Source organism: Lactuca serriola, chromosome 4 (genome assembly GCF_051521515.1).
Source record: "Lactuca serriola cultivar US96UC23 chromosome 4, Lser_US96UC23_V15, whole genome shotgun sequence".
Lineage (NCBI taxonomy): Eukaryota > Viridiplantae > Streptophyta > Magnoliopsida > Asterales > Asteraceae > Lactuca > Lactuca serriola.
Window position 1 is genome coordinate 302,155,297 of NC_136411.1, and position 72,089 is coordinate 302,227,385.

The window sequence follows — 72,089 nt, forward strand, 5'->3', positions numbered from 1 at the left end:
CAGTGCGTTCTCGAGTTCGATCGTGCTCATCATCCAACCGACGAATGCGAATAGAGTTGACTTGGCTGGTTGCGCCAATTTCCATGAGGTGGCGGGTTTTTACCCTTGTTTTCTCCTCATGGTATGCGACACGGCGAACCATGATAGGAAGAGCTCTGTCGGCTGACCATCCTCTGCTGAGGTCGTAGAAACTTCGTTCCATGCCATAGGGAGGACGTTGACCTTGTTCTCGGCTCCATCAATGTATAGTTTTAGCCCATTGGGGTGTCGGGTCCTAGAAGTGTTGCGGAGGGATAGGGGCAGGGTGTGGATCTTAAACTTCAGGTTCCGAGTCGATTCCATCTGAGTCTTCTTCTTCTTCTTCACCGTCTACTGATTCTTCCTCTTCCATGGGTTCCTCATCTTCCATGGATTCTTTGTCTTCCATGGGTTCCTCTTCGGACTCTTCCTCTGGGTCTTCCACGATCCAGCCGACATTCCCTTGGTTGGGGTAGTAGGGATCACCCGGCAAGTGAAATCCTGCCATCGTGCCTGTACGAGAATAGGGATAAGGAGGATATCGCGAGAAATTTTGGGGATAAGAAGTTAGTTATCGCAATTATGATGTGATTATTATGGCTTTTGTGTTAAAATAATCCTATAGTATTTTTGTGTTTGATTCTTGAAATTTTTGGTAAGTTGCAGACTTGTTGTTCATCATGATCCTTCTTCGGCATACATTGGTCACATCTTGGCTAAATATAGTTGATCAGTCTATATTCATCCAAGACCTGATTAGATACCCCGAAGCTGGATCATGATATCCAATTTGTCTCAATACTTTTATGTTATTGCCTTTATGATACTGAATTAACGAGTGCGATTGTATGTGTACTTTTTATAAGAATAAAAAAAATATTTTTAAAGTACTTTTAAAAAGCTACGTCAGAGAATTTTTTTTGTCCCGTTGTGTTTATAGTTTGTATATCTTACGTGGTTCGATATACTTATTTCACTATAAACAAAGCTCTGATACCAATCTGTCACACCCCCAAACTAGAATGACGAAAACGTTTGGGGGCGGAGGATGTCATGCTCAGTATCATAACCATAGTGAAGAAACTAAACACAACCATCATAAATATAATTTAAAAGGATACACCGTTTCAAAAGTACATGTTTCCAAATAAATTACATATGATGTCAAAATATAGCAAAAGAATCTACGCCTTAGCGTATTCACTTCAGAAATCTTGTCATTACCTGTATTACTGATTACCTGAGAATACAAGTTGTTTTGAAAGAGTATCAGCGTAAAGCTGGTGAGTTCATAATCAGTTTATGAATGAAAAATGAAAGTTGTTTCCTTAAAGTTTGTTATGAGTTTGTTTCCGGAAAATCCAATATTTTCTAAAAGGTTTATTGTAGTCTTATCTGAACCAAAACTTAGTATATGTAAGTAAATCGTCATACTTATGTGTGGTTTCCAGAAAATCCAATATTTTCTAAAAGGTTTATTGTAGTTTTATCTGAACCAAGACTTAGTATATGTAAGTAATCGTCATACTTATGTGTGGTTTTTATATTTAAATAAAACTTCTTTGTGTAAAGTCTTAGAATTTCCGTGAACTGTACGTTTTGTTAATACCCCATGTGAGATGTTATAACCATACTAAAGACTAGAAGGCCTCGTATGCGACATTCTTCAGGCGTCGGAATGTTATGAAACTTGTCACCCCAGACTTGCCGGTCTAGCTGTTGCAAACAACTTAAGTGCGGGTTTGTCAGACCCAGTATAAATCTATACACAACTATCACTCTCTCCCTCTAGGAGATTCTGATTATAACTATAGGACTTTTCTACGGTACTTAACAGTACCCCGAAGGAGAATGTCTCACAAAGGAGAACGCTCTCCCTCCAGGAGATTCTGATTATAACTATAGGACTTTTCTAGGACTTTTTTGTAGTGTGTAATGGAATACTTGTTTTGTAAATTGATTGAGTTATTGTTTTTCTTTGTTAAACGAAGTGCTCAAACTATACCTATTATAGTTTATCAAAAGTGTTGTATGTTTGAATGAAACCTTGTTATGCATGTATTTGTATTTCAATAAAATGACATTGAAAATACTAAGTGTAAATCGTACACACCTTAGCATGTTCCAAGGTGTGAATAACTCTTAAACATGTTTTTGACAGTTTTACCTTAAGTGTCCCTGTTTTAGAATATTTATAGAAAAATCATCGTAAGTCGAAAACTGCATCCGTAAACTCTGAGAGTTTGGAAAAAGCGTCTAATATGTTCATAAAATTTCCTATAATTTTTGGTGGTCTCAAACCAGTGTGAAAATGTTCATCTTCACAACCTGGTCCGATTTTGTTGCTGCAGCGATAGACAGTTTTGTAAAAATCACCATAAATTATAGAAAAATCATATGGAGATGTTCAAGTAGTCATTTTAAAGGTATAAACCTTAAATATTTTCATATTAAACAGTTTTGAAAAATATTAAGCTTAAGTTGGGTAAAACAGTTCGTGAACAGGTCACAACTTTTCTATTGTAAGCTGTCAAGTTAAGTTTTGAATATGTTTTGGTGTTTTAACTTGTATTCCCCATCTGAAAACTAAAGAAAACTAGAAAATGTAGGGGTATGAACTTACCTTGAGTGATTTCTTGAAGAGTGCAAGGTTGAAGTCGAGGAGTATCAAGTCAAGAACACTTGATGAACACGTGAGAGTTTGGATGATCCTAAGAACGATTTTTGGTGTTAAAATGTGGGTGGATGATCCAAGAGTGTTATGAAAACATGGAATAACACTTGAGTTTAGATGAAATAATTACCAAAAAGTGAAGTAGCAGCTCAAGAACACTTCCAAAAAGTGGCTGGAAGTAGAGAGAAAAAGAGGCTCTTTTGGTGGTTTGAGAAGTGTAAAAGTGTGGAAGGATTAAGGTAACCCAAGAAATCCTCTAGGGATTTCTTTATATAGTGAAGGATGCTGGAGCAATTTGCAAGTTGAAATGATGTTTACCTTGGTTTGCGTGATGTGGATAAGATTGGGTCAATGAGAAGATGACACATGGCTACCAATGGGCACACTTGACCCACTTGTGGTGTAGAATGCTTTTATTAATGCAAAATAATGATTTATAATTAATAAATCCTTGAGAAATGAATAAAATATGAGTTTAAGGAGTTTAAAATGGTAAAAAAGATGAATTTGGTGAAAAATCCCCGTCAAAAACGCGCTTAACAGGCAAAAGTTGTCGAAAACCGGGAATTAGGAGCGAACCTGCGAGGTTCGGTCCTTAGGAGGTGAGAACCGAGAGAAGGGAGAAGGAGGATCGAAGGGGGAGAAGGAACCGAATATGGGTCTCGGTCCGAAGGTGCGAGAGGAGCGAAATGGACCGAGGGCTCGGTATATTTCGGATGTATAGAGGTTTCGGCTCTGACTGGCTTCGATTCGCAAGGGGTTCGGTCTGAGGGCTAAGTTCGGTCCTGAGGGGACCTTCGGCTCCATGTAGTTCGGTCCTAAAGGGACCTTCGGTCTTAGCACGGTTCGGCTCTTTGAGGGTCGCCTCTAAGAGGGTTCGGTTCCTAAGAGGGGTTTCGGTCCTATTTAGTTGTTTTTCGATATAACTTCCTGATTCAAGCGGTTTTTGGCCGAGTTCAGGGTCAGTATGACCCGAATGACTATAAAAAGTAGAGAGAGATTTGGGAGAGATTTGATTTTAGCCACTATTATTGCATAATCTCGTAATGCAAGGTTCGTGAGCCTCGTTATGCTTCGTTTATGATTGTTTTAAGTCCCCGAAAGGGTCCTTAGTCGTGTTTTGATGCATTTAACTCCCTTTTTAGGGTTTTGCATTGCTAAACACGTAAAATATCGGAAACACTTGAATTCTTGGCATACCAATACACATTTTTATAGAATAACTTTTCACATACAAGTATTAGTTAAGTTTGACCGGTTTGACTTGTTGACTTTGACTTTGACTTCGACTTTGACTTTGACTTGAATTTGACGGTTGTCACATCCCGTGTCGTGGTACTCCAAGCATCATCACGTTGTCTCTCGTTCCTCAGCTCCTTCCCCGGCTGAAGTTGAGTGTCGGGGGGGGGGGGGTAGAAAATGTCGTTGTTGAAGTTGCATGGCTTTGCAATCTTTTTCTAGAGTTATCTTATCCATTGTCTAAAGCAACGGTTTTCTTTTTTGATAAGGTGAGTGATATGTATTTAGCTTCTAACCAGGTACAACATCAACAGACCAAATATGTGGAAATTGACTTATATTTTGTTAGAGAACGTGTTTCCATAGGTTATGTGCGTGTTTTACATGTTTCATCGGCTCACTAGTTTGCAGATATATTTACAAAGAGACACCCAACTCAGTTATTTTCAGATTTTCGGCACAGTTTAAGCATTTGTGAACCCCGTTCAAACTGAGGGGGTTTGTTAAATTATACTTACAGTAAATTACAGAAATGGTCCTTGTAGTTTAGCCGAATTCTCAATTTTGGTCCCTAAGTTTAAATTTTGATAGGTTACATCTGTGTGGTTTGTGAAAGTTGCACTGCAGGTCCTTGGTCCATATAAGAAGACCAAATTACCCTTTCTTTATTTTTTCTTTTTCTGTTAACAATTTATATATATATATATATATATATATATATATATATATATATACACACACACACACACACACACACATACTATTGTTTTTTATCTTTATTTTAATAGAAATAATATAGATTATTTATGAAATTATTTTTATTTTTTAAATTAGTTACCTAAATTATATAAAATCATATTATTATTATTATTATTATTATTATTATTATTATTATTATTATTTATTTTTTTCTTTATTTATTTATCTTTCTTTTTGTGGTTTAAAAATCTTTTAATATTTTTGACGTTTTATTTAAATATATTTTTTAATGTTTTTTTTATGTTTTGTTCATTTAAATTATATAATGATTTTTATGACATTTTTTCGAATAAATAAATTAAAACAATAACCCGAACATAGACAAAAATTATTGTTCGGTTAGTTAAACGAACAAACATGAACAATAGTCTCGTTCGTTAATTTATGTTTATGAATGTTGGTTTATGATGTCCGTTTATATTCATTTATGCTTGTTAATTTAATTTATTTATATTCATTTATGTTCTTTTTTTATTATCTTACCATATTATATGTTCGTTTATGTTCATATAAATTCAATTGTATTTGTTTATCATTGTTCCTTTATGTTCTTTAATTTATGTTCGTTTAGTACGTTCACGAATATAAACGAACGAACGCAAATAAGAAAATCTAGTTCATTTATCCGTTCGTGTTCGTTTGTTAGTTCGGCTAACTTAAAGGAACGAACACGAAGATAAACAAACACCACATGTTCATTTGTTCGTTCGTGTTCATCTATTTGTTAAACGAATATGAACAAAATCATTCGTTTATATGTTTGTGCTTCTCTATTTGTTCCCTAAATAATTATATTATATATTAGCGACGGCGATGGCTTGAAGCTCACCTTTCTCACTAAAGAAGCAATAAATGAAGGTAAGCTTCAAGACGTTCCTGCTGCTAAGATATAATATAATTATTTAGATAATAAATCAAGAAGCACTGTTATATAAATGAATGATTTTGTTCATGTTCGTTTAACAAATAAAAGAACACGAACGAACAAAAGAACAGACGGTGTTTGTTTATCTTTGTGTTCGTTCGTTTAAGTTAATCGGATAAACAAACGAACACGATTTTCTTTTTCGTGTTCGTTCGGTTAACAAATTTTCTTGGTCATGTTCGTTCATTTATGTACGTGAACATATTAAACGAACAAAGATAAACAAACACAATGTAATATATGTGAACAGAAACGAAAATAAAAAAAAGAACATAAATAAATATAAATAAATTAAATGAACACACTTAAATGAGCATAAACAGACATCATAAACGAATGTTCACGAACATAAATAAACGAACAAGACCATTATTTATGTTCGTTCATCTAACTAAAAGAACTATAATTTTTGTTCATGTTTGGGTTATTGTTTTAATTTGTTTATTCAAAAAAAAATCAAAAAATCATTATATAATTTAAACGAACAAAATGTCAAAAAAAAATTTAAAAATATATTTAAATAAAACATAAAAAACATTAAAATATTTTTAAACCACAAAAACAAAGATAAATAATAATAATAATAATAATATTATTATTATTATTATTATTATTATTTAATATAATTTAGATAATTGATTTAAAAAGTAAATATAATTTTATATATATATATATAATAATAATAATAATAATAATAATAATAATAATAATAAATTGGTAAAAGAAAAAGAAAAAAGGAAAGAAAAGATAATTTGGTTTTTTTATATGGACCAAGGACCTGCAGTGCTATTTTTACAAACCACATAGATATAACCTATCAAATTTAAAATTAGGAACCAAAACTGAGAATTTGACAAAACACAAGAACCATTTCTGTAATTCACTCTTATAGTTATATCTCTTTTATTAATTTATGTATAATATAGGCCTTATTTCTAACATGCTGTAATTCACATATATTGGTGTCAAAAGTTATAAGCCTTTTTAAATAAATAAGCTTTGCTGAACACCCTCTAAGTCTATATAATCTGATGATCTATTTCACGCGCAATGGCTAAGTGATCTCTACTCTTTAAATTTGATTTCATGCTCAACACCTCAACTCTCTCTCAAATCAAAATATATGGTTTTACACAGGGTTAAAGGCCGAATTTGGGAGGTAAGCTTGAAGCATTATGTGCTGTGATTCTTCCTAGTTCTTTATTCAATGTTTGTAACGCTTTTGATTTCACAAGGGCACAAGGGACATAATTCGATTGAGACGTTAGATGGGTATGAACCCTCCCCCAACGATTCATTTCGCCTGTTGACTAATTAGGTAATCTGTGTTAATACTGATGAACTTTTTCTCTATTTCTATCGTTTACCCTTTCTAAGGCTGACTGAAATAAGGTACGCATGTTGAGAAAGAATCTCCTCCAATGTCCGAATAGAGAAAATAGGGTGTGGGTGTTTAGTGGTGCTCTTAGTTGAAACTTTCTATATTTCTTGTTGCAGCTATTAGTGATTTCATTTACATTGTATATGCTGCACCAAAATCAAAAGGAACAAGCATCAATGGTTGTTTAGATCTCTTCTTAAACATGTTTAAAAGCTCTTTTTTACGCCTAGATTTTAGAATTTAATCCACTCTTGATATTAAAAGGATTGAATTAATACGTGTTTAAGTGTCTTTTCAAACTATAGTGTTCTAATAAGTAAAACTCCTACCAGTTATAGCAGTATACTTTTAACTTTTTCTTATTACAGCATAATCTTTGAAAATCTACCAAACGTAGCAATGTACTTTAAAGATTCAAATTTTGTCTTATTAGAACATTATACTTTGATTCATATACCCATTACCCAGTCAGAGAAGTGAAATTGCTTTGTACGATAGAAAAACAAATGAAAGTACGTTTCTAATTCATACATTTAACCCCAAACATAGATATCTCATATTTCTTAGCATCTTATTTCTGCAAAGCCATTGAATTTAACTATTTCATGGGAAAACATCAAGAGAAGATATGAAATTAAGATGAACCAGGTTACCTAAGTCTTTTCAATTTATTGCTCACTAAAATGTAGAATAATACTGGAACTTCAGTAATGAGGCACCCAACAAAACAATTAAGATACAAGTATCAATTAGAATCCATAACACTTTCATCTCCTGAGCAATTATGAGATCAGATAAAAAAAAATAGATTGCCTATTTAGGGTTCACTTCACTACTTCAGTTTCCAAGATTGTTGAAGAGCGAAATCTATCTAGTCTTCCATCCTCCATGATCAGTGCAATAAAACTACTTTGGCAGCTGCCTGGTAGAAATCAATTATATGATGAAATAACTTTTTGGAATATATACATAAACCCTATAAAATCAAGGAAAAAAACAAAGTTAACATACCATCACTACCCATGATTAGTTCCAAAAAAAATTAGTTCATAAAGAAATGTGTGTTATGTTTCATGTCCAGTTCTATTAGCAGCGCACACACAACAATAAACTTGTCCCTCTATAATATAACATGAAGAAAGTTACATGTGGAAAATTTCCTTTTTCTATTATAAGTCACTGGATTAGTAGAGACCCATCATATCAACCTTTTCCAAAGTCAAGAGACTAACCACCTAACTTAATTTTTGGCTAAAAAATAATTATTACCCTATACATCAACTAGAAAACAGTGAAAGTGCAATAGTTCTTTGTGAAATGACTTTTATGGGCCTCCAGAGCTTCTTAAAATCATCCTGTTGTGAGTGCCTGCATTATGTGCACCCTACATAGCAGAACGTTTTTCCTATTGTAACAACTTTCTACAGATTGTATGGCAACTTTTAACCTGAAACCTATCAAAACTCTATTCACAAACAATTAAGGATGCAATCAACACACATATGAGATTATTCATAACTTTCAAAACTACAATCTTATTGTTAATCAGGATACGGTTTGGGTTGATCCATGAAAAATCAGATTGGTAAGCTAAAATTATATTTCTAAATACAAAGCATTAAGCTTTAAGTCTAAAAACAAAGTTACAAACAAGACCTACGATCAATTTTTCGATTGTTCCATTAAATGAAGAATGGAACAAATTTATTATCAAAATCTAGCAGTTCAAATGACTTTTGGAAATTAAGTCCCAACCTAATATCTCTTGAGCCATGGTTCTAATGGAGATCACTTCCAACTCATTCTCGTTGTGCACTATGTGTTTCTTCTTTTGAAGAAGTCTCACATTGATTTCAACTAGTAACAATGCTTCAATCAACAGGAATCCCCAACACAAAGTCAACGATACTGAACTTGGAATCCCTTATCTGCACGCACATGAACACATAGATTATATTGTGGATGATAAAAGATCAACCGTTTCTAAATTGTAATATATGTTGGTGTTAATCCAAACCAAGTCAAAGTCATGTGTTTTATTCAGGGGTATTTTAGTCTTTTGTTAGGAGTATGACTAAGTATACCACGTAGAGATTTAGTGGGCAGTAGGTGCAGTAATTTTAGGATAAGTAGTTGAATTTATCTTGTTTAAATATCCTTGTAGTCGATGAGTTAATTGAATTGAAAAATACAGAAAAGTTGCCCCTATCTTCTCCCTTTTTTTTCTCTGTTTTTGCTGTGTGAAACAGGGCCTGAACCAACAATATAATGTGGAAAATAATGTTGATACATACATACATTTATCATTTATACACATGTATATTCATACATAAATATCGGACTAATCTTAGACATAGCAACGTACTTCCATTTATTTATGTAGCATGGCATCCTACATTCATTTCATTTGATTACAACACGTTCCTTTGTTTTTCTTATTAAAACATTATGCTTTGAAAAATCTGCCTAATTATAACATTGTACATCCAATGTTATTCTTATTAGAGCATTATACTTTCCAGATATAGCGTTCTACTTTCTTTTCTTAATAAAACATTACACTTCGAAAAATCTACCCAATTATTGCATTGTACTTTCAAAAAAAAATTCTTATTACAACATTATACTTTTAATTTGCACTTATTGGAACATTATACTTTGAAATTCTGCATAACAAGAGCATTGTACTTTCAACTATTACTTATTAGAACATTATAATGTGAATGGTCTAGCCAATTATAGCATTGTACTTTCAACTTTCATTTTTTTTCTTATTTAAACATATACTTCAATAAATCTACCCAGTTAGGGTAGTAAAATTGCTTTGTAATTTAATGTCATTGATAACTGGGTAGATATTTTGTAGTATAATGCTGTAATAGGAAGAACTAGAATTAGGATGTTATGATAAGAGAGACAGATAGAAATTTACCCGAGTGTAGGCTTAATTCATTTTTTGAGCATCTATTTTCTGCAAAAACCCATTGAATTTAGCTTTTTAACAGAAAAAAAAATCAAGAGAGGAGGACAAATTAAGATGAACGTTGTTTGCATGTATAGTACCTTATTTTCTTATTTGTCAAGTTATCACTCGTCTGTCTTTTGAGTTTTCCATGACGGACCTAGGTCCGCTCTCCTTCTTTCTAGGCATTGCTGCCTCTTGTACTAAAGAAGGTATGCTCTTATCTCAATCTGCCTTTGATCGTGATATCCTCTCTCATGTTGACATGCTTTCATGCAATCCTTGCAGTACTTCGACGGATACCAATCCAAAGCTTTCTCCTCATGGGACCCCCATTTCGGATCCCACTCTCTGGAGGAGCTTAGCGGGAGCCATATAGTACTTGACTTTCACTCGTTCAGATATTGCATATGTGTTTAACAAATATGTATTTTTATGCATGATCCTCATGAACCGTATTTTTTTGGCGCTTAAAAGAATTCTTCATTATATTAAAGGAACTCTTACACATTGTTTGCATCTTCGGTCGTCCTTTGTTGATCATTTGGTTTCTTATTCTGAAGCAGATTGGGTTGGGTGTCCTCAAAGCCACAAGTCGACATCTGCATTTGTGTCTACCTTGGTGATAATCCTATGTCGTGGTACTCTAAGCATCATCATGATGTCTCTCGTTCCTCAGCTCCTTCCTCGGCTGAAGCTGAGTATCGGGGGTAGAAAATGTCGTTGCTGAAGCTGCATGGCTTCGTAATCTTTTTCTCGAGTTATCTTGTCTATTGTCTACAGCAACGGTTTTCTTTTGTGATAACGTGAGTGCTATGTATTTAGCTTCTAACCCGGTACAGTATCAACGGACCAAACATGTGGAAATTGACTTATATTTTGTTACAGAACATGTTGCCATAGGTCATGTGTGTGTTTTACATGCTCCATCGGCTCACTGGTTTGCAGATATATTTACAAAGGGACCCAACTCAGTTATTTTTAGATTTTCGGCATAGTTTAAACATTTGTGAACCTCGTGTTCAAAAGGGGGTGTTCAAAAGGGGGTTTATTAAATTGTACTTAGAGTAAATTACAGAAGGTCATTCTGGTTTAGTCGAATTCTCAGTTTTGGTCACTAAGTTTAAATTTTGATAGGTTACATCCCTGTGGTTTGTGAAAATTGCACTACAGCTCATTGGTCCATATAAAAAAAACCAAATTACCCTTTCTTTCTTTTTCCTTTTTCTTTTAACAATTTATTATATATATATATATATATATATATATATATATATATATATATATATATATACACACACACACACACACATGCTATTGTTTTTTATCTTTATTTTAATAGAATTAATATAGATTATATATAAAATTATTTTTATTTTTTAATTAAGTTATCTAAATTTTATAAAATCATATTATTATTATTATTGTTGTTGTTGTTGTTGTTGTTGTTGTTGTTATTATTTCTTTCTTTCTTTCTTTCCGTATTTATTTATCTTTCTTTTTGTGGTTTAAAAATCTTTTAATATTTTTGACGTTTTATTTAAATATATTTCTTAATGTTGTTTTTTTTACGTTTTGTTCATTTAAATTATATAATGATTTTTATGACATCTTTTTTCGAATAAACAAATTAAAACAATAACCCGAACATGTACAAAAATTATCGTTCATCTAGTTAAACGAACGAACATGAACAATGGTCTTGTTCGTTCATTTATGTTCGTGAACGTTGGTTTATGATGTCCGTTTACGTTCATTTATGTTCGTTAATTTAATTTATTTATATTCATTTATGTTCAATTTTTTTAAATTATTTTACCATATTATATGTTCGTTTATGTTCATATACGTTCAATTGTGTTTGTTTATCATTGTTCGTTTATGTTCTTTCATTTATGTTCGTTTACTATGTTTACGAATATAAACGAACAAATATGAACAAGATAATTTGTTAAACGAATGAACGCGAAAAAGAAAATCTCGTTCATTATCAATTCGTGTTCGTTTGTTAGTTCGGCTAACTTAAACAAACGAACACGACGATAAACAAACACCGCACGTTCGTTTGTTCGTTCATGTTCATTTATTTGTTAAACGAACATGAACAAAATCATTCATTTATATGTCAATGCTTCTTCATTTGTTGCCTAAATAATTATATTATATCTTAGCGACAGAATGGCTTGAAGCTCACATTTCTCACTAAAGAAGCAATATTTGAAGGTAATATTCAAGACGTTCCTGTTGCTAAGATATAATATAATTATTTAGACAATAAATGAAGAAGCATTGACATATAAATGAATGATTTTGTTCATGTTCGTTTAACAAATAAAAGAACACGAACGAACAAAATAACAGACAGTTTTTGTATATCTTCTTGTTTGTTCGTTTAAGTTAGTCGGAACGAACACAATTTTCTTTTTCGTGTGCGTTCGTTTAACAAATTTTCTTGTTTATGTTCGTGAACATACTAAACGAACAAAGATAAACTAACACAATTGAATGTATATGAAAATAAACGAACATATAATATGGTAATATAATAAAAAATGAACATAAATGAATATAAATAAATTAAATGAACACACTTAAATGAGCATAAAGAGACATCATAAGCGAATGTTTATGAACATAAATAAACGAACAAGACCATTGTTTATGTTCGTTCATTTAACTAAATGAACTATAATTTTTGTTCATGTTCGGGTTATTGTTTTAATTTGTTTATTCGAAAAAATGTCAAAAAATATTATATAATTTAAATGAACAAAATTTCAAAAAAAAACAACATTAAAAAATATATTTAAATAAAACGTCAAAAACATTAAAATATTTTTAAACCACAAAAACAAAGATAAATAAATAAAGCAAAAAAATAAATAATAATAATAATAATAATAATAATAATAATAATAATAATAATAATTGTATTATGATTTTATATAATTTAGATAATTGATTTAAAAAATAAAAACAAATTTATAAATAATATATATTAATTCTACTGAAATAAAGATAAAAACAATATTATATATATATATATATATATATATATATATATATATATAATAAATTGGTAAAAGTAAAAGAAAAAAGAAAGAAAGGGTAATTTGGTATTTTTATATGGACCAAAGACCTCCAGTGCAATTTTCACAAACCATAAGGATGTAACCTATCAAAATTTAAACTTAAGGACCAAAACTGAGAATTTGACAAAACCACAAGGACCATTTCTGTAATTTGATCTTATACTTATGTCTCTTTTTATTCATTTATGTATAATATAGGGGTCTCTTTTGTAACATACTGTAATTCATATATATATTGGTGTTAATACAATGTTCTCCCTAAGGGGTTTAATAGTTATAAGTCAAAAAGTTATAAGCTTTTTAAATAAATAAGCTTTGCTAAACACCCTCTAAGTCTATATAATATGATGATGTATTTCACGCGCAATGGCTAAGTATATCTCTACTCTTTAAATTTGATTTCATGCTCAAAACCTCAATTCTCTCTCGAATCAAAATATATGGTTTTACACAGGGTTAAAGGCTGAATTTGGGAGGTAAGCTTGAAGCATTATGTGTTGTGATTCTTCCTAGTTCTTTATTCAATGTTTGTAACGCTTTTGATTTCACAAGGGCCGCAGGGGACATAATTCGATTGAGACGTTAGATGGGTATGAACCCTCCCCCAACGATTCATTCCGCATGTTGAGTGTTGACTAATTAGGTAATTTGTCTTAATAATGATGATCTTTTTCTCTATTTCTATCATTTACCCTTTCTAAGGCTGACTGAAATAAGGTACGCATGTTGAGAAAGAATCTCCTCCAATGTCCGAATAGAGAAAATAGGGTGTGGGTGTTTAGTGGTGCTCTTAGTTGAAACTTTCTATATTTCTTGTTGCAGCTATTAGTGATTTCATTTACATTGTATATGCTGGACCAAAATCAAAAGGAACAAGCATCAATGGTTGTTTAGATCTCTTCTTAAACATGTTTAAAAGCTCTTTTTTACGCCTAGATTTTAGAATTTAATCCACTCTTGATATTAAAAGGATTGAATTAATACGTGTTTAAGTGTCTTTTCAAACTATAGTGTTCTAATAAGTAAAACTCTTACCAGTTATAGCAGTATACTTTTAACTTTTTCTTATTACAGCATAATCTTTGAAAATCTACCAAATGTAGCAATGTACTTTAAAGATTCAAATTTTTTCTTATTAGAACATTATACTTTGATTGATATACACAGTCAGGGAAGTGAAATTGCTTTGTATTTTAATGCATGGCAATAGTTGGGGCTAGCAGGGCCGGCCTGGCCTGGGCAAGCTAGGCAACCGCCCCAAAGGGACCCCATTTTATAACCTATTATATTAATTATATAGTAACAGCCCAACTATTTTAAGCCTAGTGGACTGTCTGTTCAAAGCCCAAATACCCAATACCTCTAATGAGCGGGAGTGGAAGCGAAGTAGCGACTGAGACACGAAGTAGCGACCGAGACAGTGGCGTGCGTTTGACTTGCGATTTCCAAGGCTCGTAGCTCTTGAATAATCGATTTTCATGGAGAATCCAAAAGACAGAATCCAGTTCTCCAAGTAACGGTTAGCTCTTCTTCTATAATTCTATTTCTTTCTCAAATCGATTGATTTCTTACCCTTTTTCTAATTTCTGAATTTGTCCAAAATACCACCAAAGTCCCAAACAAGCTTGATTCAAGAGTCAGTGAACTAAAATTGAATTTAGAAACGATAATATGATAACTCTCCTTCCTTTCACGTTTTCAAAAGGTGCAAATCGATTTCAGAAAAGTGAAAATCGATTAGAGAGCCGCTGCCTCAATTCGATTTATTTTTCAATTGCCGAAAATTTCAAGTTACCCTCATTCATTTCGGAAATGTAGGGTTAGAGACAATCTGAATTCAGACACAGTCGACTTCTATGTAAGGTCTAGCCTTCTTATAGTCTCTTTCTTTTTTGAAATTCTCAGAAATCTGATTTAGAGGTTTTTAAAAATCAACTTGAATTTGATTTTGAACTTCATTTTCTTAATTTGTTTTAATCTATTTAGAAATCCAATTTTAATTGATTTTAGTTTGTTTTAATATCTTTTAACAATCAACTTGAAAAGTGAAATCGGATTCTGTTTTAATCTGTTTTTAAATGTATCCAGCTTAATTTTTGTTTTCTCTATACTTCAGGAATAAGGATTTGCTGCTTTATTTGGCCATTTTACAACTAGTCAGCCGTAGAGGTTTTCTACGGTCAACAACACAATCAACATCACATTAGTATATATTTTTTTTGTTAATTTCTTAGTTGTGATGGGAGAGTTATATAAAAAGTGTCAAAGTTATATATATTTTAATAGAATTATGTTTATTATGTGATGATGTAAATATTACTTTCTTATAAGAAAGTTTAGTTAATGCTATTGAAATGATGAATTTCTATTTGGTGTGGCAATTTGGTGATATTTTATTGAAAAATATAATGAATTTTTTTAAAAAAATTATAGAAATGAAGATTAATGCTTAGGCCATTACATTTGATATGAATGTTGAACCTACTTTTCCATAAAATCACCAAATTATTAGAAAAAAATGACTTGAATAATGAAAATGAAGTACAATCACCCGAAGAATCTTCTAGAATTACTTCTTACTTGATGGTAAGGTTTTTTCCTGCATTATTTAGTTTTTTTTTTGTTATGTTTATATATTAGAGTGTAGAGCATGTTTTGGCATTTTATTTTTCTGTTTTGCATTAATAATTTTAGGTTGTTTGGCTATTGGGGTTTGTCTTTAAGCCTTTTTATTTTCTATAGGTAGGTAGTCTCCAATTTAAATATATTTTTTTAATTAATAAAATATCCTGAAGCTGGTGCCCTCCTTTACAAAAAAAAAAATGTTATAGGGGCCTCATTCTTTTACTTTGCCCCGGGTCTCAAATTGTCTTGGACCGGCACTTGGCTAGATGTTTGTGGGGATATTAGGAATAAATCAACATAATCAATTACATTAAATAATTAATTTGTTTTATCTTGTAAGTTATTCTCTGTATATCTTTTCTGTAGTAACTATATTTTGTTAATATATATTCAAATCCTCCCATATTGGTGAGGTGTCCCTTTCAATTATCACAGGATATACGATAAAAAAATGAAATTATGTTTCTAATTCATACATTTAACCCCAAACATACATACGTCATATTTCTTAGCATCTTATTTCTGCAAAACCATTGAATTTAACTTTTTCATGGGAGCCTTTTCAATTTATTGCTCACTAAAATGTAGAAAAATACTTGAACTTCAGTAATGAGGCACCCAACAAAACAATTAAGATATACAAGTATCAATTAAAAACCATAACACTTCCATCTCCTGTGCAATTATGAGATCAGATTTAAAAAAATAGATTGCCTATTTAGGGATCAAATGAAGGTCAATTAACAATATTCACTTCAGTTTCCAAGATTGTTGAAGAGCGAAATCTATCTAGTGTTCCATCCTCCATGATCAATGCAATAAAACTACTTTGCCAGTTGCCTGGTAGAAATCAATTATATGATGAAATAACTTTTTGGAATATATACATAAACCCTATGAAATCAAGGAAAAAAACAAAGTTAACATACCATCAACACCCAGGATTAGTTCCAAAAAAAATTAGTTCATAAAGAAATGTGTGTAATGTTTCACGTCCAGTTCTAAGAGGAGCATACACACAAGTACACAACAATAAACTTGTCCCTCTATAAAATAACATGAAGAAAGTTACATGTGGAAAAATTTTCTTTTTCTATTATAAGTCACTGGATTAGTAGAGACCCATCATATCAACCTTTTCCAAAGTCGAGAGACGCACTTAACTTAATTTTTGGGTTTTTGGCTAAAAAATAATTATTACCATCTACAACAAGACCAAAAAGACCACCTTTTAATTCAGAGTACGATGATCAACTAGAAAATAGAGAAAGTACAACAGTTCTTTGTGAAATGACTTTTATGGGCCTCTAGAGCTTCTCAAAATCATCCTGTTGTGGGTGCGTGCATTATGTGCACCCTACATATGTAGCAGAACGTTTTTCCTATTGTAACAACTTTTTATCAAAACTCTATTCACAAACAATTAAGGTTGCAATCAACACATACATGAGATGATTCATAACTTTCAAAACTACAATCTTATTGTTAATCAGGATACGGTCTTGGGTTCATCCATGAAAAATTAGAGTGGTAACCTAAATTATATTTCAAAATACAAAGCATTAAGCTCTAAGTCTAAAAACAAAGTTACAAACAAGACCAACGATCAATTTTTGATTGTCCCATTAAATGAAGAATGGAACGAATTTATTATCAAAATCTTGCAGTTCAAATGACATTTGGAAAGTCCCAACCTAACATCTCTTGAGCCATGGTTCTAATGGAGATCACTTCCAACTCATTCTCTTTGTCCACTATGTGTTTCTTCTTTTGAAGAAGTCTCACATTGATTTCAACTAGTAACAATGCTTCAATCATCAGGAATCCCCAACATAAAGTCAAAGATATTGAACTTGGAATCAACCCTTCTTCTACCCGTATCTGCACACACATTTCAAGGTGAACACATAGATTATATTGTGGATGATAAAAGATCAACCGTTTCTAAATTGTAATATAATGTGGAAAATAATGTTGATACATACATACATACATTTATACACATGTATATTCATACATAAGTATCGGACTAATCTAAGATATAGCAACATACTTTCATTTATTGATGTAGTATGGCCTCCCACATTCATTTCATTTGATTACAGCATGTTCCTTTGTTTTTCTTATTAAAGCAATGTAGTTTGAAAAATCGACTCAAGTTAGCATTGTACTTTCAAAACCTTTTCTTATTAGAACACTATACTTTGAATGATCTACCCAAATATAGCAATGTACTTACATTTTTTTCTTATTAAAACATTATGCTCTGAAAAATCTACCTAATTATAACATTGTACATCCAATGTTATTCTTATAAAACATTATGCTTTCCAGATATAGCGTTCTACTTTCTTTTCTTATTAAAACATTACACTTTGATTAATCTACCCAATTATAGCATTGTACTTTCAAAAAAGAATTCTTATTACAACATTATACTTAGATAATCTACCCAACCATGGGATTGTACTTTTAATTTATACTTATTGTAACATTATACTTTGAAATTCTACACAACAAGAACTTGAATTAGGCTTAATCCCTTTTTTCAGCACCTCTTTTCTGCAAAAATCATTGAATTTAGCTTTTTAAGAGAAAAAATCAAGAGAAGAGAACAGATTAAGACGAACATTGTCTGCATGTATAGTACTTTATTTTCTTTTAATTATTAATTTTGATTTGTGGCTGAAATTTAGTAACCGACATATCAATTTTATTATTTAAATCAGTGTGACATGATCAATAAAGAACACAGAAAGTACCTGTTACAAAGCTTCAAAAAATTCATCCCTGGAGACTTCTGCTTTGGGCAGCTGTATGTAGCAGCAGTAAGATAGTGAGCCTCGTATCTCCGATGTAAACCCACACGACTCAAGAAGTTCCCTCGACCCGGAGATACGCAGACCTTTTACCAAAAGAATGCTCTGTGGAAGATGAATTATGCGTGTACCTCGTACACATAACTCTACTAAATGTTCTAAACGTCCAAGTTCCTCAGGTAACTTTTCAAACAACAAACAATGATCAAGTTCGAGAGAAGTTAAACGTTTCAACATACAAATGCTATCGGGTAAATGCTTAATCATCGTATATGACAAAGTGAGCTTCCTTAAACTTTCTAATTTGCCAATACCCTCGGGTAACTTTTCAAGAAGCCAACAGAATGTAAGTCTGAGAGATTTCAAATGTTTCAACATACAAATGCTATCCGGAATATGTTTAATTGTTGTAGATGACAAAGTTAGATTCTCTAAACATTCTAATCGGTCAAGATCCTCAGGTAACCTCTCAAGTAGCAGACAATCTATAAGTTGAAGAGATTTCAAATGTTTCAACATACAAATGCTATCTGGAAGATGGTTTATCTTTGTATAAGACAAAATTAGCTCCTCCACACAATCAAACTGGTCAAAATCCTTGACCGCCTCTAGAAAACTGCCTTTGAGTTCAAGCTTTCTTAAATGTCGTAACCCACAAATGCTTTGTGATAATGTTTCAAGGTTTGTGCAAGCACACATACCTACAGAAAGAAGCATCTCAAGATTTCTAGTAAATGAGATTCGATCTTTATAAAAACACTTAAACCGAAACTTTGGCAAGTTATTGTTGGGGTGAAGCAGGCATATTTCTATGGTCTCGACAATCAGTTGTAATTCAGCTGAAGGACCAACCTCAAGTGATTCATCCACACTACAAGAAGTATAATCCTTAATCTGAAACAAAAAAGAGCTAAACCTCAAACAACCACTTAAGTCTACATGGACAAGCTTGTTTAGACTTCCAATGGGAGTGTGAAGTTCTACCAATTTATGACAGTCATTGAGATATAACTTCTTGAGATTTGGAGTCATCCCAAGGTCAAGGGTCCTCAATTTTGAATGACTAATTTTGAGTACGGCGAGCTTTTGACATTCATTGGCCATGTGAAGTTCTTCCAAACAACAAGATTCCTGAAGATTTAACTTCTCTAGATTTGGAGTCATCCCAAGGTCAAGGGTCCTCAATTTTGAATGACTAATTTTGAGTTTGGTGAGCTTTTGACATTTATTGGCCATGTGAAGTTCTTCCAAACAACAAGATTCTTGAAGATTTAACTTCTCTAGATTTGGAGTCATCCCAAGGTCAAGGGTCCTCAATTTTGAATGACTAATTTTGAGTTTGGTGAGCTTTTTACATTTATTGGCCATGTGAAGTTCTTCCAAACAACAAGATTCTTGAAGATTTAACTTCTCTAGATTTGGAGTCATCCCAAGGTCAAGGATCCTCAACTTTGAATGACTAATGTCGAGAGAGGCGAGCTTTCTACATTCATTGGCCATGTTAAGTTCTTCCAAACTCTTAGGTTTATAAATATGTAACCACCTAAGATTTGGAGTCAGTCCAATGTCAAGGGTCCTCAACTTTAAATTGATGAGTGTTAATTCTGTTAGATTTAGACATCTTCGGGGCAAGTGAAGTTTTTCCAAATAGTTGCATTCAGAAAGAAGCAACTTTTCAAGATTTGGAGCCAGCCCAAGGTCAAGGGCACTCAACCTTGAACCTTCAATGTCAACAGAGGTGAGCTTTAAACATCCAACACTCATATGAAATTCTAGCAAATCATTGCATTGATGAAGAGTCAACGTCTCGAGATTTGGAGTAAGCCCAAGGTCAATGGTACTCAACATTGAATAACTGATGTTAAGAAATCTGAGCTTGTTAAAGACCTAAAATAAGCGAAAAACAAAATGAATATTGGTGTAATAACAAAACAATGTATGTATAACATTATATAATGAATCATACCGATCAATTGATCAACCATAATTTTACCTTACTTTCTCCACCTTCCCAAAGTTGTACAATTCTGCTGCGAACCATTTTAAGTGCAACAAGATTATTTGCTTGAAACATTGTGGGTAAAGAACTAAAAGGGTAATAGGTCCAATCCACATATCGTAGAGCATTTGGGAAGTCTGAGCCGGCCATACTAAACTCCAAATCACTGGAAGAATATGCATAAACAGAAAGAAATCTAAGTTCCTTCATCTTTCTCAGACCTTTTATAAAATTATGAGGATTGAATTTCATAGACGAGAATCGTATACATCTTGTTGCTTTAGTACCCTACAATCCAAAAGAAATCACCATGAAACTTGTGTCATAATAACTATAAATGTGTTGGTTTTTTTACCAAATATAAGTAAACATTATCCTCACCAAATCATTAGCTAATATCTCTTCAATTTCATCTTCACTCCACAATCGGCTATGATTGTGAGGCTCATCTGGGTGCCCACGACGAATAATATTCTTGCCCATTTCTACAATATGGTCATGCATGCCTAGGTGATTATAATCATAGTTCTTGTAAATAGTTATAAGAGATTTTTGCTGAAGAACTCTTAAACCATTTCTAGCTTGAAACCCACAACATTCAAGCGCTTTGATAGCCTCATCTTTCAGCCAATCTTTCATGATGCATGCAACATCTAGAAACATTTCCTTGTAATCCTCCTCTAGAGATATATAGCTTATTTCCAACTTTTTCAAAGTTTGTGTTTCCGGAATCGTTTTTAGTCTTTCTAGGGCATCTATCCATTCAAGCTCATCTTTTCCACAAAGAAACGAACCCAAAACTTTAATCGTCAAGGGAAGACCAGCCGCATAATATACAACTTGTCTTGATAGCTCTTCATACCCTTGAATTGGATTATCTCTCCCAAATGCAAACTTACTGAAGAGGCAAATTGCCTCCTCATATGATAGCAGATTGACATCATGAATGAACTTCACTCGGTGTGCTACCAACACTTGCTCGTCTCTTGTTGTGATGATAATTACACTCCCCGGCTTAAACCAATTAAGCTGGCCTGCTAACGCCTCAAGTTGGTCTATATGATCCACATCATCTATAACAACAAGAACCTTGCTATTAGGCATCCTCCTTTTCATCATGTGTTTCCCTTCAAAAACACCACTTACTTTTATGTCTTCATTGAAGACATCTGAAAGGACTTGCTTTTGCAAAGACTTTAAACCGGAGAAAGAAGCATTTTCCCTGACATTTTCAACGAAGCTTGTACCTTCGAACTGAAAGGATATGTGATCAAAAACAGCTCTTGCTAAAGTTGTCTTTCCACCACCTCCCATGCCCTTGATCCCGATCATGCGGACATCGTCACAGCCAATTCCTAGAGATGGTACAAGATTTTTGATCCGGGTCTCCATTCCTACTAGCTTTTCATCAATGCTTAAACTAATGGAACGTAACTCTAGTGAAACCACCTCAACTATTTTTCTGATGAATTTAGCTTCATGCCTGCATTTTAAAGAAGATTCAGTTAGCTTACTCAAAATCCCATATGACCAGTCACTTTCAGATCTATAATTAACATATGAAAAATTACGTATTAAAATTTGACAATCTAAGATGCCATATAAGAGCCATTTATATCCAGGACTCCAGGTTATACAGTAGATCAAAAAGATTCAAAATATTGCAGAGATCTAATGAAGGAATTACCCGTCAGCAGTGTTCTTCAACTCCCACCCAGCCAGATCCGCTGCTTCTTTGAGAGCCTCTCTCCATATTCCAGCAGCCTCTTTATTTTGAAGGTCGTAAAAGGCGTCTGCTACTGCCCCCTCTTGTTTCCGGACTTCCCGTGGTTCCACATCATAGAAAACGGGGTAAGCGGTATGCTCGTTCGTCTTCTGACACTCCATTATCTTAACAAGTTCATTCAAGCACCATGATGAAGAGGCATATCCCTTGGAGAAAACAATGATGTAGAATTTGGAGTCTTCAATGGATCCGATGAGCTCATCACTGATGTTTTCCCCTTTTTTGATTTCTTCGTCGTCCTTGTAAGTATGAATGCTTTTTTGCTTAAGAGCATGATAAAGATGGTCAACGAAGTTCGTACGAGTGTCTTCGCCCCTGAAACTTAAAAATACATCATACTTAAAGATCTTGCGAATGGATGAAGTTGAAGAAGATGCCATTGAAGGTGTGATTGAAGGATCCTGATAAAAATCAAATCTTTGTTAAGCAAGGTTAAAATGATTGCGAAGAAATTTGGATGAGATGAATCTGGATGATCATCAAAAGCAGCGAGATGGTGATGGGCGTGCGTGGGTGGAAGACTTTTGGACTTCTGCGGAGAAAGCCAAACCACTAGTTTAGTCAACGAACTGCAAATTTACTTATCAGATCGCATTTCTAATTACATTTGTCTTTTAATTTTTTTTACCAAGAGAAAGGGAAGTGCAGGAAGATGAGTTTCAAGTTATGTATCCTATCTTTTAATTTTTTTCAGTAGTCGTATGTTGTTTTAATTTTTTGATTTTTTGTGCTTTTCTTAATCTTTTTGATTTTTTGTATTTTTGTTTTTTTGTTTTTTGTATTTTTTGATATTTTGTATTTAATAATTAAAAGAAATTCATCATGAGTAATGCAAATATATAAATACAATTACACCTCATTAGCTTCTTTTATGACTTTATGTTTATTTGTTTAATTTGCTTAATCGAATATAAAATTTTAATTTTTTAATTAAATTAATCGAATGTAAAATTTTAATTTTTTAATGTTTAATTTTAATTTGTTTAAAAATAACATTGTGTTGTTTAATAATAACGTTGTAGTGACAATCTTTAGAAATTGTTCATTTTTTAAGGGTAAAATTGTAAATTAATAATTTCGTTTTGATGTTTGTAACATTTTTAAGGTCAAATTTAAATTCACAAAAAAATCAAAATTTTTATTTGTTTAAATTCAAAAAAAAAATCAATATTTTTACTTTCGATTTGTTTCAGTCATTTAATTTAGGATTGCAATCAGTCTGAACGGAAAAATAACATAGAGACAGTCTTAATAAAAAAGAGTTAAAAAAAAAGCAAAAAAAAGTATGTATTTATAAAAAAGAAAAAAAATATATGTATTTATTTAAAAATAGTTCAAAAAAAAAAAAAAACGACAAAAAAGAGGGGTAAATGAGGAATTAGGGGGTGAATAGAAAAATCCCCTTTCAAGAATATTATTTCCTTTTCCACGTCTCTGTATTTCCCCTTAGTATTTAGTAGGGGTGCTGATCGGGTAAAATTTTTGGGTTTCTGATAAAACGGGTTTGGTAGTTTTGGTATTTCCTTAAAATATTACTACCCGATACCCGAGGGTTCACGGGTTTTAGGTCGGGTCGGGTATACCTGAAAATTACTTAAGTGTCACTTATTGACTTTTTTTAATTCTTTTTTGCATTTCGGTTGCTTTAATAAAAAGTTGGATAACAAAATATTTCATACAATGAACAAGTACATATACGATAATAATAGAAGTCATTATAATATGTTGTGTATTTTTTCATTCCATTTCAAATTTTGATAAAAAAAACAGTTTATGGAGTACATGATCAGTATTAACCAAACATGTTACATAATTTAATGCGAAAGGTGAGTACATAAAAGTTATAAATAAAAAAAATTTAGCATGTAACGACCCGAAAAACCTTCCATTAATGATGTTAGTTTTTCCGTTGCATGAATATTTGATGGTGTAAAATTATTTCGGTTCCAAATTATAAAATGAATAAATTAAACAGAAAATGAATTAATAATCAAAATGTATAAAGTTAATTAATTAAATTGCAAGATAATTAAGATAAATAAAAAAACGGCATAATTAATATCTTAATTTAGTAAAAGGAGCTTAAGTTCCAATTAAGTTCAAATAAAATGAGTTAGGTGCAATTACGAAGACTTAAAATTAAGGATAAATTACATAAAATTCAATGAGTACAAAAATATGAAACTTCAAGGTGCAAATTGACCAGTTAACAAATCACTAATTAAAGAATAATGAAGATAGGTATATTATGAACACGGAAAGAGAGTTCAAGGACCAATGGTGTAAATTAAGAATAAGCTTATATAAACTTATATACGTTACCTAGATATGGACTCATGAGGGCTATGGGGATATGGACTCATGAGGGCTATGGGGAGATTTCTTGACGTACGAGAGAGTAACAGAGAGTAACGAGAGAAAAAAAAAAGTTGATAAGCTTTATCTCCGGCGATGGCGGAATCACAAAAAGATGTTGAATAATGGTGCTCAAAATTTCCGGTAGCTTCTGTCCCACTACTTAGCATCTAAGATTTCAGTTTTGTTTTTGGTAGCCGTTACTTAATTTCAAATAAGTGGTCCATGATTACCCATAAATTAGTATTAGCAGTTGCTTATTTCTAGCTTTGTCGGTTTTTTTTTTGTTTTTTTTTTTGGTATTTATATGGCTGTGTACTTAATCAAATGTGGGCAGAATATTGAATAAGAGATCTTTACACAGCAAATTATTCTTGAGTTTTTTCATGTTCTCCTTGTTCTGTATCAGAATTTCTTGTTTAAGTCTTTTTTTTCTTCTAACGAAATTTGTATCAGAACCTGTATAATGACAAACAATGTTACAAGTTCTAAAGCACAACCATTGATTCCAGTTTTCAAGGGGGAGAAGTACCACCTTTGGAGCCTCAAAATGAAGACAATGTTAAAGTCTCAAGAGCTATGGGATTTGGTGGATAATGGGTATGCAGAACCAAACCCGGCACCAACAGAGCCAAATCAACAATTACGAGAAACTCGAAAGAAGGATGCAAAGGCTTTATTCTTCATCCAATCACCATTGGATGATGAGTTTTTTTCACGTATTGCAGAAGCGACAACATCGAACCAGGCATGGGCAATTTTGAAACAAGAATTTCTTGGTGATCGAAAAGTCATCAATGTCAAACTACAATCTCTCCGTCGTGAATTCGAGACCTTGGGCATGAAAGAGAAGGAAAAGGTGCAAGTTTTTTTGTTTCGAGAGTGTTTGAAATTGTCAGCCACATGAGGTCATACGGTGAAAATATTAGCAATAAAAATGTAGTCAGTAAAGTTTTAAGGAGTTTGACCAAGGATTTCAATCATGTCGTGGCTGCAATCGAGGAAACAAAGGACTTGTCCACTTACACTTTTGATGAACTAATGAGTTCTTTGATAGCTCATGAAGATAGGATGAATAGGTGTTGTGAGAAAGTTGATGAGAAGGCGTTTCAAGCAACTGGGGATCAGAATAAACGAAGTGCAGAAAGTTCACGTGGTCGTGGACGAGGAATAGGTGGATTTTGTAGTCGTGGCAGAGGAAGAGTTCAGTTTGGTGATCAACGCCAACAAAAAAACATCCCTCGATGTCAACATTGCAACAAACTTGGCCATAGAGAAGCTGATTATTGGAACAAGCAGAGAGAAGAACAGAACCCTCAATGTCGATATTGCAACAAACTTGGCCACAAAGAAGTTGATTGTTGGACCAAGAAACGAGAACAAAATCATGCAAACTTTTCAGAAAAATTTGAAAAGGAAAGTAAGTTATTCATGGCACATTCTTCCATAGTTGATACATCTAATGGCGTGTGGTTTGTGGACAGCGGATGTTCAAACCATATGACAGGAACAAAGTCTTTGTTTAAAGAGCTTGATGAGACTCAAAAGGGTGTAGTTCATTTTGGAGACGACAATACATTGCAAATTGAAGGACAAGGTACAATCTCCATCAAAACCACTCAAGGTAATGGAAAACTTCTTCACGATGTGCAATATGTTCCTATATTAGCTCATAATTTGCTAAGTGTTGGGCAATTAATGTGTTATGGGTATTCAGTACTTTTGATGATGGGTATTTTTTAATTAGAGACAAAAAAATCTGGTTAGCCCATTGCTAACATTCCAGTGACACAAAATAGAATGTTTCCTCTTAAAATTTCAACCATGGGGAAGTGTGCTTTAGTTGCTACTAGTGAGTCAAGCATTTGGCATCTACGTTATGGTCACTTAAATATAAATGGGTTGAAATTGTTACATCAGAAAAATATGGTTTTAGGGATGTGAAAAATAGATACAATGGATTTTTGTGAAGGGTGTGTATATGGGAAACAAACTCAAAATTTGTTTCCTGTAGGCAAGTCTTGGGGAGCTTCTTCTTGTCTTGAATTAGTACATACCAATGTTTGTGGTCCAATTATTGTTGATTCGTTTGGTGGAAGTCGATATTTCTTATTGTTTATAGATGATTACATCCGCATAAGTTGGGTATACTTCTTAAAAAATAAGTCAGAGACCTTTGATTGCTTCAAAAAATTTAAGGCTTTGGTAGAGAAAGAGAATGAGAATAACATAAATGTTCTTCGTTCCGATAATGGTGGTGAATTTACCTCATGAAAATTTAATGAATTTGTGATTTTAATGGTATTCGTAGGGAATTTATAGCACCGCACACTCCAGAACATAATGGAGTAGCAGAACGAAAAAACCGAACCATTGGTGACATGGTAAGAAGCATGATGGCAGCAAAAAATCTTCCAAAAAATTACGGGCTGAAGGCGTTGCAACTGTTGTATACATTTTGAACATCTCGCCCACAAAGGTTGTTCTAAATCGAACTCCCTATGAAGCATGGAAAGGTAGAAAGTCGCAAGTAAGTCACTTAAAAATCTTTGGGTGCATTGGTTATGCATTAGTCACATCATCTCGCACCAAGCTTGATCAAAAGTCAGAAAAATGCATTTTTATTGGCTATTCTACTTCCTCAAAAACATACAGGTTATTTAACCCGATTAGTGCAAAAATTATTATAAGCAGGAATGTTGAATTTAATGAAGTAGAACAATGGAGTTGGAAGATTACAGAAACATCGGCCTCACCGGAATCTGTTCTTGTTACATTTGAGGTCAATAACTTCACAGATGCAGAAACAAGCAATTCTCAAAATGGACATAATGTTACACCACCTTCAACTCCACCTTCTTCACCATCGGGATCTTCTTCACCTTCAAGCTCTTCATCTGAAAGTCCTCAAAAAAAGTTTCGATCACTGGAGGATATTTATGCCTCATGTAGCTTTGCATTTTATGCATCTGATCCTGATCCTATATCTTATGATGATGCAGCAGAGAAACAGGTGTGGTAAGATGCAATGAAAGATGAGATTGCGGCTATTAGAAAGAATTAGACTTGGGATTTGGTTGATTTGCCTAAAGAAAAAAATGTCATAGCCTCAAATGGGTGTACCGTACAAAATACAATGCTGATGGTACATTCCAGAAGCATAAAGCTCGTTTGGTTGTAAAAGGGTATGCTCAACAACACGGAGTCGATTACGAAGAAACCTTTTTTCCAGTTGCTCGGTTTGAAACCATTTGATTTTTTCTTGTCTTAGCCGTACAATTAAAATGGAAAGTGTACCAATTTGATGTTAAATCGGCGTTTCTAAATGGAGAGCTAGAAGAAGAAGTGTATGTCTCTCAACCGGAAGGATTTTCATGTGGCGATGATAGCAAAGTGTATAGGTTGAAAAAAGCCTTATACGAGCTTAAGCAAGCCCCCCGAGCATGGTACAACAAGATAGATTCGTACTTTCAAGAAAACGGATTTGATAGAAGTAAAAGTGAGCCTACTCACTATGTGAAAAAGCAAGGTAAAGCTGATTTTTTAGTTGTCCGCATCTATGTAGATGCCCTTATTTATATGGGGTCGTGTGAATCTAATGTTGTTGGGTTCAAATCTTCGATGATTAAAAAATTTGAGATGTCAGATATAGGCTTGTTACGTTACTTTCTTGACCGGAGGTGAACCAGTGTGATGATGGAATTTTTATTTGTCAAAAAAAAGTATGCTACTGACTTGCTTAAATGATTCAGTATGTTGAATGTGAATTCGTGTTTAACACCAATGAATATGAATGAATCGCTTGTTGCAAATGAAGGCACAAAGTTGGCAAATGTGAAACACTTAAGGAGTATAGTTGGAGGCTTGAACTACCTAACTCACACTAGACCTGATATTGCATTCTAGTTAGCAAAGTTTCAAGATTTATGCACAGTCCTTCAGTTCATCATCTAGGAGCAGCAAAGAGGATTCTTCGCTATATAGCTGGAACGGTTGAGTTTGGGATTTGATACTCAAATGTACCTAATCCAAAATTATATGGGTTTACTGACAGTGATTGGGGTGGCTGTTTGGATGATCGAAGGAGCACCTCTGGTTATGTTTTTTCTCTTGGTCCACGTGTTGTTTCAGGGAGCTCAAAAAAACCAAGATATTTTAGCACTATCCTCATCAGAAGCGGAGTACGTTACAACAACATCATCAGCTTGTCAAGCAGTGTGGTTAAGAAGGATACTTGCTGATCTTCTCCAAAAGCAAGTTGGTCCAACAGAAATATTTTGTGACAATCAAGCAGCAATTGCAATGACAAAGAATCCATCCTTCCACAGCAGGACAAAACACATAGACATTCGTTATTATTTTATTCGCGATTGAGTTGTTGAGAAAGAAATCATTTTGAAGCATTGTGGAACTAACGAGCAAGTTGCAGATGTGCTCACAAAGTCTCTTCCAAGTGTCAAGCATAATTTCTTCAGGTTCCATATGGGAGTAACAAGTTTTGAAGCAAGGGGGTGTGTTGAATAAAGGTGCTCAAAACTTCCAGTAGCTTCTGTCCAACTACTTAGCATTTAAGATTTCAGTTTTGTTTTTTGTAGCTGTTACTTAATTTCAAATAAGTGGTCCATGATTACCCATAAATTACTATTTGCAGTTGCTTATTTCTTGCTTTGTCAGTTTTTTTTTTTTGGTATTTATATGGATGTGTACTCAATCAAATGTGGGCAGAATATTGAATAAGAGATCTTTTCACAGCAAATTGTTCTTGAGTTTTTTCCTATTCTACAGAATTTCTTGTTTAAGTCTTTCTTTCTTCCAACAAGAGATACCCGACAATTGAGTTGTATCCAGAGAAGAAGAGAACGAGTCGGGGTTAAATAAGGACTGTTGTACCAGTGAGATAACCCCTTGATTATTTATATTGTGTTTGGAAAAGAGAAACGGGGTTTGCGGTAACAGTCTTGTATGTGTAAATAGGTGCATAGTATATGAAGCTTTTGTACAACGGAAGGTGACCAACCTCCTACTTTAATCATCGGTGGTGACAGAGAACTAGGCCACGGCAGGTTGCAACTCTTCCCAATCAAATTTTGGTGCTCCTTCCCCACATGAACAGTGTACGAAACAAAGTTATTTCCATCCTAAGTGTCCGGGTTCCTCTTGTTTCCATTCATGATTTCCGACAAAGTCACCAATACGAGATGAAACCACAAATCCAAGGCACCTTAAGAGATCATGAAGCTTCTTTTGGATGCAACCCTATATGGTTGAGCAAGGTCGATGAATGCGTTGTACCTTTATGTTCTAGTTCATATTTATGTAGAGAAGATTTTCTAAAGAGGTGGCAACATGAACTATAGTGAGGAAATGGGAAGCCATTAAAGGCTTTTACTGAATTTCATGAGGTTAGTGAGGAATCATGCGAGCAAACATATTATGGCTACTGTTGGTTTAGAAAGGTACACTCCTTTCTCTTGTTGTTCTTTGCCTGGGCACATAAAATTACTTCTATTGATTATTATAATTAATCTTAGCCACAATATGGTTCGATTATTATGAATTTTAAATGGTAGTAATGTGTATTGTTATGAAGTTACCATTGAGTGTTTAAAATAATAAACAAGATTGAAATTAATCATAAAATATATTGCGAGATAAAAATATCTAATTATTAACTAAAGGATTAGGGTATCCGTAAATTAAAAGTGATAATAATATATCATTTCATTGTTAACGATTTGATTTAATTTTTGAAAAATAAATCTAACCTTAGAAAAATAAAATAGGTTAATCACGTGGGTTAATTAGGAGCTTAATCCATATGACCATATACGGTAGTTTTATAAATAGTCACATGATATTTAGAATTGTCTTTAATGGGAAGTAGTAAGTAGAATTATTGATTTATTAATATGTTGTGGGAGAATATCTAAACGCTAATTGTTATTTAGGTTTATTTGACGAATAAAGAGCTTATAAAGACATGTAGAGAAATTCATTTTCCGAATATTCAGGTGAGTTCATAATTTTATCTCACTAAGGTTGCATGATTGAAACGTGTAATCCGTAGATGGTGATTTGATTCACTTTAGGATGATCGTGTTATTAATTGTGCTTGATGATGATAAGATAATTGTGATGATACTATATGTTTTGTGTTATTGCCATGTTATGACCTAATTGTTATGTTGTTTACACTTTGATGTACTTAATGTATATGAAAAGCTAATTTTTGGTATGAGTCGATAATTTTCTTAACTTTAGTGCATATCTGAGAACTACATCGCATAAGTGGGTTATTGATGCTAATTAGGATTATGCTAAAATTGCTAATGCTTGTTTGATAAATCCTATTGTTTGCACATTCTGTATAGTTATGCCTCGGTATCTGTTGATATGATGTTATGATTGATATATGCTAGTTGAATTTGTTTGCGATGATCATGCCTAATGAAATCAAGAGTCGTATGTTATGCTTGATTGATGGTATGCCATTTTGTTACGTGCTATATTGCTTGAATTGGTTGATCATCTAGCATGCTCATTTTGAATTAAAGTTGTAATGAATTTTTAGACATGTGCTATTGTAAGGCGATAATATGATAAATTTTATTACATGTTTTATGTTCGTTAAGGTTGTATGAGTAACATGTCTACATTGATGTATGATTGTTTGTTTGTGGGGTATAATGGTGTCATGGGTAGAACCTTGCAATTTTAATCGGTTGAAAGAGCTTAAGCCATAATGATGATTAGTTACACGGTCTTTCTAGACGGCTGTGTGACACGTGTTTCATGTGTACCTCGGTGTACGGGAACTAGAGTGGTGTTGGCTTTATGGTGTGGCCGGATCAAACATCATGTGGGAATTGGGAGGTGTATCGGTAGAATTGACACCATTTGTATCAATCCTAAATGACACCGTGAAGTACTTGTACTTTGCACGTCGGAGTAGCGAAAATGGAAGTCTTGGGGTTGGTGAATTCGGGTGGAAGTCATGAGCCACTTAGAGCACTAAACTGGTTGAGCATACGAGTAGTGAACGGGGTTAAGTTGTTGGGTGGGTTGTCACTAAGAAAACCCCAAAGTAGATAATCGGTTGAAAGGTGAATATATACAATAACCGGTTGAGTTGAACTTGCATATGATAATCCGTTGATAGCAATTACATATAATAAACAATGAGTTAAATTATATGTAATAATCGGTTGTTTTAAGGTGATAACTATAATCGGTTGAATTGAACTTTAATATTATTGAAAGAAATTACGTATAATAAACGGTGAATTAATTTATATGTAATAAACGGTTGATAACTATATTTGGTTGAATTGAAATGAAATGATATGGTGAAATGTTGTATTGCAAATGGTTTAAATTAAGTATGATGTAAATGATTCAACGCTGTTCGCTAGTTGGTTGGTTATATAATTGAAGCTTGAATATATAATCAAATGTTGTTACATGAAATGTGATTATTTATATGCTATGTGTGATAACCGTCACTTTCTGGTCAAGTCAAAGTCAAATAAAGTCAACAAGTCAAACCGCTCAACTCAATTAACCCTTGTATATTAAGGTTTAAATTATGTTTACTATTGTACGACACACTATCTTATTACAAAAGTATTACTTAGAGTTTTCACATGTTTGGAAAATCTAAACCCTAATCAGGGTAAATGATGTAACTACTCGATAAAATACTATTACATACCTTTCGGGGGCGTATAACACTCATAACAAGGCCAAACGGGGTTTACAAACCTTGCATTTCGAAGTTAAACACTCATAAAGGACACAAACAAAGTCTCTCTCAATCTTTCTCACTATATATATATATATATATATATATATATATATATATATATATCCCAAATCCCTCTCAAAATCTCTTTCAACTTTTTATAATCACTCGGGGCATCCCGACCCTTAATTTAGCCGAAAACAACTCGAAACGGGAAGATTAATGGAAAAAAAGCCTTAAAGGACCGAAACCTCTTAGGAACCGAAACCTTTTAGGAACTGAACTTTCCAAGAATCGAAACAGCCCTTAAGGACCGAACTCACCCTTTGGTTCGGATCAGGCCTCTCGGAACGAAGCTCCGTCTGCTTTCTCCTTCGCTCCTCTTACCCATTCGCCTGCCTTCACTTTCAGTTCCCTTCTGACGAGTTTGCCTGTAAGCTTCTCGGACCGAGCCTCCTCTCGGTTCTCAGGGACCAAACTTCGCAGATTCGCCTCCTTTGCCTGGTTTTCGACCCTTTTCGCGTTTTAAGCCCGTTTTCGATGATTTTTGTGTGGGATTTTCACCCAAACTTATATTTTGACATATAAGACCCTATATATTCATATTTTAATCACATTTTTAGGGAAATCTTTATCTAAGAATAATATTTTTTGTGCAAGATATTGGTTTTGAGTGTCGACTTTCCCATAAAGTAATGACACAAGCTATCTCCCATACCCACCCTATGACAACCTCCAGTCACTATTCATCTCTATCTAGTCAACTATTTGTCCTCGCACACTCTTCTCCATCAAGTCATCTGAATCAAAAGCTGGAAAAAATCCTTATCTCTCCTCCTAAAATATTCATTATTCTCACCAAATATCAAACCCATTTCTCTCTCACTTTCTCTCTCTAAACTCGAGATTTCAAGGTTGTTCTTGAGCATTCTCCTCCAGTTTTGGTAAGTATCTTCATCCTACACTTGAATAATCTACACTCCTCTACTCAAATCATGAATCTCTTACACAAATATCGTCATATTTGTGCCTAGGATCTTCAAATCTTCAAGCACCTCCCAAGTGTTCTTGACTTGGAAACCTCTCTTCTTCCACATTCATCTCATAAAATCACTCAAGGTTAGTTCATACCCCTACATTTTCATGTTTTCTTCAAGTTTTATGGGAGGGGGGATAGAAGTTAAAACACCATAACATAACTCAAACTCATATTTCATCTTTTCACATAAAAGTTGAGCTCTATTCACAGATTATTTTGACCACCTTATACTTAGTATTTTTCAAAACTGTTCGATATGCAAGTGGTTCAATTTGATACCTTTCTAAAGAATACTTGCACATCTCCGTATGATTTTTCTATAATTTATGGTGATTTTTACAAATCTGCCTATCATTTTAGAAACGAATTCAGACCATTCTGTGAATATGAACATTTTTGCACAAGTTAGAGTTCACTAAAAATCATAGTAAAATTTATGAACAAACTAGACACATTTTATAAACTCTCAGAGTTTACGGATTCAATTTTTGACTTCGTATGATTTTTCTGTAAATTTTCTAAAACAGTGCAGAAAAGTTAAAAACAAGTTACATGGCTTACAATATTAACAACACTTTGTAACATGTTGAGCAAAGTGTATAACAATAAGTTTCTAAATGTTGAATGTATTTCTTGTTAGTTTAGCATCATAAATAGAAATTAAACATTCATGATAAAGGCTTTCATTCACTTCGAACAAATACAATAAACTATAATAGGTATAGTTTATGGATTCTACATTACAACCAAACTACACAAAGGGAGATTTCAACTCCACCATAGAAAAGGTTTTACATGCATACTATACGTAAACTCGTTATCGTAAATTGTGAAACTAGTCTTCATTGTACTCTTAGAGTACGGGTTAAAATTCCTGAAAAGTTATAACCAGTGTCTCTTATATGGAGAGCGTGATAATTGTGTATAGATCTATATTGGGATTGACAACCCACACTCATGTTGCTGTTGGATTAGTGTCTAAGTCCATAACTATTTTGGTATGTACTTGACCCGATGGTGCATGGTCCTTTTGGGTTGCCTTCACCAAAGCAACTTGATAGGATGAATTATGGAGAGAAAGGATCAAATATGATTTATTAACATATTATGAGAATAATATGTTAAAGGAGAAATCATATTGTTTAATTAATATTAGTCAAGAATTAATAAGAATTAAGTTTGTGACTAAAAGAGATTAATTAAACTTAAGGGACTGGAATTGTAATTATAAGATAATTGCAATTGGGCTATGGATTACCTTATTATATAAGGTTGGACGAATTCTATGGGGAAACCCATTAGAAATGGTCCAAGGCCTTTAGGAAAAGAATCCATGGGCTGCTTAGGGCTTAAGCAGTCAGATTAGGGTTTCCTAGTTTAAATCCCTAATAGCCTACATGTATAAATAGAACCCTTAAGCCCCAAAAACGTGGTGAACTGGTTTTCTAGGGTTTTGGACGGTTTTGTGCAGCCTCCTCCTCTTCTCCTCTTCATCCTCTTGCTCTTGGTGTTTGTGAACCATTAGAGGAGTGACATTTGTGACTCTAAGCTTTCTAAAGTCATTACAAGAAGGTATTGTGATTGTTATTGCTATATAACAATCAAGGTAATATCTTAAACCCATTATTATGTTAATGTCGATCATCATATGCTAGAATTAGGGTTTATAGTCTTGGATGAACTGCATGTACAATAGAGAAACCTAGAACCAAGCATTAGGGTTTGTATGAGCACATAGGATGTTCTTATGATCAAAACCCATCAGTGGTATCAGAGCCTAGATTGGTTTCTATTGTATTGATGCATTGTGTAGCTGAAAATCATTTTCTGGCCTTTTGTTTGACCTGACTCGGCGAGTCACTATCTGGACTCGGCGAGTCAGCCCTACTCGGCGAGTTCCAGAATGTGACTCGGCGAGTCGGAGCGTCAGACAGAGGGATTTTCGAATTTATTTGCTGTTTTGCTTAAGGATAATTACCATATTCGTTTTAAACCTATAAAATACGAATTTTATTGTTTCTTGATGAATATCCTTGCCAAAACACAAGATAATTACCAATTGAGTAGATAATAACTTCCTTATACGATAAAGATTGGATTATTTGTATTAATTGGGTAACTTATATTTCAAGAAATTGAAATTAGGTCAAATAGAGATAATTATGAAATTAATTGTTTAATTTATATTATTTGTTATTTGATCCTTGTGTTATGAAAAGTTTCAATTTTCCCCTTTAGGTTTTATAATTTAAATTTGAACTTAAAAGTTTTGTTTTTGAAATTTAAATAGTTAAAACCCAAATGTTTTGAATAGTTTCAAAACTTGCCCTCAAGTTTTGGAATTTAAATTTTGATTAAAAGTTTAATTTTGATATATATTTAAATTCTAAACCCTAATGTTTTGAATAGTTTCAAAACTTATCCTCAAGTTTTTGGAATTTAAAAGTTGATTTGTGGAAATGTTAAATTCTAAAACCCTAGTATTATTTTGAAAAGTTCAAATTCCCCCTTATGGTTTTATTAATTAATTAAGGTGTATAATTTAAAGAGGTTTAATAAATCCATAAAGTTTTGGTTTACAATTTAATTGAATTAAAAGTATAATTGTTAAATTTGACCACCTAGTATTTTAAAAGTGTAAAATACACCCTATACTATATATAACATTAAAAGTCTAACATTATATATATACGTATGAGTAAAAGTCAGTCTTACCGTTAGTAGGCCTCATTCACGAAGCTGGTCTATAAGGGGTGTTTAAGGAAATTGCCTATAAAATGGCGATTGAATGGGTATCCACTCTTACCCACCGCACTCTTGACTAGTGGAGGGTCGTTAGCCGAACGGGTAGGATAGGACAAAACCTTCCATTATAAGTATAGTGAAGTACAAAAGTAACTAAATGTTTTTACAAATTCCCAATCTTAGTTACTTAGGCAAAAGTGAATTGATGCAATTCCATGAAATTACACTTTGTGCCCTTGCGAAGACGTTAGTGGAGCGTGTATGGTTTACCGGCACACTAAATGGTTCTAAGCAAAGGTAGCAAAGGGTGACTTAATGTTTGTCATAGTTCGGTGGAGTGTGTGTGGTTTACCGGCACATCAAATAGGTGATCGTAACATGTGAGGGCACCATGTAAGTTTGCATGGTTATTCACACCCGCTTTGTGATCCTCGGCATCCCAGTCACAAACTAGAGGGGCATATCGAGATTTAAACATGCCATTGAAATGTTCAATGAATCTCAAAGGAACTAGGAGTTTTCATAGATTTAAAACTTAAATTTCTTTTTCGTTTTTCATGGTGGAAAATTAGTGAATCGTCATTCACTTACCTTCAAATATTCTGCAACTAGATTACGGCATCCCTTTTCTAGGTTGTAGCGTATTGTGTTGGGTCCTAGCCTTAGTATCTCATTTGGGTGATTTACTAAGGACTCAATCAATCAACTAACTTGAATTTGTTTTCTCCCATTTTGTAGATGTCAAAGTTCGATAACTATGGTCTTCCCAAATCCCGTGGAACAAGCTTTCCACATGAAGATGATATTCCACGATTCAATCGAGGAACAAGAAATCATGCTTCACTTCCTCCTCCTCCTCCCGTTGTTCTCCCTAACCCACAAGATCGAAGAATTGAAAGGTTCAATGTCACTAAAGCCTTATTGGAAATGAAACATGAAGATGGTAAACCCGTGTGTGCTCACGTTCTAGGAATGAAATCACACATTGATAGGTTGAGAATGTTGGGTGTGTCATTCCCGGATAAGTTGGTTGTAAACTGGGTTCTGCAGTCACTTCCCGAATCATATAATGAGTTCAAAAGAAAGTATTATATGATGGATCATGACGAAAGCCTCATTGACCTAACTTACATGCTCATTGCTGCTGAATCAGAAATGATTTGGCAAAGCAATGGAGCGTATTTGTTGGGAAAGTCAACCAACCATGCTTCCGAGGACGTTTTAGGAGAACCGACCTGTGTTTGCTGCCAAGAGAAAGGGCGTTGGATACAAGTCTGCCCTATTTACCTAAGAGATCTAAGAGATGGGAGAGTCAAAACGTATGGCTCTACTTTAGGTAAAATCCACTATCTAACTCGATTAAGTTCCTATTCGTTGATTCTTAATACATAATGTAATAAGATTGCATTTGAATGTTTTGCAGGATCGATGAAAAAGAGAGGAAGCTTGATGAAATAGCAAGATGAATCTAATCACGAAGACATGGATTCGAAGATTAGATTTTGAGCTTAGATAGAGTTGTTAGGAATATTTATTACATAGTTTTTCGGTTGATTTTGCATTTTAAGGACAAATGTTTTTCCGCTGCTTTTATAAATAAAATAAATTTTGTTTGACGTGTTTATTTATTTATTTCCTTTCAATGAAATCGTTATGAAAAATTGATGTTCGTATATTTACAACAAATGGATATGATTCTTAATTATGTTGTTTGTGGAAATGTCAAAAATTTACCAAATAGGGAAAGTTTCTCATCGCCCAAGTTTCTATTGGATAGAGATATGGCATCGTACAACAAGAATTGTATGATAAATGAATAAACTTTCACATTTGCAAATTAGACTAATTCGTTGACAAAGTGTCAAGTGAAGGACTAGGAGATCGAGTACACAAGGTTATGTGTTTATCAAGTCCACCACAAGAGTAACAAAGATATTCGTCATGATTTACTAAAAGTTTAGCAAATATGATTACACTTATAAGATTAAGTGTAATTATGAATTGATTGAAAAAGGTTTAAATCGATAGCATAACAAATAAGAAGAATAAAGTAGGCAGAAAGATAAAAGTTTCTCCATTTTAAGAAAAAGGGAGAGTACCTTTTACACTTTATGATAGGTCTTAATGATAAGAACCATATCTCAATTGATCCTCGAAGCAAGTCTTAGTACAATTGTATGTCTAAGAAGAGGAATCAAGAATTGAAGAAATGGTTAAATCAAGAAGTCAATCATACTTCATTCCAAAACAAGTCTTAGAGTTAAGATTGTGACATTGAGTGATAAGTATTAAGAAGGTTTATAACATTCATCAAATGAGGAAAGTTGTGATGTCTTGGATAAGACAAAGACCAACTAGGACCTATTTATGAAGTGCTTTGATAAAAACTACACTAACTCTTGAATATTTGTCAAGAAATGTTTATTGACAAGAGAATTTTATAGAGTCAGTGGGAGTCTTAATGGTCTTGAAAGGTTTCAATAACAAATCAAAATAAACCTTATCTAACATCACTAGCATACGACTTGAGGTTTACAACCTATCGTGTTGACATTATCTTGTTTATATGCCATTCCAATAGAGTTAATTATGTATGTGAGCCCTTCGAGTTCTCATTTGAATGCATAAAAGGCAAGGACCTTTATCAATGAATGGTACATTGATGAGATAGGGTGAGTTGCTTAACTACTTGGAAGACATGGTGGGCAGCTGTGTTACCATAAGGCAAGAAATCAAGATTAAGAAAGTTCGGTCCATATGAGTTTGAATTTGTCGTAAATCTTGGTTTTGTCAAATTCACATTGATAGGAACACATACACCATTAAAATCTAAGTGTCATAAGATTTTTTCCTTCATGAAAATGACTATGAGAAAATACTTTCACTAAGAGAGATTTTAAGAAGATAGCAATTGTAAAATTGCATTCTCAAATTTGATTATGGTTACGGTATCCCTCTCCATGATTCGAATTGTGAGATTTGGCAATTAGTCTTAATTGTTTAAGACACATATGAGCTATCTTGGAAAAAGGTGTATGAGATTAAGAAGCTTAGATAAAGGATTATCAAAGCATTAGGTAAACATGAACTTAAGAAATTCAACAAGTATTGTTTTTTTGAAAGTTAAGCTGGTTTCTGAATACATGTCAAAGCTAGTGGGAGCATAAATGTTATGATTGTATGATTATTATGGAAAGTATTGCAAGTTAGCAATATTAATTATAGAAAAACAAGAGTTATACCTTGCAAAGTCATGAGGGTTGTAAAGTTGTTTTGCTATAATTAAGGGAGAGAATATTATGCTTCATTTTAAATCTAAAGGCTTAGGTTGTGGAATGTTAATAAATTTAGTCAAGGATACATAATGTGTTCTTAAATTTCGATTATGATTACGGGATTCCTCTTCATAATTCGAATTGTGAGAACATAGTACATAGAATATTATGGCGGAAGATTGATAAAGTATCAAATGTTTATGTAAGACATTATGAATCGTGTCCCATACGCTTCGGGTATAGGATCGATTGCAACTGCTATAATATTTGACTATTCTAAAATTTTCCAAATGTCTAGCGCATTTAAAAGGAAAAAGGACAAGAATCATTTTGACTAAGATAATTAAACAACTATCAAAGGACAATCCAAAGTTCGTCGAGGATTGGTCGCTTGTGAGTAGTTGGAAGTATAGTATTGGATGGAGTATATCGACATTATTATGAATAGATAAGATTTTATAAGTTGTCATATGGTAGATATGGAAAGGTTTCCATATTAGGAGTTAGATATTAAGAGTCTATGTCTAGATTAGAAATCTTATGCAAAAGGATGTTCAAAGGAATGTACTTTGAGTGATAGACATCATATCTAAGGAATTGTATTGTAACAATCTCCGATAGAGGACTTTGTAATTTCATTGGCAATAGTCATTGTGACTTTAGTGCAGTGACATTATGAAAGGATCATTGCATAAAATGTTAGAATCTAACATATTTTATAAGTGGCAAGAATTTGATATTCTATCACTTGTGGAAAGGATTAGGAGTTGTGAAATGAGTATGATTGGAAATGTGTTCATTTGATCTATTTCACAAAGTAAGAACCATAGGTAAACATTGTGTGCATGCTGAGAGCATGGGACAAGTGTTGTAATTCAAGTAAGAGGTTGATTACCCGAAACAACAAATAATGAGTAATCAATATGGTGATGAATAAAAGGTGTTTTATTTATACTCAAGGGTTTGAGGCCATATGGGATTAGTATTATTCTTGTATTTCACTTTGCATGTTTTGAATTCCTGAATAATTTAATGGGTTTAGAACAGTCAAATTATTCAATCGGACGACAGTCGTTCATATGTTGGAAGTAGGTATGAATGAAGACTGTCGTGAATTGGTGTGTGGATTGTCTAAAGAGCATTAGACATAAGAAAATGTTTGTTGCAACGTTCATGAGTGCTTATGAATATGATTTTAGCATTGGATTAAACCCCACGCTCACTTGGATCATTTCATGGATTTTATCACGAGTGATTGATGAGACGATAACATCTTATATTCTAGAAACCGAGATGTGTGAGTTGTATCTTGCAAATCAGTTGCACATTGATAATATGTAAACGCACCAGTAACTTGGTGTCATAAAACATATTGTTGCGTGTAATTCGGTAAGTGAGTGCAAGCGAGCATTGAGTCAAAGTTTATCCGTTCCTTTTATCCAAAGTAGGATAAAAGCGATATCTTTGGGCCCCTCAATGATTTAGTGATGACAAACATAAATGCTCGGCCGGGCTAGGGCTAATTTGATTTGTTCAATTAGTCAGTTGTCATAAATCGGAAGTCGGGAAATAGTATAGAGAGAATGATTAGAATTCATGTCTTACGATATCTAGAATGGAGGAATATATGATCCCTTATCTAAAGGACACGCGTATCTGATAGGATCAGAGTTGACAGCGGCTTTGGAAAACTATGATTGCAAATCAGGATCTGAAGTCACACGTAGAATAGTTATTAGACTTATCCAAGTGGGAGACTGTTGGATTAGTGTCTAAGTCCATAACTATTTTGGTATGTACTTGACCCGATGGTGCATGGTCCTTTTGGGTTGCCTTCACCAAAGCAACTTGATAGGATGAATTATGGAGAGAAAGGATTAAATATGATTTATTAACATATTATGAGAATAATATATTAAAGGAGAAATCATATTGTTTAATTAATATTAGTCAAGAATTAATAAGAATTAAGTTTGTGACTAAAAGAGATTAATTAAACTTAAGGGACTGGAATTGTAATTATAAGATAATTGCAATTGGGCTATGGATTACCTTATTATATAAGGTTGGACGAATTCTATGGGGAAACCCATTAGAAATGGTCCAAGGCCTTTAGGAAAAGAATCCATGGGCTGCTTAGGGCTTAAGCAGTCAGATTAGGGTTTCCTAGTTTAAATCCCTAATAGCCTACATGTATAAATAGAACCCTTAAGCCCCAAAAACGTGGTGAACTGGTTTTCTATGGTTTTGGACGGTTTTGTGCAGCCTCCTCCTCTTCTCCTCTTCATCCTCTTGATCTTGGTGTTTGTGAACCATTAGAGGAGTGACATCTGTGACTCTAAGCTTTCTAAAGTCATTACAAGAAGGTATTGTGATTGTTATTGCTACATAACAATCAAGGTAATATCTTAAACCCATTATTATGTTAATGTCGATTATCATATGCTAGAATTAGGGTTTATAGTCTTGGATGAATTGCATGTATAATAAAGAAACCTAGATCCAAGCATTAGGGTTTGTATGAGTACATAGGATGTTCTTATGATCAAAACTCATCAGTTGCTTGCAACAGCCCGATCGGCCGATCGGGGGTGACAAATGTCATTGCGATTCCGACGCCTGAAGAACGTCACAACATGCATCTCTGATATAGTATGGTTATAGCGACTCACATAGGGAGATAATGACACACATAGTTTACGGGAATTCTACTTTAAAAATGGGTTTTTATCTATTTAAAAATGCATACATCGTTATAAAGTAAGAAACACATACATAGATTCGGTCTTGGGATTTAAGACTACATAACATTTTATAAGGAAAATATTGGAATTTTTCTTGAGTATACATTACATTTACCAATAAAGATTTTTCAAACTCTACATCCAAAAACTTATGAACTCACCAACTTAATAATTGACACTCTTTCAAAATTTACTTGTATTCTCATGTAAACCATAGAAATCGGTGACTACTAGCTTTTGAGGATGGAATGCTTCGGCGTTAATCAAAACATTTTGTCATTATTTTGTAATCGATTTCGAAACATGTAACTTTCTCGATTATATTTATAATGGTTGTATTTACTCTGAGCACTATTATACTCGTTGTTGTGATGCTAAACATGAAGTCCTCCACCCCCAGACGTTTCTGCCATCCTTGGTTTGGGGGTGTGACACTGTGCGGTTGTTTATATGGTACTTGGCTGATCGTATAAGGTATGTGGTAGAATTGCAGTTGAATATGTGATTGAAGAATTATGATATATGGTTGTTTGCTATCCGCTATTTGTCTATAATTTTTATGGTTCATCATAAAACGAATGATTGACCCATTTGGGGTTTCTATGTTTTATATGCAACTTTATGAACTTACTCAGCGGGGGCTGACACTTGTATCTTTTCTCTTTTGTGCCTTGATTGGTGTAGGCAGTTTAGAAGATTGGCATTGGTGAGAGGGGTTCTTATGGGTAGTATATTTATTTTAACGATACCATTCTTGGACACATTTTGATTCTTTGCTTTAAAGTACTTTGTTTACTTTTAAATGAGTTAGAATCATGATTTTAATTTTCTAGGTAACATTGTGATTTGAAAATGTTTTAAAAACTAAGTCTTCCGCCAACGTATTCCGTTAAATAAATGTTTTAAAAAGAAAAAAAAATTATGGTGAAAATCACAACGTTACATAGCATGTTATCTAAATTGCAGGGACCAATTATATAGCTATATTTCAATTCACAAAGAAGAAACGTATGACTTGTTGACAAAAAAGAAACATGTGCATAGTTGAAAAAAAGAAACAGGTCCGTAGTGCACAAAAAAAATGGAAGAGAGTTTGATAATTGAGAGAAAATATGGAGTGAAATCATCTATTGGATTGTGAAATGAAGACGATCTCTATTTTATAACTTAAATAGGAAGGAAAGGATAAGGGGTTGAGGTGATGTTTATGTTGGTTATTGGAATTATCTTCTTGGGAAGCTGAATAGGATAAATGTTAGAACAAAGTTATTTTAGGATCGTATGATTCTAAGCAGGATATTAAATAAGAACGTAATTCCAATTCAAGAAAGCGCATTGGAAAGCTCATAGTTGGGCTTTTGATAATTCCAATGCCTTTTCCGTTCATTCAGATTCGTGGCATATCTCTGATTTCTCAAGCGTTTCTATTCAGCTAGCTCCTTCTGAGATTTGTGGATATTGAAGCTGGCCTTTGGTTTCTCCTTTTGAGTTACAATTGTCTTACCTTCCATTTTAGATTCTGTACTCTTCTTAGTTTGAACTTTCGGTGCTTCCTCTCTCTTGAGTAGAACTTTCGGTTCTTCCCTCTTGATTGGAACATTAGGTTCAACCATTGGTTCCTCAGGAATATCTTTGGTTCCACTTGTGCTTGGAATGTCGAAACTGGAGGGTTTGTTGATGGGTTCAGGTATGTATCTACCTTTGACTCTCCATGTGGTTTTCTCAGATAGTCCCACAGTCTCGTCTGCGTTGTCAATAGGAGCAGACCAGAAATAGTCTTCGCATCCTTCAACGTTATCTTCGTCAACTATGATTCTTAATTCTGCCATTTTCCTTTGAGTGACCCTAGTCACAACATAAACCTAATTTGGCACGGTCTGAACTTTTTGATAGAACAAGGCCTTTTCCTTGAGTTTTGGTTTATGTTCTTCTGACAGACGAGCAAACTCAACCGAGTTTTCTAATATAAGAGGTTTTTCATTCTCGGTTTCATTTTTCATAAACTTAGAGCAATCAACTTCATCCTCTACTAAGATTTCACTTATCTCACTTTCCGCATCAAATTCAGACGAATTATCTAATTTTATTTTATTATCTTTAACAATTTTGGCATTTGACAGATCGAATGTTTGTATAGTTTCAGTTTTAATCTTTAGCCTATCATTTTCATCTAAGATATATTTTAACATACTTTTATGTTCCTTAGAATCGATGAAGGTTTCTATCTTATCCAAACCTAGCCTATACGACATTGATGTTTCTTCAGAGGACACTTCTGATTCACATTCTGCTATAACTTCATCTTCCTTAAATTCAAGAAAGGGCAAAATCATTTTATGAATTTTCTTTCCAATTTCACAGCTTAAATGTAATTGAGCAATATTAGTATAAAGACGCTTAGCAATTAAACAGAAAACATTTCTTTGTTTTAATAACTTTAAATTGTCTCTTTGCAAATAAATACTTACATCCCTAGCTCTAACTAACTCCGCTTCCTTCAGCTCAATCCAGATTCTCCTTTCCTCACTTTTTGAAGACACCCTACCGAGTTGGTCAGTTAGGTTAGAATTCGCTAAGCGGGTTTTCATGAGGCTACTACTTAGGTTAGAAAATTTAAAGTTTAATTCATTTAATTCTTCTTGATAATCAGTTTTTGAAATTTTAAGAGACTCAAGAATAGAATGTACCTTTTTGATCAATCGATCCCAGTCGTTGATCTTCTCACTCACCGGCTTGGCCGCAAAACACTTGTTTTCTGTCAGGTTCAGTTCCGTATCTGCACTTTCGGTTGATGGACCAGCAGTGACGATAAAGCACTTTCCACCCGAACCTTCATTGTTTGCCACATATGCCTTTCCATGAGTGGGCCTTCTAACCTCTTCGTCTTCAGAATCGGTTGACCAGACTTCTACGCCACCGAACTCATCTTCCCCAACATTCTCCTGTACGATTAAGGCATTCATCGAGCTGTTGGACGCCTTTTTCTTCTTGATTTCTTCTAATTTGCGCATATAATACGCCTCATCATCTTCACCCTCTCTTTTCTCAGCCATCTTTCTCAACATGCAATCTTTGGCAAAATGGTTCTTGCCATGACAATAGTTGCAGTCCTATCCAGAGTCTCCTGCAAGCTTGCTCTCCATTTTCTCTTCATCCTTTTGAGAGGAGACTTTCGGTTCATCCTTCATCTTCTTAGAACTATAACTTCCCTGCCAGTTTCGGTTATTGCTGACGAGAAATTTTCTCCTTGCAAATTTCTTTGGATTTGTGATCATCAAGGCATACTCCTCACTTGTAAGGTCGCATTCTGACATGTGTGACTCTTCTTCTTCTTCTGCAGTACTTTTTCTTTTAGAAACAAGAGCCAACGATCCCACACCAGAGACCACTTTCGCTTCCTTGGTTACAACACTTTCATGGGACTTTAGTATCCCTACTAGTTTCGCCAACGAGTACGATTTGAATTGTTCATGTGCCTTAAAAGTGGAAACCACGGCCATCCATTCTGGTCTCAGCCCGTTCATGAACATTACTTTCTGCTCGATCAGCTTCCTCTCTATCCCATGCTTGATCATCTTACTTAAGAGATGATTGAACCGATCAAAGGTCTGTACAAGCTTCTCTTCAGGTTTCTGTTCGAAAACTCCAAATTCTGACAGTAACAGAGTTTGAATGGAGTGTTCCAGATCTTCATCAGTTGAGTAAAGTTCCTTCAACCTATCCTAGATCTCTTTAGCAGTTGTGCATGAACCTACTAGCCGAAAAGTGTCAGATTGCAGGGCGAATCTTGTCATTCACATGGCTTTAACGTTACACAAGAGCTTGTCCTTCTCATCCTGTGGCATCTTCTCAACATTTGTCACCAACGTGTTGTAATCCTTTTGCGTCTTAACAGTCGTGTTTATCCCCGAATGTACAAACGTTCCAAGAGTGATAGCTTCCCAGATGAGATAGCCATTGTCTTCAGATCCAACCACGTAATCTTCAATGTGATGAGCCCATACTTTGTAGTCTTGAGTATAGAGTATGGGTACTCTGGTTGTTGATCCGATGTTGTTTGAGATGTTAATGGGGTTTGTATGCGAATCTTCGTGAGACATGGTGAGCTGCTAGAATCAAACCTGTAAACTTGAGATTAGGGTTTTATCAAAAACAGAGTTGTCGTCGATATGAAGACGACGGATTCTATTTATACGATAAAAGCGGAAACCCTAAAGTATTATGAATACAGAAGGAATGTGTATTGATCACACAGTCTCCTGCTCTGATACCAATTGTTAGAACAAAGTTCTTTTTGGATCGTATGATTCTAACCAGGATATTAAATAAGAAAGTAATAAAGAACACAAGTATGGCACTGAATATGTCGAATGATTAATGCTATAACACCTCAGAAGAGCTCGATAAAGAACTTCAGTCTGTAGAGGTGTTTAGGGTTACAAGAATCAACGTAATTCACAACTTGTAATATACGCATATATGCATGCATATATATACTAAAACCCTAACAGCTAATCTAGATGACAATGAAACTAATCTAGATAGACACGGATGGACATGCCCAATCCGGATACAAAATATATAGCCCAAGACGCAACACAAATGGACTCAACAATAAACTATCTAGATGTTTAAGGGTGTTTTCGGATGAATAAAATATGTATAAAGAGAGTTTTCGGATCTATAGTCAAAGGGAAAAAGAGTTTTCGCTCATGGTCTTCTAGAAAGGAGGTGTTTTCGGATTCTAGTCTCTTCAAAGCATGTGTTTTTGTTTCTACCTTATTGGGTTCTCTCCCTAAGTGAGCTTTCTGTAACAACCATAAAAATCATGCCAAATTTAAACTTTTTAAGACATTTAAAAGCTAATAGTTATTACAATTTTGTTTTCAAAATAGTCTATATCAGAGTCTCCCAAAAACAAAGTCATAAAAGATGAGGAGCTGTACGATCACGCATTTTCCTTGCCACGATCCCCTGATGTACCTAAAACAATAAACTGAAACTGTAAGCCCGAGAGCTTAGTGAGTTCCCCCAAAATACTCATACACATAATAATACACATATAATCATAATTAGCATACTATGGGTCCAGTCAACCATCAGGTTGGAATACCCCAGGCCCTCAACCATCCGGTTTGAATGCCAACATACTATGGGTCCAATCATCCTTAGGATGGAATACCCGAGGCCCATAACCAACAAGTTGGAATGCCCACATACTATGAGTCCAATCATCCTTGGGATGGAATACTCACGGCCCACAACCAACATGTTGGAATGCTCTGGTCTATTGGCTTTCGCACAAAGCAGATAAGCCTCAATCGCCAAAAAGCATGTGCACATATAACAGATAATCACATAACAGTCTATAGACAAACAAACCAATCTAACAGATCATACCACACAATACCATCCTATCTACCAGGATACCGATCTAGCAAATCATACTAGCATAACATATCCAGATAAAAATCCATAGGGCCAGCCTTGGTGCCTTAGACCCTTGAGTATAGTGAGGATAACTCTCCTCGCAAGTAGTGCCGAAGTACTGAAAATCTCTAACTGCTATCTCATAGAAAATCCCAAACTATAACACAAAAGATACTAAGTCAATACACAAAATAACAGTCTTGACTACAGTCCACACAATCCATTATTTCCTTTCTCTCTATTGGGCCAAGGTCCAATGCCAAATCCAGAATCTTGAAAGTCCTTATGTAAAGCCTATTATTGGCCCAATTTTACCAATTTGGGCTCAACTCCTTAATTGGGCCTAATCCTAAGATCCATTCTCAAAATTTGGCCCAAAATATCTTATTCATAAAGTCTAGCAAACTTTCAAATCCAATTAGTCTATAAACAGCCCAAACCCGAAGCCCAATTGCCAAAGGTCAAACAGAGGACGTACGTGGGGCGTACCCCTCTGGTATGCAAGGCGTACTCGTTCAGATGTTTGACCACCGTTGGGGTGGTTGACCCAGTATGCTGGGCGTACTGGATTTACGCTGGGTGTACGCAGTGGTTTGCCAAAAATTTATTAAGTGCTTAATTGCTTAAGCACTTATGCCCAAACTTCATATTCAGTGACCTAACGTGCCTAGGACCCATCAAGTCACAAACTTTATCACTTTAGACGTCTAGAAAGATCTTAATACTAGGTCTTAATCCATTAATACCTTCTTACTCCATGCATGGGACACATTCAGTTGTTGGGACATCATTTTTATCACTCAAAGCCCCTTCAAGAGTCTAGAAGGACTGTTCTTTTCGTCCAAATCACACTGTGCACCATCTTGGGACTTTTTGGGATAATAAATGGTTTTTTAAAGCAAAATGGCAAGATCTATACATATATGCATAATGTTTGAAGCTTTTTTGACCTTCTGAAGCTTCTAGGGCACAACCCAACTTTAGATCTACAAGCTTGATCTTCTTCTCCAACTCCTTAATGCAACACCTTCTTCTTAAAACACTCAATAAGCTCAAACACTCAAGGAAATGGCTAGGGCTTGAGGAAAACGACTCTAAGCAGTCGAGGCTAGGGTAAGGGAAGGTTAGATGCTCATAATGTTGCTTATATATCCCCCAAACCCTAAATATCAGGGTTTCATCCTGACATTAGTATGCCCAACGTACAAAAGTTTACGCCAACGTACTAAGGAAGACCTTAGTATGCTTAGCGTACTCTTATGTACGTGTAGCGTACTCCTTCTTGGCCCACGGTTGCAACGTTGGCCCTTAAACTTATCTTGACACTTCCAACCCCAAGGACTATAAATGACAAGGTAATGATAGAGGAGGGTTCAGAAATGTTGGGTTTTGAGCATTCTAACACTCCTATGGTGTACATGCAACCCTATAAAACTTGGATCTATGTTTCCTCTATCATACATGCAAATAAGAACTTTCCAAGGCTTTAATCCTAAGTAGCATAATATGAGGCAACTATACTACAAAGACTAGTTAGATGACATACCTTTTGGTGTAGCTTGATGTCTTCAAGCTTTAAGAGCTTAGCCCTAATAGTGTGGAAGCCTCAAGTGGAATCACAAATCACCAAAACACATTGGAAGAACTTGAGAGAATATATATGCACACTAAAATCGGCCCACTCTTATTTCCATACACTAGTGCCAATTTTGTTAGCCAAGGACCCCTTTACATATTATGGAGGATTAGGGTCACATCCATGTAAACCCTAATACCCATGATCTTTCATTTACGTAGGATCCATGGGTTAAAAGCTCCATGGACTATCCATGATAGCTTAGCCCAACCTAAATGAACTTAGCCCATTCCATATATATAAGAGTCTGTATTTAATTAGTTCATTTTGATCACTTAATTAATTCTAAATTAATTCTTGATCAATACGAATTAAATAATATGATTCCATATTAATATATTAGGACTTATAATATATTAATATTCATCATAAATATACTATTCTCCAAAGACTATCCATATAAATAGTGTCGGTGAAGTGCAACCCAAATGGACCATGCCGGGTCGGGTCAAGTACATGCCAAATATATGGACTTAGACATTAATCCAACAGTCTCCCACTTGGATAAGTCTAAAACTATTATTGAGTATGACTTCAAAACCTAACTGGCAATCGTAGCTCTTAAAGCCGTTGTCGAACTCTGACCTTGTCAATGACTTGTCCATTAGATAAGGGATCATATATTCCTCCATTCTAGATATCATATGGACTGAGACATGGATTATAATCATTCTCTCAGTCCATTTTTTGTTTCCCGATTTCTTATTTATGATGACTGACTGATTGAACAAATCAAATCAGTCCTGGCTTGGCCAAGCACTCACATGTGTCATCCCTAAATCATCGGGGGGCCCATAGATATCGCTTTTATCAGGAAGGTAAAAGGAATGGATAAACTTTGACTCATATGGCTTGTTCTACTACTTGTTGAGTCATACACAAAGGCATGTTTTATAACATCGAGTTACCAATGCGTTTTTGTGCAATCAATGTACTATTAACTCATAGTAACAACTCATATCTCTAGGTTTGAAGAATATAAGATATTATCGTCTCATGATCACTCGTGATAAAATCCATGAAGTGATTCAAATGAGCGCGGGTTGAATCCAATACTCAGAACTTATGAGCACTCATGAGTGTTGTAGCACCACTTTGTCCGCCAACATGGAGCTCTACAAGCCAACCCATGACAGTCTTGATTCATATCTACTTCCAACATATGACTGACTGTGGATGGTTTGAATAACTTAGTCATTCAGGAAGAATAACCTAGTTTATTCTGGAAGTCAAAACATGCAAAATGAAACACAAGAATAAATGAATCTAATATGGTATCAAAACTATGTATATAAATAAAACAATTTTTATTTACACCATACTGATTACTCATTATTCATTGTTTCGGTTTTATCAACTTTATACTTAAATTTAAAAAACACTAGTTGTCCCAGGCTCCAAGCATGTACACTATGTTTTCTAAACAATAACTTTGTAATACATCAAGTATGCACTCTATGTTTGTCTATGATCCTAACTTTGTGAAATAGATCGATTGAACGTACTTTCAATGATTCTCTTTTCACGCTCCCAAATCCTTATCGGAAAAATGTAAGAATTCCAAATTCCTAACATTTACCAAAATTTGTTTAGATTTTAAGCTTATATGCACAGACCCTCTTGTAATAAATATGTACAAAGTCACAAAGACTTGTCAATAGTCATTACAGGTTATTCCAATGGAGATCAATTCCATGGAGACATAGTCTCAAAGCACATTGCTTTGAATATCCTTCTTGCATTAAGTTTCTAATCTTACACATATAACTTCCACCTATTGAGACAACTCCATATTCCTATTTTGACTACTACTTCTGAACAAGACTTGTCTCTTTTCCGGAATATGTCAATATGGTCCTTCTAATATTAACAATATACTTCCAACTGTCCTTGAGCCACCAATCTTTGGTAAAACCTTAGATTGTCCTCGACAATTGCTTAATCACTTTAGTCATATCTAATTCTAGACCTTTTTCCCCTTAATGTCCCAAGGCATTTGGAAAATTTAGAAAGGATAAATATTATAGCACATGCAATCGATCTTGTACCCAAAGCAAACGGGACACGATTCATGATGTCTCACATAAAGACATGATTTTAGACCAGTCTTTTGCTACAATAATTTTTTTGTTTGCCATGTTTTCAAAATTTGACTATGAAGAGGGATGTCGTAATCATAACCGAATTTTGAGAACGCAATATATAGAATTTCCTTAAGTTGAGCCAATCCAACATGAAATTCATATATATATTCTTGACGAAAATGATTAAAATCTCAATCTAAGCCTTTTAGAATTGAAATGAAGTATAATTTCCTCTCCCTTAATTATAGCAAAACAACTTTTTCAACCCTTGCAACCTCACGAGTTGAACTTTTTTTTTCTATAATTAACATTGCTAACTTGCAATACTTATTATAATTATGATGCTCCCACTAACATGATGATTATTAGCATAACACTTATGCTCCCACTAGCTTTGACATGTACTCAGAAATCAGCTGGACTTCTAGAAATCAATACTTTATTGACTTTCTTACCAAAGTTCAGATTTCTAATACTAGATTGCTTTGATAAAACTTTATCATAATCATAGACCTTATCTTAGATAGCTCACTGTTTTGTCTACACAATTTCAGAACTATGAAAAGGGATGCCGTAATCATAGTCTCAATTGTTTAGACCTTTTCCACTTCTCACAAGTCTATGTTAGTGTGCCGGTAAACCACACACGCTCCACTAACGACTTTTAGAATGAAAATATCACAATTGCTATCTACTTAAAAAATCTACTTAGTGAAAGTGTTTCCTCACCATCATTTTCATGAATCGGAGAGAAACCTTATGACACTTAGATTTTTATGGTGTATGTGTTCTTATCCATGTGAATTTGTCAAAACCATAGTCACAAGACAAGGATAATGATAAATCCAAACTCATATGGACTGAACTGAATCTTATTTTCTTGCCACCTGGCAGCTCAAGGGCATGCCATTGCTTCCAAGTAGCTATGCAAACAATTGAGAACATGTAGAACTCAAATGTATAGCCAACTTAACTGGAATGGGCACAGAAATGTCAACACGATAGGTTATAAACCTCTAGTTGTGTGCTAGTGATGAAATACAGGTTTTATTCTTGATTACTTCTTGAAACCCTTTCAGGATCTTTTAGACTCCCACTGTCTCCTTAACCTATAAGACTTTCTTGCCAAATATTCAAGAGATTGTGTGGATTCTAATCAAGACAAACACTTAACACAATTAGCCTTAGTTGGTCCTTGTTTTATCCAAAACATCACAACTTACCAATTTCAAATGTACAAGAGTAGAAAACTTTTACTCTTATATTTGACAAGTGTTTTAAACCTTCTTTAAGACATGTCACTCAAGTTACAATCTTAGAGTATAACTCTATGAATTGTTTTTGGAACGAAGTATGAATCATCTTCTTGATTTAACCACTTCAACAATTCATAACTCCTCTTCTTAACTAACATAATGCACTTAGAGGATGAATTGTGATAAGGTCTCAAAATCATTAAGATGATCTTAAAACATGATACTAAAGTACTCTGTTATCTTTTCAGATTTGAGAAACTTTTATCCTTCTGCCTAATTTGATTCTTCTTATTCGTTCTGTCATACATTGAAATTTTCCAATGTTTCAGAATTATACTTAAGCTTGTAAGTACAATCATATTTACTAACCCTTAGTAAATCATGATGAATAGTCTTATCCATCTTTTGTGGTGGACTTTGAAAAGTGCACAAGAAGGTGTACTTGATCCCTTAGTCCTTCTCTTGATTCACATACATATGTGAACATGGAACTAGTCTTAATTTTCCAAAGTTGAAAATTCTCACACATCACACTAAACACCTTGTATGATTCCAAGTTTCGGTCTAATTGAAACTTGGGTGATGAGAATACTTCCTTATTTGGTAAATTTAGACACTACCACAAATGAAAGAATCAAATTCCTATTTCCAATGTTGCTAGAAACATACAGACATCAAGTTTTCATAAATGCCATTGTAAGGAGATAAAAATAAAGTAAAACAAACTTTTATTTATTTTAAAGTGCGGAAAAAACTTTTTCCTTACAATGTAACTTGAAATGAAAACTATGCTATTACATGTTTCCTAGCAATCTATCATAACTCCTAAGAAGTAGCTCAGGAATCTGATCTTCAATCAGGCGATAGAAATCCATCTTCGCGGTCAAATTTAGCATACTCTTTCTTTAAGTTTCCTTCACTTATTCTTAAAACATCAACATGTGACCCAGTCACATCATGTAATAAGAAACTCAGAATGGAAACTTAACCAAGTTAGATAGTGGACTTTACCTGAAGTAGAGTCAAACTTATTGACTTTACTAGCTTTATGATCTTTCAGGTAAAATTGACAGCTTTGCAACCAATGCCCTTTCCTTTTGGCAATAGAAACATATGGACCCTTTGGGAATGGTACATGGGAAAATCTCAGACTTATCCTTTCTCTTTACCATTTGGTCAACCGAGTTGACTATGGCCAATCCCTTTCAATTGGGAAGAGAATGCTTTTTCTGGATTTCCAGTGTCATCATTGTCAATGTCCATAAAGTTTTGGGAAGTCGATCTTCTAATCAAATTTGCTTTACTAGCCTTCCAAATCATTGTTGATTTAGCATCACCAAGCAAATAGATAAGATCATTAAGGGTCTTGTCATAGTCTGTTTCATAGGAATCCCAAAGGAACTCACTATGCGACTTAGAAAGTGATTGAACCACTAACTTTCTCAAGACTTTGACACCCAACTCTCCCGGCTTGTCAATATGTGACTTCATCTCCAAGATGTCATCACACCTAGACCTTGCCTTGCCAATAGGGGTAGAGTGACCTTGAACTTGTGGGTAACGGAGAATAATTGGAGGAGGTGGAGGAGGTGAAGTTCCAAGAGGTTTGGGAAGATCATAGATGTCTGAACTAGACATCTTTTGGGAGATATTCAAGATAGTTGATTTAAAGTCCTTAATATAACACCCAATATGAAATATTAAGTCTAGGACCCAACAAACTATTTTATAACTTAGAAGAGGGATGTTGTAAACCAAGCTATAAAATATTTGAAGGTAGGTGAATGACGATTCACCAATTTCCACCAAGATAAACGAAATGTATTATTAGGTTTTAAATGGATTTGAAACTCCTAGATCTTTTGAGATTCATTGAACTATTCAATGGCATGTTTCAATCTCGAGTGTGCCCTTCAGCTTTTGTGACTGGGATGTTGAGGATCACAAAACAAGGTGTGAAGTAACCATGCAAATTACTTGGTACCCTTAAGTGTTTACCCCTCAATCGATGTGCCGGTTAACCATACACGCTCCATCGATACTATGATAAACATTAAGTTAACCTTTGCCTACATTGTTAAGTCCAGGTTAGTGTGTCGGTTAACCACACACGCTCCACTAACGGCTTAAACAAAGTGCAAAGTGTAATTTCATGGATTAGCACCTTATTCACATTTTCCTAAGTAACTAAGATTGGGAATTTATAAGTGTTTAGTTACTTAGTATTTATCATTAATTCTTTTAATGAAGGGAGAATTCTAGTCCTTGTCCTACCCATTTGGCGAACGACCCTCCACCAGTCAAGGAAGCGGTGGGTGAGAGTGGACACCCATTAAACTGCCATTTTATAGGCAGTAACCTTATACCCCCTTATAGACCGGCTTTGTGAATGAGGCCTACTAACGGTAAGACAGACTTTACTCTTATACATATATATATATATATATATATATAAATATTATTAACGTATAATATTATAAAGTATAAGGGTTGAATTTTAACTTTTAAAATTCTAAGGGATTAACTTGGAATTAAAGTATTCATAAGTGAAAAATTTTCAAATTCCAAAACTTGAGGGCAAGTTTTGAAACTATTCAAAACTAATTAATTCCATAACTTATGTGTTTAAAGTAGTTTTAATTAAAAACTCTTCAAGTTCCATAACTTCAGGACAAGTTATGGAAGACTTTAAACTAATAAAAGAATGTAACTTTTCTTTATTTTATAACATATGGAACTAAGGTTACACATTTTATTACTTAATGAAGTGACTCTTGAACCTCCATAACTTGAGGACAAGTTATGGAGTCATAAAACCATTTAATGAGAACATGACTCTTCATTTTGTAACCTTTGCCATCTTTTATGTGTTTTAATAAACTTAAATGTGACCTTTCATGTAACTTGAGGACAAGTTACACAAACACATTTTAGAATCATATCTTAGATTTAAATGGATTGAAAACACATAATCAATTAACTTATCTATTAATCTAAGCAACTCATATGAACAAAGATAATACACATCAAACTTTTTCATGTAATTAGCATAACTTTTAAACTAATACAAAACATGAATCTATTGACAATTATCTTTGAAATTGGATTAGCATGAACATTACCACATCAAAAACAAGTTTATAAGTCCAAAACATCTTAGGTGTAATGTTCCTAGTCCAATTCCAGCCAAAAAAAGTCGAATATATGTTGTCTGGGGGTCCAACTTGTCGAGTGCACGAACAAACTCGGTGAGTTGGATGCATTTTGCCTTGGAGTTGGCGAGTCCAGTGCCCAGAAAGCCAGAAAATCGATTTTTTTAGCATTTTTAATCACTTTGCATCAAGTATAATTGAAAACAATCCTAAAGCTCTGATACCACTGTTGGGTTTTGAGCATTCTAACACTCCTAGTTGTACATGAAACCCTATAAACCTTGGATCTATGTTTTCTCTATCATACATGCAAATAAGAACTTTCCAAGGCTTTAAACCTAACTAGCATAATATGAGGCAACTATACTACAAAGACTAGTTAGATGAAATACCTTTTGGTGTAGCTTGATGTCTTCAAGATTTAAGAGCTTAGCCCCAATAGCGTGGAAGCCTCAAGTGGAATAACAAATCACCAAAACACCTTGGAAGAACTTGAGAGAATATGTATGCACACTAAAATCGTCCCACTCTTATTTCCATACACTAGTGCCAATTTTGTTAGCCAAGGACCCCTTTATATATTATGGAGGATTAGGGTCACATCCATGTACACCCTAATACCCATGATCTTTCATTTACGTAGGATCCATGGGTTAAAAGCTCCATGGACTATCCATGATAGTTTAGCCCAACCTAAATGAACTTAGCCCATTCCATATATATAAGAGTCCATATTTAATTAGTTCTTTTTGATCACTTAATTAATTCTAAATTAATTCTTGATCAATACTAATTAAATAATATGATTCCATATTAATATATTAGGACTTATAATATATTAATATTAATCATAAATATACTACTCTCCAAAGACTATCCATATAAATTGTGTCAGTGAAGTGTAACCCAAATGGACCATGTCGGGTCGGGTCAAGTACATACCAAATATAATTATGGTCTTAGACATTAATCCAACAAGAAATACCTGCAAAAATCTTGGGATGTTACACTTTCAATGAGTTTTTGGATCAAGGAAAAAGAAAACTCATATATGCTAACATTGTCGGGTGTTGATGACTTTATCGGCACAAGTTTGACACTCAAGGAAAACTTGATCGTTACAAAGGCCATATTGTTTCTCAAGGCTTCTCTCAATAACCTGACATAGACTTTGATGATACCTTAAGCCCTATTGTCAAACTCACCACTATTCGTACCATTCTTAGCATTGCCAGTTCGAAAAATTGGCCTATTAATCAACTTGAAGTAAAAAAATGAAGGGTTTTGAACATTCTAACACCCCTATGGTATACATGCAACCCTATATGCTTTGGATCTATGTTTTGTCTAATATACATGCAAACTTAATTTTCCAAAGCATCATCCTAACTAGCATACATTAGAGTATCGTTACTACAAAGTTCTAGTTAGATGACATACCTTTTGTTGTAGTTGGAAACCTTCTTGAGTTTGGACATTAAGAACTTAGGACCAATAGTATGAATGCCTCAAATGGAATCACAACACACCTAGGACAAAGGATAACTTGAGATGAGGTTACTTAGACTCATAAAATCAGATTTCCCTCTTATGTGTCCACTAGTTACCAATTTCATGAGCTAGAGGGGTTCTTATATAGTGTGGCTTAATTAGGGTTACACCATGCAAACCCTAATGTGCATGACCTTCCATATTCCTCATGCTTCATGGGTTTAAACCTCCATGGATCACCACATGGGTTTAGCCCAATATAAGGAACTATGGATCATAAGCCCACATTATAAGAATGAATGATTTACATAATCAATCTCCATATATTTAATTAATCTCTTTTGATCACAAAATTATTTCCCAATTAATTATTGATAATACTAATCAAATAACATGATTGCATATTAATATATTAGAGCTTATAATATATTAATAAACCATATATAACCTCTTCTCAAAAGTCTATCCTATCAAATTGTCCTTATGATATGCAACCCAAATGGACCATGCTACTCTCAGGTCAAGTACATACCAATTATAGTTATGGACTTAGACACTAATCCAACAGTCTCCCACTTGGATAAGTCTAATAACTATTATCGCAAGTACGACTCCATAACCCACTAGCAATCATAGCTCTTAAAAGCCGGTGTCGAACTCTGACCTAGTCAATGACATGTCCATTAGACAAGGGATCATATATTCCTCCATTCTAGATATCATATGGACTGAGACATGGATTATAATCATTCTCTTTGTCCATATGTTGTTTCCCGATTTCCGATTTATGAAGACCAACTAATTAAACAAATCAAATCAGTCCAGGCTTGGCTAAGCACTTAGGGATATCATCACTAAATCATCGAAGGGCCCACATATATTGCTTTTATCCTTCCAAGGGTAAAAGGAATGGATAAACTTCGACTCAAATGCTTTCTTGTACTTACTCATCAAATCACACACAACAATATGTTTTGTAGCACCAAGTTACTGGTCATTTACATACATCAACGTGCAACCAAGTTATAAACTACAACTCATATGGCTTGGTTTCAAGAATATAAGATATTATCATCTCATGATCACTCGTGATAAAATCCATGAAGTGATTTAGATGAGCATGGGTTGAATCCAATACTCGAGTCTTATTCCAGGAGCACTCATGAACACTGTAGCTATGTCTAAAACACCTAGACAAACTACAAACCCATTCATGACAGTCTTGTCTCAATACCTACTTCCAAAGTATGATCGACTGTGGATGGTTTGAATAACCTAGTTATTCGGGAAGTGAAAACATGCAAAGTGAAACACAAGAATAATACTAATCCTATATGACCCCAAAACTTTTGAGCCATATTGATTACTCATCATTCATTGTATAATGTTTCGAATAATCAACTTAATACTTGAATTAAAACAATAGCTATGCCATGCTCCAAGCATGCACACTATATTTGTCTAAAAAAATAGTCATGCCATGCTCCAAGCATGCACACTATGTTTGTCTATGGTCCTTAGTTTCTGAAATAGATCAATTGAAAAACATTTCAGTGATGCTCATTTCAAAATTTCAAGTCCTTATTGCAAGTATAAGAATTCCAAACTCTTATCACTGCCAGAATGTGTTAGATTCTAAACTATCATGCAATGATTCTCTTGTAATGTCTAGGTACCAAAAGTCAAAGAAACTTGACCAATGATATTACAGAATATTACGTTGGAGATTGTTATAGGACAATTCCATGGAAATGAAGTCTCAAATTCAAAGTACATTCCTTTGAACATCCTTCTTGCATAAAAGTTTTTTAACCACAGATTCTTAATATCCAACACCCAATATGAAAACATTTCATATTTGCCATATGACAACTCATTATTAATAGAATACTTTCTATTTATAATAATATCGATATAGTCCATCCATTACTATACTTCCAATTGCCCTTAAGTGACCAATCCTCGGTGAACCTTAGATTGTCCTTTAAGAGTTGTTTAGCCACTTTAGTCATATCCGGTTCTATCTTTCTTTTTTTTTTCCTCTTAATGCCCTAGTCATTTGGAAATTATTTAGAACGGATGAATATTATAGCACATGTAATTGATCCTATACCCGAAGCATATAGGACACGGTTCTTGATGTCTTAGATAAAGACATGATGCTTGACCAGTCGTTTGCTATAATATTTCTTTTGGCCATGTTCTCATCATTCGAATTATGAAAAGGAATGCCGTAATGATAGTCAAATTTTGAGAAGGGAATTTACACATCCATATATAGAATTTCCTTATGTTGAACCATTCCAACATAACATTCATATATATATATATATATATATATATATATATATATATATATATATATATGACTAAATCAGATTAAAATCTCAATCTAAGCTTTTAGATTTGAAATGAAGTATGAATTCCTTTCTCTTAATTATAGCAAAACAACTTTTCAAACCCTACAACTTGCGAATTGAAACTTTTGTTTTCTATAATTAACATTGCTAACTTCCAACGTTCATCATAATTGATTATGCTCCCACTAGCATAATAATCATTACTTTTACTAGCATAACATTTATGCTCCCACTAGCTTTGACATGTACCCAACAATCAGCTAACTTGCAACGCTCAAGAGTCATAAACTTGGTAATTTTCATGTTAAACTCCATTGTTTGTATCAAGTTTATACAAAGATTATTTTTCTTACAACCATATTTTCATGTATAAGGCTCATTAGAACACCCACGCTTCAAGAATCCCACTAAGAACTCAAGCTAGGTTCAAAGTTTCATCTCTTTCTTCATCTACATCTTGAAAACCTCAAGGTGAGCTTCATATCCCCATATCTTTCGTATCTTTCATGTTATCGGGGGAGGATACAAGTCAACTCTCGTTTAACCGTTGGATATTTGCATGTACCATTGTGTTATGTGTTTAACTTTTAGATCTTTACTTGAACAAGAAGTTTATCACTTAGATCTTCATAAAAACCATGATAAAAGTATGTTTTGTCTTATATATTACATGTAAACTTGTAGATCTGAGATTATACACTCAAAATAGCAAAAACAAGTGTTTTGTTCAAACATCTATAACCTAAACTAAAAAATCAGCTTTTAACAGAAACATTTTGGACTAATTACGGACTGTTTTGACCACCTTAATTATAATATTTTTCAAAACTGTTTTACATGAAAAAAGTTCAAGTTTATACCTTTAAAATGACTACTTGCACGCGTCCATACAAATTTTCTACAGTTTTTAGAGATTTTTACAAAACTGCGTATCATTTCCGGAATAATTTCGGACCATTCTATGAAGATGAACATTTTCACACTGGTTTGAAGCCATTAAAAATTATAATAAAAATTATGAATAAAGTAGACTCATTTTCCAAACTGTCAGAGTTTACGGATCCGAATTTTGACTTATGAAGACTTTTCTATAATTTTTCTAAAAACAGGGACATAAATGTCAAAAACAAGAAATTGTTTTATCATGGTAAAAACTCTTATACCTATGTTAGATGCAGGTCTGTATAATTTATATATACTTTTAAAACATATAGACATGTTAACTTATATATATTCTTTCCTTTATTGGGCCTGGAAAATTAATATACATGTTTAGTGGGCCTTAGTGTCCTTTTGCATGTTTAGTGGGCCTTAGTGTCTTTTTACATGCTTAGTGGGCCTTAGTGTCATTTTACATGTTTAGTGAGCATTAGTTGTCCTTTTACATGTATATTGGGCCCGGGATATACATTCATATTCCATTTTAGCCTGGAAATGATATACATGTTTAATGGGCCTTAGTTGACCACTTACATGTTTATTGGGACTGGAATATACCTTATATGTTTTCTTCTTTTTCCGCATAAATTCGATTAAGGATCTAGTGAGACGTGTCGGTTGACACCTATTGAGTGTACGATCGTAGCCTGTTGTAACGCTCGTAGATCCGGGCTAGTCAATTTAAAGATAATAGGGGTCGAAAATGACTTTTCGGCAAAATATTATTTAGAATAAATAATCTTAACCAAGTTGTAGTATATGTTACAAGGTTTCCGTACATATAAAGACCGCCAAAATCTGACCCGTCGAAGTTTCGCGACGGAACTGACACGATACCTGGAAACGTCAATAGTGAATTTATGATAGAGCGAGATTTAGCCTTAGCAATCTAAATGAAAGTCATAGAATACATTAAACCGAAAGCGTCCATAAAAAGAACCCCCAAATCTGACTTCGTATGAGGAAGTTATGATTTTTCGAAGTTTCGGATTAGCAGTGTACAACCCGAAATTCGAATATTAGATCGAGCAGTTTTTAGCTGACACAACCTAAACGAGAATCGAAGATCTCGTTATTAGTAGTGTAACGATAAAAAGACAGACGAAAATGGACATCGGATGATGAAGTTATGAGATTTTAACGGACCAATCTTGTCCCGGCCTGTTAAAAATATAACTTTAAAAATAAAGTCAAAATTAGCCGACGGAGTCTAAACGAAAGTTGTAAAGTATGTCTCCACCTACGCGTGGATATAAATAACGTCAAAAACAGAGTTCGTATGAACGAGTTACAAATTATAATAGCATATTTACATATTAAAATAAAGTATAAATCATATATACGTACACATATATATACATATGTATATATCATTAGAAAGGTATCGACGATGCGGTCATTATAAGACTAATGTTGAGTTCTTTCGACATTAGTTTAGTACAAATATCATTAAATCTATTTAAAATAGTATTATAAAGGGGTGTTTAGTTGTTTATATAACTATAAGGTCATTAAGTAATTATGGAGGGTAGTTTTTGTAAATTCAATTACTATGAATAAGAGGCTTGGGCTCTCATATTTGTTGCACCATTCTCTTGATTCAAGAGTCTTTCTCTTCTTATCCCCCGAGCATTTCATTCCCTCGTGATTCAACTTCTCTTTCTGTTGTTTTTAGTATAGTAATGTGAGCGCTGAAGCGCTGCACGAATCTTTCTTAGAAAGATTCAGCGATGAAGTTCTGCCCCTGCAAAGCCCGACTCCTAGCTGAAATCCCTTTGTAAGTAAGTTATGTTTACCCTATTTTAAATATAGTTCATATTTAAAATTAGTATTGTTATTATAAATTTATAATAAATATTTGAGCTATTATTATGACTTATATAAGTGTCGTTATAATATCTTTTTAACTACTCGCGGTACGGGAAATCTGGTTTAAAGGGCCGCATAGGGTTGTTGGATTTCAGAAGTGCTATACGCCAAAATGGTCCTGCCCTCCGGTGTTTTATGTCTGGCCCCTGTCTGTACATAGTGGTTGGAAAGTATTGTTTAAACGCTTATATAATAATAATAATAAGACTAATAATTAGTCACGGTAAATATTAGACTAAAATATAGTGGTAATAATACTAGGTTTCATCGAAGGAAATTATTTTAAAGTAAACGAAGTGCTGTCTGAGTACCGAGTCACCACCTTCTCAGGTGAGTACATAGTTACTTTCATCTTACACATAGGTATGGAGTATTTTATATAAACTACGTGCTATGTGTGTGCATATTATCTGAATACTTGCTGTCTATGCTGGATGAACGTTTTTTTTATACATGTTTTAAATGATTTGAACTGTATACGTATTTTAAATATACACGTATGTTGGGTATGAGATGGATAGATGAATGATGAGAGATAAAAGATGATGTGAGTAAACATTGGCAGCTATAGACTTAGTGCCTAACAAATAACATCGGCAGCTATGGACTTAGTGCCTATTGGACAAACACTGGTAGCTTGGACTTAGTACCTGATAGGAATTGGTAGCTATGGACTTAGTACCTATTAGATAAACACTGGTAGCTATGGATTTAGTACCTAGCAGCTATGGAATTAGTGCTTTACGAACGAGCATTGGCAGCTATGGATTTAGTGCTGGTCCTATAACTCTGGAAGCAAAGGACTTCAGAATGAACGAATGCGGGATAGATGACTCTTAGGATAGATCCTTAAGAGTAAAGAAGATAATGGGGATGGGTAATTGGGTCGATTGTTTGATTGTTTAAACATAATAATTATATTATTGTGGGTTGAAAACCCTATGTACTCACCAGGTTTCCCAGCCTGACCCACTCAATTTATTTATATTACAGGTGTTGAGATGAAGTCACATTATTCTGAGAGATTAAAGAGATGTAAGATCACTAGTGTAAATAAATGTAAGTTCTGTTTATGCTTATGTTTCTGTATTGACGATGACATCCCAAATGTTTTAAAACGAATTAAAAATACTTTTCTTTTGTAGGATTTTTCCTTTTGTATCGTGATGTACCACATGTAATACAACTATGTAGATCTGCATAGTCGTTTCGATACAACATACAATCATTTGGGCAAACATGTATTCTTTCAATTTTCATTGTTTGCTTTTAAGTTAATCAATTTTAACACAGCAGATAGTTTGGTAAATTTTGTACACCCAGTGTACAGCGGTTTCTCTGATTCATCAAATAATTGTTGATATTTTTCATAATCATCTTCAGCAACATTGTCTTCACAATCATGTAACATTCCAGATAAGTTATCATAGTTGTTATCGTCTGTATCATCAATATCATCATTATACTCTAAAGTAGTTGCATTATGATCAACCAATATCTCACCATGTCGTGACCAACACGTATAATCTCTCATAAACCCACAAACTATCAAATGCGCTTCTATTTTGGCAGAATCAGTGTACATACAACAATTCTGACAATCTACACAAGGACACCATATATAGCTTTCTCCTTTATTCACCCGATTCTCCTTTGCAACTTTAAGAAAACCACTCAAACATGCCAAATATTCATCGCATGAACGTTTAAGTCCATACATCCAATAACTACGATCCATCTGTTATTACATAAAAGATATATGAATAACATGCATGTAGGATAACATATGCATTTAAAGACATATGTAATGTACATAATACAAAGTTAATCATACAAAAATATTATCGAGCGCTTGAAAGTAATAAAAAATACCTTGTTTTTATTCGTTAGATAAGATGAAGAATATATTTATTACGGTTTAATAAGTTTCAATATGTATTCCTATGATTCAAACATAATGACGTAGATGTAAAAAAACCAACATACTTAATTATAAAATATAATGAGTTGTTATGTAAACTAATATATTTTCTATACCTTTATAACATTTTAAAACATTTTGTCATAATTTTTTAACATTTGCATCCGTTAAAAATATACCACATTTTACACATAAAAAATACAATGTTCCATGTTTAAGAATATAAATAGTTTTCTAGAATTAAACAAATAAACTAACAATCATTATTGATGATATTTTGTAATATAATTGTTTTTATATATTTATAGATGAACTTAACACTTAATGTTTTGTTATTATTATTTTTTTAATTTCAAACAAATAAAAAAATTTTAAATATTTTAAAACAAATTGATTAAATTATATAATATTTTAACATAACTCCTATTATCATTATAATTGTGATATATTAAATAACAATTAAAATAAAGACGTTAATTAAGAAAGAAGTCGTAAAATATTATATAAGTCAATATAAATATTAACTTTAGAGTTGTTTATTATATATATATATATATATATATATATATATATATATATATATATATATTAAGGGATATATGGGATAATCTAAGCCTAATAAATATTATGAAATTATAAAATTAATTAATATTTAATAAAAAAAGAGAAAAACTATGAATATTTGCAAATGAATTGTACGTATTATGTTAATATTTTAGGGGTTTGATAGGGATTGACTAACTAAAGTACTTTTGCACAAATCTCATAAAAAAACCCATGGCGGGACTTTTACCGGAAGCGGGACTTTTTCCGCCAAATATTTCATCGATCTTTAATCTTATATAAAGACCCATTCTAGACATGATAATGAAAAAAAAGGCAGAGACCAAGAGGAAAGACTGATAACCGAAGAAAGATTCATCGTCTCTGTTCATCTAGTCTCCTAAGCGAGAATATAAGGAATGCAAAAGGATCTTGAATCTTACATTGATTTGAGGTATTAATTCTTCAGTCTATGTCCTATTCAACGAAAATCAAGTTTAATGAAACCAAATTTAGGTTTTATGGTATTTTGTCAACAAAATTTGAGATTTTCGTTCTTAACACTTTTTGGATTTTCAATTCTACTTACATGTAAAGAAATTATATTTTCTGATTTGAGAGTTACCTTTGAATGTGTTGTTGATTGTTTGTGCCAGAGATGAAAGGGATTGTGTCGATGATATCTTCAATTCCAAGGGATATTGCGAAGGCTACATTGAGACTAGAGATAACTTTGATTGTTGAAGAAACCGAATCTTTGCAATCTTCTATGCCCTTAACAGCTTCAGACTCTGTTAAACTTAATATGTAAGTTTTCAAATTTAAAAGATTAACTAACTCAGACTCTGTTAAACTTAATATGTAAGTTTTCAAATTTAAAAGATTAACTAACTCAGATGTGAAAATTTGATTAGAATAGGGTTAGAAATACATACTTAATACTTAATGAAGAAGACTATGTGTGCTTTATCCTACGATTTTCTTCTCCTTCAAATAAGATTTATCTATTTTCTGTACATATAAGTAAACATTAAACTTATGTTATCATATAATTGAATGGAGTTGCAAAGAAGTGGAATCAGTTAGAAGTATGCACTTAACTAGGATTACAGATACTTACAAATCAGCTTCTATCTTTTTTTTTTTGCTTGGTTTTCTGCGTATGCTAATTGATGAACAAATACAACTCCGTTCATATGGCGTCTGTGCTTTTTACGTGTGTGTAAATGGAAGAATAAACAGCAACTAGGTGGATAATCATTTGAATTAGTGGTAATTATCTTTCAATTCATGTTTTTATCAATATCTTTTTAGCTTTAAAATTTAAACTTTTATTCATGATCAGTTAACTATTTGAGTAATCGATATCTTATCTGTTTATTTTTTTATTTTTCATCACAGTGAATGATTTTCAACGTGATAAGGAAGAAAATATAGCTGTATTTATTTATTTACTCAAATGCGCAGGCATCATCTATCTGGTACTTTCTTGATATTCTATATTTCTATGGTTCTATTTGTGCTCCTTGTTAATTTCTTTGTAAATGTTGGTGGGGTTTTTTTTGGTTTGTTGACCATTTTGCCCCTGCTTGGTGTTTTTCAGTTTGATGTTTATTGACTGAAGTTTTTAGCCTCTATTCATCCATTTGCTTATGTTCTGGTTTGTTATGCTCTCTAGGTTGCTGGTGGGATACATATTTGCTATTTGGACATTTTTACCCTTGTGGGATGTTTTATTATTGCTTTTAGTTCTTGATATTCAATGGTTCTATTTGTGCTCCTTGTTAATTTCTTTGTAAATGTTGGTGGGGTTTTTTTTGGTTTGTTGACCATTTTGCCCCTGCTTGGTGTTTTTCAGTTTGATGTTTGTTGACTGAAGTTTTTAGCCTCTATTCATCAATTTGCTTATGTTCTGGTTTGTTATGCTCTCTAGGTTGCTGGTGGGATACATATTTTCTATTTGGACATTTTTACCCTTGTGGGATGTTTTATTATTGCTTTTAGTTCTTGATATTCTATGGTTCTATTTGTGCTCCTTGTTAATTTCTTTGTAAATGTTGGTGGGGGGTTTTTTTTTGGTTTGTTGACCATTTTGCCCCTGCTTGGTGTTTTTCAGTTTGATGTTTGTTGACTGAAGTTTTTAGCCTCTATTCATCCATTTGCTTATGTTCTGGTTTGTTATGCTCTCTAGGTTGCTGGTGGGATACATATTTGCTATTTGGACATTTTTACCCTTGTGGGATGTTTTATTATTCCTTTTACTTCTTGATATTCTATGGTTCTGTTTGTGCTCCTTGTTAATTTCTTTGTAAATGTTGGTGGGGTTTTTTTTGGTTTGTTGACCATTTTGCCCCTGCTTGGTGTTTTTCAGTTTGATGTTTGTTGACTGAAGTTTTTAGCCTCTATTCATCCATTTGCTTATGTTCTGGTTTGTTATGCTCTCTAGGTTGCTGGTGGGATACATAGTTGCTATTTGGACATTTTTACCCCTGTGGGATGTTTTATTATTGCTTTTAGTTCTTGATATTCTATGGTTCTATTTGTGCTCCTTGTTAATTTCTTTGTAAATGTTGGTGGGGTTTGTTTGGGACCATTTTGCCCCTGCTTGGTGTTTTTCAGTTTGATGTTTGTTGACTGAAGTTTTTAGCCTCTATTCATCCATTTGCTTATGTTCTGGTTTGTTATGCTCTCTAGGTTGCTGGTGGGATACATATTTGCTATTTGGACATTTTTACCCCTGTAAGATGTTTTATTATTGCTTTTAGTTCTTGATATTCTATGGTTCTATTTGTGCTCCTTGTTAATTTCTTTGTAAATGTTGGTGGGGTTTTTTTGGTTTGTTGACCATTTTGCCCCTGCTTGGTGTTTTTCAGTTTGATGTTTGTTGACTGAAGTTTTTAGCCTCTATTCATCCATTTGCTTATGTTCTGGTTTGTTATGCTCTCTAGGTTGCTGGTGGGATACATATTTGCTATTTGGACATTTTTACCCTTGTGGGATGTTTTATTATTGCTTTTAGTTCTTGATATTCTATGGTTCTATTTGTGCTCCTTGTTAATTTCTTTGTAAATGTTGGTGGGGTTTTTTTTGGTTTGTTGACCATTTTGCCCCTGCTTGGTGTTTTTCAGTTTGATGTTTGTTGACTGAAGTTTTTAGCCTCTATTCATCCATTTGCTTATGTTCTGGTTTGTTATGCTCTCTAGGTTGCTGGTGGGATACATATTTGCTATTTGGACATTTTTACCCTTGTGGGATGTTTTATTATTGCTTTTAGTTCTTGATATTCTATGGTTCTATTTGTGCTCCTTGTTAATTTCTTTGTAAATGTTGGTGGGGTTTTTTTTGGTTTGTTAACCATTTTGCCCCTGCTTGGTGTTTTTCAGTTTGATATTTGTTGACTGAAGTTTTTAGCCTCTATTCATCCATTTGCTTATGTTCTGGTTTGTTATGCTCTCTAGGTTGCTGGTGGGATACATATTTGCTATTTGGACATTTTTACCCTTGTGGGATGTTTTATTATTGCTTTTAGTTCTTGATATTCTATGGTTCTATTTGTGCTCCTTGTTAATTTCTTTGTAAATGTTGGTGGGGTTTTTTTGGTTTGTTGACCATTTTGCCCCTGCTTGGTGTTTTTCAGTTTGATGTTTGTTGACTGAAGTTTTTAGCCTCTATTCATCCATTTGCTTATGTTCTGGTTTGTTATGCTCTCTAGGTTGCTGGTGGGATACATATTTGCTATTTGGACATTTTTACCCCTGTGGGATGTTTTATTATTGCTTTTAGTTCTTGATATTCTATGGTTCTATTTGTGCTCCTTGTTAATTTCTTTGTAAATGTTGGTGGGGTTTTTTTGGTTTGTTGACCATTTTGCCCCTGCTTGGTGTTTTTCAGTTTGATGTTTGTTGACTGAAGTTTTTAGCCTCTATTCATCCATTTGCTTATGTTCTGGTTTGTTATGCTCTCTAGGTTGCTGGTGGGATACATATTTGCTATTTGGACATTTTTACCCTTGTGGGATGTTTTATTATTGCTTTTAGTTCTTGATATTCTATGGTTCTATTTGTGCTCCTTGTTAATTTCTTTGTAAATGTTGGTGGGGTTTTTTTTGGTTTGTTGACCATTTTGCCCCTGCTTGGTGTTTTTCAGTTTGATGTTTGTTGACTGAAGTTTTTAGCCTCTATTCATCCATTTGCTTATGTTCTGGTTTGTTATGCTCTCTAGGTTGCTGGTGGGATACATATTTGCTATTTGGACATTTTTACCCTTGTGGGATGTTTTATTATTGCTTTTAGTTCTTGATATTCTATGGTTCTATTTGTGCTCCTTGTTAATTTCTTTGTAAATGTTGGTGGGGTTTTTTTTGGTTTGTTGACCATTTTGCCCCTGCTTGGTGTTTTCCAGTTTGATGTTTGTTGACTGAAGTTTTTAGCCTCTATTCATCCATTTGCTTATGTTCTGGTTTGTTATGCTCTCTAGGTTGCTGGTGGGATACATATTTGCTATTTGGACATTTTTACCCTTGTGGGATGTTTTATTATTGCTTTTAGTTCTTGATATTCTATGGTTCTATTTGTGCTCCTTGTTAATTTCTTTGTAAATGTTGGTGGGGTTTTTTTTGGTTTGTTGACCATTTTGCCCCTGCTTGGTGTTTTTCAGTTTGATGTTTGTTGACTGAAGTTTTTAGCCTCTATTCATCCATTTGCTTATGTTCTGGTTTGTTATGCTCTCTAGGTTGCTGGTGGGATACATATTTGCTATTTGGACATTTTTACCCCTGTGGGATGTTTTATTATTGCTTTTAGTTCTTGATATTCTATGGTTCTATTTGTGCTCCTTGTTAATTTCTTTGTAAATGTTGGTGGGTTTTTTTTTGGTTTGTTGACCATTTTGCCCCTGCTTGGTGTTTCTCAGTTTGATGTTTGTTGACTGAAGTTTTTAGCCTCTATTCATCCATTTGCTTATGTTCTGGTTTGTTATGCTCTCTAGGTTGCTGGTGGGATACATATTTGCTATTTGGACATTTTTACCCTTGTGGGATGTTTTATTATTGCTTTTAGTTCTTGATATTCTATGGTTCTATTTGTGCTCCTTGTTAATTTCTTTGTAAATGTTGGTGGGGTTTTTTTTGGTTTGTTGACCATTTTGCCCCTGCTTGGTGTTTTTCAGTTTGATGTTTGTTGACTGAAGTTTTTAGCCTCTATTCATCCATTTGCTTATGTTCTGGTTTGTTATGCTCTCTAGGTTGCTGGTGGGATACATATTTGCTATTTGGACATTTTTACCCTTGTGGGATGTTTTATTATTGCTTTTAGTTCTTGATATTCTATAGTTATATTTGTGCTCCTTGTTAATTTCTTTGTAAATGTTGGTGGGGTTTTTTTTGGTTTGTTGACCATTTTGCCCCTGCTTGGTGTTTTTCAGTTTGATGTTTGTTGACTGAAGTTTTTAGCCTCTATTCATCCATTTGCTTATGTTCTGGTTTGTTATGCTCTCTAGGTTGCTGGTGGGATACATATTTTCTATTTGGACATTTTTACCCCTGTGGGATGTTTAATTATTGCTTTTAGTTCTTGATATTCTATGGTTCTATTTGTGCTCCTTGTTAATTTCTTTGTAAATGTTGGTGGGGTTTTTTTTGGTTTGTTGACCATTTTGCCCCTGCTTGGTGTTTTTCAGTTTGATGTTTGTTGACTGAAGTTTTTAGCCTCTATTCATCCATTTGCTTATGTTCTGGTTTGTTATGCTCTCTAGGTTGCTGGTGGGATACATATTTGCTATTTGGACATTTTTACCCCTGTGGGATGTTTAATTATTGCTTTTAGTTCTTGATATTCTATGGTTCTATTTGTGCTCCTTGTTAATTTCTTTGTAAATGTTGGTGGGGTTTTTTTTGGTTTGTTGACCATTTTGCCCCTGCTTGGTGTTTTTCAGTTTGATGTTTGTTGACTGAAGTTTTTAGCCTCTATTCATCCATTTGCTTATGTTCTGGTTTGTTATGCTCTCTAGGTTGCTGGTGGGATACATATTTGCTATTTGGACATTTTTACCCCTGTGGGATGTTTTATTATTGCTTTTAGTTCTTGATATTCTATGGTTCTATTTGTGCTCCTTGTTAATTTCTTTGTAAATGTTGGTGGGGTTTTTTTGGTTTGTTGACCATTTTGCCCCTGCTTGGTGTTTTTCAGTTTGATGTTTGTTGACTGAAGTTTTTAGCCTCTATTCATCCATTTGCTTATGTTCTGGTTTGTTATGCTCTCTAGGTTGCTGGTGGGATACATATTTGCTATTTGGACATTTTTACCCTTGTGGGATGTTTTATTATTGCTTTTAGTTCTTGATATTCTATGGTTCTATTTGTGCTCCTTGTTAATTTCTTTGTAAATGTTGGTGGGGTTTTTTTTGGTTTGTTAACCATTTTGCCCCTGCTTGGTGTTTTTCAGTTTGATATTTGTTGACTGAAGTTTTTAGCCTCTATTCATCCATTTGCTTATGTTCTGGTTTGTTATGCTCTCTAGGTTGCTGGTGGGATACATATTTGCTATTTGGACATTTTTACCCTTGTGGGATGTTTTATTATTGCTTTTAGTTCTTGATATTCTATGGTTCTATTTGTGCTCCTTGTTAATTTCTTTGTAAATGTTGGTGGGGTTTTTTTGGTTTGTTGACCATTTTGCCCCTGCTTGGTGTTTTTCAGTTTGATGTTTGTTGACTGAAGTTTTTAGCCTCTATTCATCCATTTGCTTATGTTCTGGTTTGTTATGCTCTCTAGGTTGCTGGTGGGATACATATTTGCTATTTGGACATTTTTACCCCTGTGGGATGTTTTATTATTGCTTTTAGTTCTTGATATTCTATGGTTCTATTTGTGCTCCTTGTTAATTTCTTTGTAAATGTTGGTGGGGTTTTTTTGGTTTGTTGACCATTTTGCCCCTGCTTGGTGTTTTTCAGTTTGATGTTTGTTGACCGAAGTTTTTAGCCTCTATTCATCCATTTGCTTATGTTCTGGTTTGTTATGCTCTCTAGGTTGCTGGTGGGATACATATTTGCTATTTGGACATTTTTACCCTTGTGGGATGTTTTATTATTGCTTTTAGTTCTTGATATTCTATGGTTCTATTTGTGCTCCTTGTTAATTTCTTTGTAAATGTTGGTGGGGTTTTTTTTGGTTTGTTGACCATTTTGCCCCTGCTTGGTGTTTTTCAGTTTGATGTTTGTTGACTGAAGTTTTTA

At 33.8% G+C, this 72,089-nt stretch overlaps 2 protein-coding genes and 1 long non-coding RNA gene across 4 annotated transcripts; 2 read left to right on the plus strand and 1 right to left on the minus strand.

The window, feature by feature from the left end:
- Nucleotides 1-14,453: 14,453 nt before the first annotated feature.
- Nucleotides 14,454-15,400, plus strand: LOC145100663 (uncharacterized). Of its 2 annotated transcripts, none has more exons than XR_013705185.1 (3): nt 14,454-14,569; nt 14,756-14,913; nt 15,167-15,400. It is a non-coding gene; the product is annotated as an uncharacterized LOC145100663 (long non-coding RNA). The 2 variants fall into 2 exon arrangements; XR_013705186.1 differs by having other exon boundaries at nt 14,756-14,908.
- Nucleotides 15,401-17,104: 1,704 nt separating this feature from the next.
- LOC145097215 (TMV resistance protein N-like) lies at nt 17,105-22,834 on the minus strand. The gene is made up of 5 exons (XM_079034738.1): nt 22,181-22,834; nt 20,875-21,976; nt 20,488-20,781; nt 18,438-20,381; nt 17,105-17,556 (listed from the first exon to the last, which is right to left on the minus strand). The coding sequence occupies exons 1-4, from the start codon at nt 22,657-22,659 to the stop codon at nt 18,441-18,443; spliced, it is 3,816 nt and encodes a 1,271-aa protein (XP_078890864.1). The 5' UTR covers nt 22,660-22,834; the 3' UTR covers nt 17,105-17,556; nt 18,438-18,440.
- A 2,703-nt stretch (nt 22,835-25,537) lies between these two features.
- On the plus strand, nt 25,538-29,008 carry LOC145099477 (uncharacterized). The gene is made up of 6 exons (XM_079037049.1): nt 25,538-26,325; nt 26,946-27,083; nt 27,290-27,652; nt 27,742-27,873; nt 28,387-28,468; nt 28,766-29,008. Exons 1-6 carry the CDS (start codon nt 25,538-25,540, stop codon nt 29,006-29,008), a joined length of 1,746 nt encoding a protein of 581 aa, XP_078893175.1.
- The last annotated feature ends 43,081 nt before the right edge of the window (nt 29,009-72,089 follow it).

What these genes read in the sequence shown, in the direction of transcription:
- LOC145097215 (XM_079034738.1), bottom strand. Translation starts at nt 22,659, where the DNA reads ATGGCATCTTCTTCAACTTCATCCATTCGCAAGATCTTTAAGTATGAT. An exon ending in TTGAAGAACACTGCTGACGG is followed by an intron (nt 21,977 to 22,180) that starts GTAATTCCTTCA and finishes TTTAAAATGCAG; the next exon opens with GCATGAAGCTAAATTCATCA. An exon ending in AGATATTAGCTAATGATTTG is followed by an intron (nt 20,782 to 20,874) that starts GTGAGGATAATG and finishes TTTGGATTGTAG; the next exon opens with GGTACTAAAGCAACAAGATG.
- LOC145099477 (XM_079037049.1), top strand. Translation starts at nt 25,538, where the DNA reads ATGAGGTCATACGGTGAAAATATTAGCAATAAAAATGTAGTCAGTAAA. An exon ending in CTGAAGGCGTTGCAACTGTT is followed by an intron (nt 27,084 to 27,289) that starts GTATACATTTTG and finishes AAAAACATACAG; the next exon opens with GTTATTTAACCCGATTAGTG. An exon ending in ACCTTTTTTCCAGTTGCTCG is followed by an intron (nt 27,874 to 28,386) that starts GTTTGAAACCAT and finishes TAAATGATTCAG; the next exon opens with TATGTTGAATGTGAATTCGT.